The sequence below is a fragment of the Streptopelia decaocto genome, assembly GCF_964273445.1.
Source record: "Streptopelia decaocto genome assembly, chromosome: 3".
Classification (NCBI taxonomy): Eukaryota; Metazoa; Chordata; class Aves; order Columbiformes; family Columbidae; genus Streptopelia; species Streptopelia decaocto.
In genome coordinates this window covers 11,287,569-11,348,516 of record NC_138656.1, presented here as the reverse complement: position 1 = coordinate 11,348,516, position 60,948 = coordinate 11,287,569, and the positions used below count along the sequence as shown (strand labels likewise).

General features: G+C 42.8%; 3 protein-coding genes across 5 annotated transcripts in view; 1 reads left to right on the top strand and 2 right to left on the bottom strand.

Moving 5' to 3' along the window:
* Nucleotides 1-1,534: 1,534 nt before the first annotated feature.
* HNRNPLL (heterogeneous nuclear ribonucleoprotein L like) lies at nucleotides 1,535-29,920 on the bottom strand. Its single transcript, XM_082048841.1, has 13 exons — nucleotides 29,422-29,920; nucleotides 19,612-19,730; nucleotides 18,092-18,329; nucleotides 14,406-14,491; nucleotides 12,008-12,104; nucleotides 11,848-11,920; nucleotides 7,796-7,867; nucleotides 5,939-6,156; nucleotides 5,657-5,778; nucleotides 5,069-5,270; nucleotides 4,156-4,213; nucleotides 3,940-4,038; nucleotides 1,535-2,292 (listed from the first exon to the last, which is right to left on the bottom strand). The coding sequence occupies exons 1-13, from the start codon at nucleotides 29,614-29,616 to the stop codon at nucleotides 2,237-2,239; spliced, it is 1,635 nt and encodes a 544-aa protein (XP_081904967.1). The 5' UTR covers nucleotides 29,617-29,920; the 3' UTR covers nucleotides 1,535-2,236.
* Nucleotides 29,921-46,295: 16,375 nt separating this feature from the next.
* GALM (galactose mutarotase) overlaps nucleotides 46,296-60,948 on the top strand; it is an 18,952-nt gene continuing 4,299 nt past the window's right edge. For 2 of the 3 annotated variants that reach the window (XM_082049913.1, XM_082049914.1), the window contains exons 1-7: nucleotides 46,296-46,656; nucleotides 47,080-47,234; nucleotides 50,722-50,928; nucleotides 52,346-52,427; nucleotides 56,256-56,397; nucleotides 56,481-56,670; nucleotides 56,799-56,910. In XM_082049913.1, the coding sequence (XP_081906039.1) occupies nucleotides 46,461-46,656; nucleotides 47,080-47,234; nucleotides 50,722-50,928; nucleotides 52,346-52,427; nucleotides 56,256-56,397; nucleotides 56,481-56,670; nucleotides 56,799-56,876 (1,050 nt within the window). In that variant the 5' untranslated portion in view covers nucleotides 46,296-46,460 and the 3' untranslated portion in view covers nucleotides 56,877-56,910. The remainder of the gene's footprint in view (nucleotides 46,657-47,079; nucleotides 47,235-50,721; nucleotides 50,929-52,345; nucleotides 52,428-56,255; nucleotides 56,398-56,480; nucleotides 56,671-56,798; nucleotides 56,911-60,948) is intronic. The other variant, XM_082049915.1, reaches the window with a different exon arrangement.
* SRSF7 (serine and arginine rich splicing factor 7) overlaps nucleotides 59,362-60,948 on the bottom strand; it is a 7,851-nt gene continuing 6,264 nt past the window's right edge. The window contains exon 9 of the mRNA XM_082049916.1: nucleotides 59,362-60,948. This exon is cut by the window's right edge and continues 286 nt beyond it. The gene's annotated coding sequence lies outside the window, so the exon portion shown is untranslated.

The window sequence follows — 60,948 nt, the reverse complement described above, 5'->3', positions numbered from 1 at the left end:
TTTTTCAGTCTCCTCCCCCAAATGGCACAGGCTACTCATTTTGTATCTGGGGACTTCCAGCTGGTATCAAGTCCTCTCAGATACACCTAGAACAAGTCTGTCCTCAGGTTGATCTGAGCAGCCATGGGATATATGCCTTTCACCTGAACACATTAGGCACTGAATGTTGTGATCCACTGAGGACACTGAAAGATTAAAGTGCTTGCTTTTTTTTTTTTTTTTGAACCTGAATGCTTTAAGGGCCACTCATCCTACACCCCAAACTGAAACAAGTTTCCACAGAACATTCAAGTTGATGGATGAGGAATGAATGATTGGGAGAGACCTTCTGCCATTAAAACACTAGGCAGCACAGAAAATTTCACTAGTACTCAGCATTTCTGTTGGCAAGCAGCAAGATATGGCACATACCCTTTAATACTCAAGCTCTCTGGAAGCAGTTTCTGGGGGAAAAACACTGAGTCTGAAAGAGAATACTCTTTTTAGGGGCAGTGCCCCTAAAATGCAAGTCTGCTACCAGACAGGAAGCTGGTATTATTGCAAACGCTACGTGCAGAAAGAGCTGCCGAAGAGCAGCTGTCCTTCAGTTCCCAGTTCAGACATTTTAGAAGCCAAATTTGAATACCTGAAATACTCATTACCTGAAGCATGAACAAAATGGAGGTAGACAAGGCAAAAAAGAATCATTGTTGATGAGAAAACCTGAAGGAGAGCTGATACATCTTCCCTTGTATTTGCCTTGAAATTAAGAATAGGGAAAATCCATTCTGTATTTAAAGACGTGCAATGCCCACAGCCTGTAAACGTACTGCAACATAATCTCTCAAGGACAAGCATACTGCACAAATAATTTTGCATAAAGGATGGCTATGGATAAAATCTGTAAAGACAGAACAAAGAGCTTGTATGATAAGACATAAAATATCTGATAATTTATCTCTGATCACTAAGAGCAGAACTTAAAGAAGACCTAAAGACTTCGCAGCAAATTCCAAAAGGGGAACAAGCAGGGAGCCTCGGCCAACAGCTTCCAGACTTCTCTGCTTGGATTCCCATTTCTGGGGGCTTAGCCCAAGTAAGACACAACTCCAGTTCTAGAAAAGAGAACAGAGGTTTCAAAGTACTGGGACAAATGAAATCATCTTCCCCAAAGGGAAAGATTTCTCACCTCATTAATTTCACGTCATGTAATCAGTTACATTGTCTGAATCCCATCTAGACTACCTTGGTTTGAGATGCTAGCCAAGTCTATTCACCCTATAAATTCTTTCATGGTCATAACAGGTGTATAAGATAAATCCGACAAAAGAAAACATCACATTAACTGTCCAGGTATGAGAGTATGGTGGGGCCTGCTTTTTGTTTTAACTATTTTTACCACCTTGGTTTCTATTGCGATCAATCTTCTCACATATCCAACTTCTACCATTTAATATGTCAAAAACACTACTTCAAAAAAAAAAAGTCAAGAAGATATGTTAAACACCAAAGATTTAAGTTTAAATTATAGAAAATGAGGATGAACACAGTGATATAGGCTTGCAATTTTAATTTTTAAAAGGCCCCTATGGTGGGATTAGCTATAGATGGCATCACGCTAATGCAAATGGAAAATAGTTTTTTAAAAAAACTAAAACCACTTTACGGAAGTATGAATTCACATCATACACATGTACATACTTAATAATTTTCTATGTTAACTTTGAACTATAAATCAGTAAGTCTATACTACTAAAAAAATCGCTATGTTCAATATCAACCTGATTAAAGCATTTTATAAATACAAGCTTTTTAGTATTATAACATACTTCACTACTTAACATACTGAAAAACAAGTTCCACATTTAAAATTCTGATGCAATAGTTCTATCTGCTAATTAAGACTACAAATGGAAAAATACTTGCTAATCTTTAACATTATCGAAAATTCAAATATATGTCCATTTTGGAAGAAAACAATCTTGTTTATACTACTGATGTTTCTTTAGACATTTGAAGATACTGCATTAACAAAATACAAACTTTGTAGTAAGCTTACAACATGTACTTCTCAGAGGCAAAAAGAAAATATCTTTTGTATTCATGAAGGAACACCCATTTATTATAAAACAAGATATCAGAATTAAGTTGAAACAAGGCAACATTAGAACAACCACTTTAGAGCTTTGTGAACAAAATGTAGTTTTTAAACTTGCAAATCAAGGTGAACGTAGCTCTTAACATGCTGTTCTCTTCTCTATAAATGGGATGAAGTAGAGAAGCAAAGCTTCAAGGTATAAGGGTTGGAGCCATCTGTCAGAAGACAAGATGTGACATAGTCAGGTTGTTTTACTGAGCATCCCTCTCCTGCTGACCAAGATCCCCCTGCATCATCTGCCAAGTTTACCAGTTCTGTAGATTTAATGCTCGCAACTCTCTGGCTACCCCCACCCCCACCCCTACCAGTGGCCCACAGACACAAGATGACCTGTGAGTGTTATTTATAGTCCACTAGCACTTTTTAGACATAAAACCAAAGTGATGGATCTGGTCGCAAGGGAATGTAGATAGAATTCAAAATGTACTATATACAAGAAAGACTACCATTTTTGCTGCCCCACTTCATGCTATTTATAATAGCAGTATTTAATGGGTAATTTCAAAGACAAAAGGCATAGATATTTAAGGAAATCAAGACTGCGGCATTTCTATCAGAGACAGTGGCACTGGACAGTATTTACATGTGTTTGACTGAGAAAAGCACAGCAAGATGTCCAGCACACCCTTCAGAAAGCAAAGCATAACACACTCCCCGCTATCTGAAAATGCTGCCAAGACGCACGGATGGCAGCAAATGTTTGCCTCTCAGGTAATGGAAGATATGTCATTCAGGTTCAGCCAACCTCAGCCAATCTTATTATAGCAAGTTTTAACCAGCAGTCCTTGTTTAAAAATACTGTCTTTTCCTGCAATACCTATATTTGATTTTGGTTTGCCTTTTTCATGTTGAAAAGCATAAGTTCTTCTGCTGTTTTCATGTCTCCAAACTGAAGTAAGCATGAAATTAGTGAACACTATGTTGTCACCAGTATCTTAAAAACATTCTGCTCCTGAAGTAATCTCAGTCCATTCTTGAGAAAGTGGGCAAAAGCAGTGGGGAAGAGAAGACGGATGGGAAAGATTTAAACTATTAACGCTTGACAGAAAGACAAATTCATAATAGTTTGGAGAAGGTAGTCTAAATAGACACTGGGCTGGATTCAAAGTTATGTCTATGAACAACCAGAATAATTCCATTTAAAGCCAGTAAACTATCTTAATTGTCCACTGCAGATCTGGCCCATTTGTACTTGTTTAGCAGATGAACTCCCCACTCCATTCTTACTAGTTTGGAGCTAACTGAGCTTAGCCTCACAAATTCTGATTTGAAAGAGAACCCACTACAGGAGGAGTTAATTCAGAGCAGTAAGCTGTGTAACTTAAAGAATCTTCTGCCCAGATATTGCAGATTTCTATGCAATTATTGTGAAAGATATAAAAAAGATTCAGTAAGCCATTATCTGTTAGGATTGGTTTTGATGACAGTAGATTTTCATATTTTTCGTTCCTGCCTTCCTTTTATCCCAAACCAATTATTTTTTCTGTCCTTCCGTAACTTCCTAGTTATAGAGCACATTTTGAGTTCTATAGGTTGACTCAAAAAACTAATATGGAACTAATGGAAGCTAAACGAGATTAAATACTGTAATGTATATAGTATTTGTATACTATAATATATATGGTACAGTATATATGTGTGTATATATATATAAAATACACCATATATAAACATAATAAGAACATTGTTTTTAGATGCAGACTGAGATGCTGAAGCCTCATCTTTTACAAAGACATTATCAACATTAAAGAAAATAAGAAAAAAAAAGTATTAAAGCAGTTAGAGCATTAAAATTGACTTACTTGGGACTCTTATCTGGTAGTGATTAAGTACTGTGAGAGCTTCCACTGCATCTGTCTTACATTCCCATTCCAAAAGACCAGACAGTGTTTTGGCAGAAGCTGTCAAAATGAGAAATAAAAAAGGGAAGGAGGTGATCAGTAATGTCTCCTGACACTGCATGTTCTTATCAAACCTGGAATTCAAATAACTCCCCAAACAAGTCAAAGTTTACTTACGTTTTGGATCAAACACTTTGTATTTAATAAAGCTGAGAACTTCATGATCCTCACATAACTGTCACAAAAATAAAATAAGAGGTAAAACTCCAATAAAAATGCACATAAACACACTAGCAAAAATTCCAAGTTCCTGGAAGAGACACACAAAAAAGAAACTCTGACTCTTTAAGATAGCATCCAAGAATTTATGGCAAATCATTATTTTTAAAATATGTTTAGATTGGTAACTCTTTAGAATATAGTATGTAGAGTATTCTATATTCTATATATTTATTCTATAGTATGCAAAACAAGGCTCCTATATCTGTGCTTTCCCATGATGAATATGATTTTATAGGCACAAAAATTGTTAGAGTACTGATATCACTACTACCTCAAACATCACATATAAATAAAAACAAGTAGTTCTTTTTGACATTACCACTTCAATACAGTGGCTCAGAAGTTGTATATCCAAGCACACCACTCATGAACCAGAGTTAACTTTCAGACAAAGCTTGGAAAAAAATATAACTCACTGAACTATCATCAGTTTTACAACCACCTCCACTTGAGAGTCTCAGCATTGTTCAGGACTCAACTGTGCAAGTGAATTGTAGTCAACTTGTCCCTGTACTTGGCTTTGTGAGAGTCTTTTCCCTTTCCTCAAAAAAAACCCTACATTAAGCTTCTCAACTTCATTTCCAAGACTTTGTTTCTCATGTATATTTTTTTAAATGGAGAAAATAATGCCAGAATTGTGAAAATACAGCAGCTTCTGTATAGAGAGGCTACAAACATTTTTTAAATCAGTTCTCTTTCCAGTCGCTATGCTGTGACTATCCCAGCTATTCCTTTTTAAACATAGCACAGTGCAAAGCTTGGATAGAGCCCCAAAGCACAGCATGTCACAGTCATTTCAACTGCCTACCTTTACAAAAGTTTCTTCAGTTACACACAGGGGAACATTATAATAATGCAACACACAAGAAGGCGGTTGGATGATGTTCTTAGATGCTTGGCCAGCACTGGTGAAGCGATTATTCTTACTCATTGCAAAATCCTTGTAACTACTCGTGCCATCCTCCAGTTCAAATATCTGGCTTGGAACTACTGAATGCTGCTTGGAAACGCTGGGATTTAAGGATACATACAGTTAAAGACTTGCACACTTTTCACACAGATTATTGATCTAACCAGAAGAGAGCTGACATTTCTCTACAACAACTTGAAACAGAAGGAGAGCATAATGGGTTGGATTTGACACTCTCCTTAAGAAAAAGAAAAGTAGAAAGGATGGATAAGACACATTAAGGAATACAATTTATGAGCAGCCTATGTATTGCCCATATGCTTTATTAATATAAGCAAAAGAATAATAAATAAAATTTAAATAGTAATAAACCAATAATAGTTACAAATTGGAAATAATTCAAATAATAACAATGGGATTTTGACCATTTGCAGCCTCATTCCATTTGCCCACTAGTAGACTATTAATCTGATAAAACGTATTTACCAGACATTAAGTCTCTTTCCAAATAACTTGACATTGTTGAGATGCGTGACAGCTCTTTCCACAGCATACTCATCACCCATTTCGACCAGTGCAGTGCCTGGAATAGTCTTCATAAATTTTACCTAAGATAGATAAGGGAAGAAATTAAATTGCAACAAACAGTTACAACCAAGAGTTTTATAAGTTGTTAGGAAATACTTTTAGACCATCTCAGACAGGCTTTTTCCAAAACAACTAAAATGGCTATAGTAATTTCTAAGTTTCTAATAAATTATGCCTTACCTTCTCAATGTTTCCATACAAGCAGAACAGGTTGAAGACCCTTGAACAGTTCATCTTTAGCTGATGCAACCCACTAACCATGACAACTGACCCAGAAGGATTTCCACCATGCATGTAAGAGGAGGATGCCTGGGGCAATGGATAAGCAACAAGTTCTGGAGTGTCCCGAGATCCCATTCGGTAGCGGCTTGGCAAGGGCAACAAAGGACCATGCGACCCTAAGGAGATGAAAGACGATGCTTTCATATTGTAAACAAGTTTCACTACTTAATCATGCATTAAAGCCCACACACACAACATATCTTTAAAGGAGGACGAGAAAACAACGTTACAGCAGTTTCTGTTAATTCTTTCTCTAATTTAAAAAAAAAAAAAAAAGAGACCTTTTCTATTCCCTTTAATATTCCAAGTCTCTTCTTACATTATCAGACAGGAAGGAAGGAGCTGTTTCATGGTATTATATTTATACACAAGTGAAAAAAGCTATTTCAGTAATTATCTTACTGATGGCTTGAATTACAGGTTATATTCCTTCAAAATGACCAGTTTTCTTAAAAGTAGTATCTACCCTGCACCATACAAAATATTTCAACACAAATCTATCAGAAGAAATATTTAAAATAAACCTTCAGTAATTTTGCCATGTCTACTTATAGAGCTACTTGACATCAAGAAAGAATATTACAAAGTATGGAAAACAAACCAAAAGAAGTGAACTTTTAGCCAGGAGAGGAGATGACAGAGACAAAAGATTAAGTCAGAAGGCTGCCTTTCTATAAATGGCTCACTTGGAAGAAACAGGAATACTTAAAATCCTGCTTTAATGCAAGATGAAGCTGTCCTGCTGTCCATTACAGGGGAAGTGAAAGTTTAATTGAAATAAGCTTTTTTTTTTTTTTTTTTTAAATGAAGAGGCATTGCTAGTATGTAATACTTCTGTTCATAGAAAACATCAGTATTACAGACCAAGGAGGGGAGAAATTCACATGAACCAAGTATAAAAGGAACCTTCTGTTCTTTTTCCCTTAGCAAAAAACAGTAGTGAGAGGGATGCAGTGGTGGAGGAGGAGACAGCCATGTGACTTAAGGTATCAAGGTATATCAGAAGAATGAAAAAAGAACATCAGTGAATACAAGGTGGAACCTGGAAATTCTGGAGATGTGAAGAACCTTTGGAAAGAGTAGGTTAAAGGTCAACCTAAAATACTATCAATACATTTGCAAAGAAAGAGGCCAGACAAATCACATTGCCATTTGACAGTTAAGAGAGTCATATCTAACTGGGGACATCAGTTTCTCAGCCCTGAGGTCTTGGTCCAACACATGGAAGTGACAGCAGATGTTCATTTATGGACAGTGCCAGTAACAACCTCAGCACTCTATAGCAGTAATCTAAAACAACATTCTTACACAGTCACAAATCTATAGCTTTTCAGAATTAGCTAAATTAGAAGAAACACAAACCCCACAATTCACAGCTTTGCATGCAAGAACATCAAAGAGCTCTGTGCTGCATCAAACCATTGATCAAGCTATACTGCTGTTTTCTAGAAGAAAACTGCCTTCCCAGTACAGAGACCACTTTTCACCCACTGGTAGGGTGATGGCAACTGAAAGGGAACATTCCTCCAAGGAATACATTTGCAGGGCTGGATGCTCTCCCTGAAATGTAGAGGCACAGCAACAAATGCAAAGATTTCAGTGAATCACCAGCATTTTCAGATGTAGACTGATAGCACTGCACATACAGCACAATATAGACTACTTGTCGGGGTCCCCAGTTAAGCATTGATTGAATATTTACAATTCCACATAACACAAAGAAATCGTAATGACCTGTCATCCTATGTTACTTACCATAACCATCATGTCTAAAAGATGATGGGTGCTCTCCCAAAATAGCTTGCCTCTGGCGGCCCTTCCCTCTGTCTAACATGCAGGAAGGGAAAGAAAAGAGTTTAGCATGGACAAGTATGCACCTGATTTCTCCAGTTAAGACACAAAGCTTCTAGTTAAGAAGCAAAAAAAAGTAATTCAAATATTTGTTAATTTTATAAACAATTTCTCATTCATCATATTTCTAAAACCACAAGCTGTAGCCCTGGGACACCAAAATTAAAAGACTGCCATCTGTGTAACAAATTGCACTTAAGTTGATTCGGGGCAGTGGCCAATGAGATGAAGACATTTAAGATTTATGGAAATATCCAATAGCTTTCCTAAACAGACACCACACATTAGTATAGATAACACCATACAGCAGGATTTACCTATGTGTCTCTTAAAACAAATTTGAAATGCAGTACTTTTGAAAAACAGTACCTGAATCATAATATTAGCTTCAACAGCAACACATTTTCAAAGTGGGCTTCTTTCAAGAAGTTTCAGCATAAGCCAACAACAACCTGTATTACATGGTTTCATAATCAGTAAACAGAGAGCATTACATATGTGTACATATATATTTACAGAACACCTACTGATTTATGGGCATGCTGAAAGGATTGTACATTATTGCATGATCAGCAGCATATAACAGTTCAACTGAAGAAAAACATCACTGAATAATGCACTTAATCAACGGTCAATCCTTTAAGAAAACCCAGTTCTCTAGGCTATAAAGTTAAGCAAGGGGTCTACATTACTGGAGGAAAGCAGCACATCACAGCCAAAGCTGTATTGTCTGATCAGATCTGTGCTGCATGACAAAGCAAATCTAAACTTCCAAATTTGTTTGTGGTAAGCAACAATTGATTTCTTACAATTAAAACAACCACATTCAAAAGACGGGGCAAGACATTTATCAGTTTATAAAAGTTTCCAGTAAATTTAGGTATGACTGCTGAAAACGGAAACTCCAGTCTGATGTAGTTGGAGGTATTTCCCCTGAAAAACAGGCGCTATTAGCATTACGCAACACAACAGTGGGAGATGAAAACACACGTGCCCTTTCTGCTCAGGATTTTGAGGATAGATTCCATATCAGATATTTACTTTGGCAATGAAGCCTGAAGAGACAGCAGTGTTGAATGCCTTCAAATATATAGGAGAAATATTATTTTTGTCAAGTTTTGTTTTTCCATTGCCTTTTCAGGGTAACAGCCCTGCTTCTTGGCTCTAGAAAGCAAATGGGCAGTCATATGAAGTATTTTGAGCATTTAAACTGTATGCAGTAATCATCTTTCAGAAAAAGATCAAGATTATAATTCCAGTCTATGGAGCTAAACACTTTGAAACTGCACACAGTAATATAGTAAAGGACCATGTTCTTCAAATAAAGAATTCTGGGAGAACAGTTTGACGAATGTTTCCTCCTCGTGATGGTGTGGTCCACTGTTCTCTCCTTGCCTCATACTTGTTCCTTACTTGAACAAAGTCCCTCAGTTGTGCAAGTACAAATTACTTGTGCGAACAAGCATTGAAACATGAGAACTGATCTATGTTAAAAATAATTCTGAAAGGAAATGTTCTTTATAATCTAGTTTAAGTTTGGAGTTTGTTGGGTTTTTGGTGTTATTTTTAAATCAGGTCCTTGAGTCACTGTGTATGCTGGTATTACCACAGAAAGAAATGCCCCAAACTACAGTTTGAACTTTCTGGCTAAAACCATGTAGAATACTAAGTCAGGTGGATTTTTTTTTTTCATTTCAATCTAATGCAATATGGGTTCACAGCAGCAGGCACTTGCTAGGAAATTTATTTATATGGAGAAATACTATGGGGAAGTCTATAACTTGTTACCGTAAAAACTTAACAGTTACTTGAAAAACAATAATTAGCAAAATGAATTTCCTTCTTAAGATTTGATGAGGAAAGGGTGAAGGAAATTCTGAAAGCATGTATTAACATGCCTGTCCTGAAAATTTAATTCCTTTGGGTTAAGATCTTGTTTGTTGCAGTCACACCCCTACTGTTCAGGTCACAGTAAGTTCAAAATGCAAACAACACTGCTGCAAGAGTAAGCTGAAACACAAGTATGAAAACTCTCAGAAAAAAAAAAAAAATCCTCGATTACTTTATGAGCAAAATTGCTCTAGATGCCTACTTTCTCAAGTATATCTCCATGTTCATTCAAAAATTTATATTCCCATTTGCTAGATAAGTAGATCTGGGTCACAGTAAATAAAAAATTGTGCTATATACTATATAGCATAGTACATGCATCTATAATACAAGGCTAATTATTTTCTTCTCATGTGTAGCAGAGTGATCTATAGAAAACAGAGACCAGCTGTCAGTGTAACAAAAGGAAAACAAAAGAGTAGAATGAGAGTTCTTGAGAAAGAGCAAGCCATACCTATCCTAAGTTTTTCATTTTCCACTGTTTTCTCTAGCTTGGGGAACATTTAGTTCATACTGTCATATCTGCAGACCAATTACATCACGTAATTAGATGCACAATGTTACAAGTCAGCCACCAAACACTGCAATGATCAAAAGATATGAGGATCAAATTAATCCTTCAGATTTTTCAAATTCAAACTTTCATATTTTTTTCTTGCCCTTGAGTTTCTGCAAAATCTTTTTTTTAACTGAGGAATTTGAGAAAAAAATTGAATCCCGATACAAAGTCATAATCTGTAAGTAGCAACCAATACTGTAGCTCCCTTGTTAACTTTTTACAAGAACTTGATTTTGAAAATTCAAGCCCTAAGTTTTCAGTTGTACAACAGTTTTTACAAGCTCAGGGTCTCTACAGAATTACTTTGAAAGTGCATATCATTTGAGACAGTCAAAGTCCTCATTCTCATATAGTCTTTGATAAGCAGATACTCTATCTTGGACACATTGTCTTCACTTCTCTAACTTAACATTGCATACATTATTGTACATAAGTTAACTGAACACTGCACTCAATAGTTACAATTTATTTTTGAAGAAACACTTTACAGGAGTTAAGCTACACAGCAGTTTGTCTTTACATATGTAGTCATAGTTTCAACTGACTTGAGTTAAACTCTGGTAAAACATCTGAGTACTTAAGAAACAGTATGCCTGTAGCAATTATGAATCTCCCTATTTTAATAACTGAGGGGACCTATCTGATATTGCACTGCTCAGTTTTAACTATCTAAAGATCAGGATTAAATTTCCCTACTACTAGACAATATTTACACTGTTAAGACTGAATTCAACTCTCACATACAGGAAGTACAACATCAATGGTATCAACAAGAGAGGCTCTTAATTTTGGACGTTCTCAATTTTTCAGTTGTAATTTTAAGTAAGACCAGTATACATACAAACTTGAACAGAATGGGTACAGTCTATCACATGATTCATCTCACACACAACTGAAGTACTGAAAGTGTCCTCCTTTAAAAACTTGTGGTGGTGGTGCATGCAGTATGCAGACAAGGTGAATTGCAAGTCTGAGTTTTTTTCAGAGTTTGTTTGTTTGGTTTTTTCTGTTGGTTTGTTTTGGGTTTGGTTTTTTTTTGTTTGTTTGGGTTGGTTTGGTTTTTTTTTTTTGGCTGATGCCGATGTGGTGCATGATGAAGTGTAGAGTCAGCCTGCTGAAGTCCTCTATCCTTCTTAATGCCTTGTCCAACATAAGGGAAAAAAAAAAAAAAAAAAGAGTCCGAAGGAGAAGCAGTGTGCAAGTTTGTAGTTTGTAAGGAATAGTCTGTACCAGGTTTCCTCTCCTCCAAAGAGAGAGAGCTGCTTGGAGAAATGCAAGTCCTTGAGAACTGCGAAGGTGCTTGCAGGTGTGGGCTCCTTGTTGAGCTCAGAGGCTCAGAACACAGCTGTAGGGGGCACTAGGGCTCAAGGTTAATGTCCTGGTGTGAGCACAGTCTCCAGCAGCACTGGCTTGCTTTGACATGACTACTGCCACACAGCCTGACCATCTATAAAGGATTGGCATTAGTGTAGGCAAACATCTACAGCGATAACATAAGAAAACCTACCTCGTCGGCCCAGATATGGTTTAGTGTAGTCCCAACTATCGTTGTCATTTCTGATGACATTAAGTCGAGTTGGCTGTTCAAATAAAGTAAAAGTGAAAAAGGTTAAGTCGTGATCATATATATTCTTCTAGTAAAATTAAAGGAGAAGGTCCAAGCATACCCTTGCATATTCAATTTTTAGCGTACAGCATCCTGCATAGATATCTGCTCCATTGAGTGCAGCCTTTGCCTTCTGGGCACAAAACACTGATTCAAACATACACATCATGTTAAGGAATTTTTTTTTTCCCCCAGGTGCCTCATTCACATCCCTTTCTTCTGATACGGCTTTATTTTTGTAGCCTGCAGATATTTCGGTTTTTTATACCTTACAAGAAGTCTCCAGAGACATTAATATAAAATTACCAACAATTATATATGGGTTAAACTTCTGTTAAGCATCTGGTTTTGAGATGTATGCAGCACATCACGAGATCATTCATATATCAGTAAATTCCTCAGTGTGGATTATATAGAAGGGCAAGCTTTGTTTATGCTCTGAGCTTACACCATTTGGAAGGGCATATTCTGGTGGGTTTAGTAATTTTCATCAGAGGACACAGAAAGTTACCAGCAAGCCTAGAGAATATTTTAACTGAAAGTTTCAAGGGAAAGTTCAAGCTGCATCAGAGCTTGGGGGCAAGAAGGTGTGACTTAAGACAGTGCATCCATTCTCACAGCTATCGTTAGCTCAGAACTTGTGGGGAGGGAGAACGTGAGGTCAGTAGTTAACTTACAGTGAAAAGAACTACGAAGAGCCTGTTAGCCAAATAAAACCACAGAATCGAGAGATATTTTGAATGAAAAAATAATCATGTTGTATCAAAAAATACAACAAGCAGATTGCTTTCAATCCGCTGCTCAAGGCAGATGCACATGCCAGGCTCTAACACGTTGGTTATTTCTTATCCTCTACATGTTCCAAGATTGGTTCTGTGACTAGCAGAAAAACATACCTGAGCCTTTGCACAGGGCAATCCATGACCTCATACATACTCAATAACATACAGTGTCAGAAAGCCTGAAACTTGCAGCAGACCAGACATTTTGCACCGTCCTTCAATATAATCATGACATTTGATGTAATAAGCAACATTTTGGAAGTATTCTGTATCAACAGCATATCAATTGTGTTTTACCACATTCCCGCAACTTCTTCCAGGGTGAAGTAGATTCACTGTGGATTTTAAGAGTGAGAAAAGTTAGGCTTCCCAGACCTCTAAGAAATTACTTGGCACTGCCTAGAACTGTGGGAGCATACCTGCGAAAGTAATAGGTACTGCAATTAGCATTGAAATTTGAGAAAATTTTTGAACTTTTCATACAAGACTTGTCTTGAAACTCACTCCCCATGCCAGGCAAACTGTTCACCTATGCTGCTGCATTACTTTGTTCACATTTGCGAGTTTTCTTTCAACTGCTGGTTGTTTTTGTTTTTAATAAAAGGCACGTAACAGGATTTAATTCAAAGGACAGATATATGGTACTTCCAGAGCATGTGCAAGATCCTCCCCACAACTTCCCTAATCTGTCACAAGATGCATAATAACCCCCAACTGTACAAGTCATCTGATCCAGACACCACCACTTACCACAAACTCAACACACTATCGCAGTACGTCAAACTACTATTAGGACACACAGTTTAAGTCTCCTACATTGAAAAACAGAAATTAGCTAGCTTTTATGGAAGTCAGGGTATTTCTTTTTGCCTGGTAAATCGTTGATGCCGCCACTGGTTAAATAATGTTACAGAAGTAACCCACGAATAAAGTTAATAAAGTGGGGAAATCACAAAAGAATTTCTGAGATTTTGATACCATTTTCTCTAGATAACTGCTCAAAAATTGAGGGTAATCAGTCTCTAGAAAGAAGGCTATCAAATTTTATAAAGTAAGGGGTAATCTTATCAGACTTCGGACTTTGCAAACCGCAGTCACATATTAACAACTCTGAACATTCACCCCATGCTACGAATGTAGTAGCTATGAATATAGTAAACAGTAGGATAACAGAGCAGGGATTTTTGTCAACACATGATAAACGAGTCAAGGAGGCCTAAGTTGATCTCACGCTTCAACGAAGTCAGAATAGTAAGACAAGCAATATATATTAGAACTATTTTAGAAGAGTCTGAAGAAGTCAAACCGTACCTCTGCAATCCCTTACCCATTTCTTCAGTGTCAACACAGGCAGAAGCCACAAAACTTTTGTGTACAATGCACTGTCAAATCTATGACATATTTCACATCTGCAAATTATTAGCCTTAGGGTCGCCTATGAACATGGTTATCAAGACCATTGTTGACAATGTCATTTTCCTACAAAGGTGAAATATGTATGTGCTATTTTGTCTTATACACATATAGAAGTTAGAAATTACTATTTTTAGAATTCTACCTAAGACATAATTTGGTCTCAAAATTACAGGGTATTTTTCTGACATTCTCATGCTGAATCTCATCTGCAGCCAGGAACCTACAGAAAAAAAAAAAAAAAATCACACTCAAAAAGGATATTCAACCATAGCTTGTATTCCATTTCTCTTGAATATAACGATGCGCTGAACTTTTCCAACAGGGTTGCACACAGTATACAATACATCCTAAAGGAGAAAAAATATTTTTAGTCAGATATGAAACTTCAAACACCTTAGGTTCACAGAATATTTCCTTGTATTGGCATTTAATGCCAAAGAGCAAAGAAAAGGCCTGTTAACTTTTCATTTATAATTTTCCCTATTGAGTTTATACACTCATGATTAGCAGTTTTATGGATCAATATAGCACAGGCAGCCAAATCTGAAAAACAGAAAATAAATTATTTAAGTACTCATGCAAACATTAGTATCTTCAACTGTTTGAAAATCCAGAAATTGCATCCATGTCTCAAGCTGCGCTCCCTTTAAGCATGCGCTGCAGTAGTTTCACCAAAGCAGAGATAGACAAAATGACACTGTAGTTATAGCACATTTCATTTCATAAGACTCTAGCAGCTAAGGGTTTTTTTAACTGTTCATGTTCATTTTCAGAAGAGTAACCTGGAGTAGTCCACGATGTAAGCTTAGGTGGCTATCAAAGGGACAATGCCGATCATATTGACCCAAACTGAAGACACTGCAAGTGTTTGCTGTGCTTTTTCCACTTAAGGCAGAGAAAACTTCTGACAGGGAACATCGGATTCATGCAAACTCATTTTTAATGCTCTGCTTTCACCAGCATTATCTATATTACAAGGAACCAATAAAATCCAGGACCATTTCCAGTGCTGCAGGGGAACCAAACAGTACGAAAAGTTTGCCTTACTGCACATCAGGCCACACTAATGATGTGATGCTGGGGGTATCTCAAATAACAGTCCATTACATATAACAATTCAAACATCATGTTACCAGAAATAAGTCTCCAGCATGAATCTGGCCAAGAAAAAAAGAGTTTAGAGTGTTTATACACCCATACTTGGAATTATAAAGACTCAGGCTTGAGAACCTGAACAAACAGGAACTGTGATTTCTTGAAACAATTCACTTGTTAGATCATGTTCAAACAGCTGAAAGGTAACCCTAGCAGGCAAAGGAACTGACATCTCAGTGAAGCACTCTACCACAATTTATTTCCCTTCTTGAGAGGGGAAACGAAATTTATTATTATGTTCTGCAGAATAACAGAGTAATTGGGAAGCAAAGCGGTGAGGGGCATGCTGGATTTCTAAAAACAAAACAAACACAAGCCCATATACCCCCCTCTTACAACAAGAAACTAGAAAAAGAGGATGTCTTAATGTTGGCTACAGCTGCAGTGGTGTAACTCCTGGCTTATATGAAGTACCATAACCTTTACTATATGGGCATATTACCAGTAAAAAACAAAAACAAGAAAAAGCACCCAAACACAACAACAACAAATAAACAAACAAAACACCCAAAACAAAAACCAAACAACAAAACAAAAACCAAACAACAAAACAAAAACCAAACAACAAAACAAAAACCAAACAACAAAACAAAAACCAAACAACAAAACCAAACAAAAAAAAAAAAAAACTTTGTCCATGCTCAGAGGCCTTGCTCCAGACACTCCAGTGAGTGTTTTGTATAACTAAATGAAGCAAGCAGAGAAGACTGTCAAGTTTTTCAGAAGATGGACAGACATTTTTAGAAATAATTCAAGCAGCCTGAACCCCTAAAAAAATAACAATTATGAGATTGGTTATAGGTGTTTTCTATGCACACTCAAAAACAGCTGCCCTCCATCTCCTTTTGTTTGGGACACAAGTATCCTGAAAATTTTCCAGTTCCACAAGACATAAATTTTCAGGCATACAACTTTCTTTCACAATTTGTCTCTAAAAAGATTTATTCACAGCCACTTAATTTAAAGCAAAACAAACAAACAAAAAAACCCAACAAAACAAAACAAACCCCCCCCCCCACACACACACAAAAAATAACCTATCTTTCAAAATGTAAGCTCTACTCAAAATGCTATCAGTGTCATTAGCCAGCAGGCATACACGCAGCTTGTTTTTTGACTACCAAATCAGTCAAGTGATGCACAAGATACAGTAACGTGGGCTATTTTGAATAAAAATTAACACTAGCATTATATACATACTAGAATACCATGATAAAGAAGGTGCAGCAACCTAATCTCAAAAGAAGTTGGTAATTAAGTTTAAAACATTTCAGGCATATCACACCCCCCTCATGCATGTACAGAAGGTTTAGATTCTAAACTTTAGAAGGTAAGACCTAAGAGGCAACAGCAGCAGTAGGTATAGCTGAACAGACAGTAACAACTGCAGCAGCAGTGGTCACTTTGAGAAGCTCTATCGGAGGCGGGGGGGGGGGGCGGGGCACGGGGCGGGGTGTGTGTTTGTTTTAAAAAAGGAGCTATTGTGCTGGAGGCTTGATCCTCAGAATTTCCATGAAATGTTCCTCGCCCAGAACAATGCTTCTGCTACCAAGTTTCCCCAAGCCTCTACATTCAATTCAGATGCTTATGCAAGCTAAAGTTAAAATGCAGGAATTAAACATAGTTTCCAAAATTTGTGTTATAGTCACATGCAAAGAATTCTTTAACTTAGTGGATTTGTTCACATGGCTCAAAGCAGGTTCATTCTTAAACACTGATGAAAAAGCAACTCATACCTTGCCATGCTTTTCTATAAAGAAAACTGACAGGAGAAAGAAAATTCATCATCCACTAATGAAGCAACAGGCAAAAACCTACCAATATTCATAATACAGTGAAGGAAAAAGCATGATACGGAAATGACTGCTTGAAGTAATTTCAGGAATACTAAGTTTCAATCAATTTGCTAACATAATATACAGCACATTAAACAAAACTTAATGCTTGCATTAAGTTACATGGTTCCACACAACCCAAAGACTTAGGTTGGTCCATACTATCCTATGTATTTCCCTAAGAACCAGTAACTTATGTTTGTACCACAGTATTACAAGTCTGCTTAAAGCAGAGTTTTAATTTTTTTCCTGAAATCTTTCTGTGCAATTCAACGTGTTCTATAAAATCTCTCTGAAAAAAATATAAGTATTCAATGCATGAGAAAACATGTATTCTTAAATACTAGCAAAAAATATCCATACCATTAAAAAAATGCATGTGTGCCATAAATATATGGCAATAAATTAGCATGCAACTGTATATATGGTATGACTAGAAATACTGAAAAGAAAAATGTATCAGACCAAATAAAAGTGAGGAAGATTCCATCAAACTGGAGCTGATAATCAACAAGTGGTTTCAACTTTCCACAAAGGAAATAGCTAAGAATGCAGAACTGCAATAAAATAACCCCTCCTACTAGAAAAATTACTTGCTATTTAAACATGCACTACTCAGAGTCTAAAAGCTAAATGACATTCCTCATGCTGTGGCAACACATTTGGAAATACTTCAGAAGCATGTAGCAACTTAAAACATTTCAAAATCCTGACCACTGAAGTCTTCAAATATTTTGCAAAATATCTGTACAACAAGATGAATCATCTTGAAAAAGCTTTTTTTTTTTTTCCCAGAATATGCATGTTACTTGACAGTGTAAAGCTTTGGTAAGTGAATTTAATTTCCTGACTGAAATTAACGACTTTAACAAATAATACACAATGGAAATAATGTAACAGAGATTGCCATTCCCTGCCTTTTATTATTCTATTAAAGAAAAAAAAGAAGAAACATACCACTGTAATTGGGTAGAGAGGATTCTGAATTGACAACAGGAGAACTTTATTTCCACCTGATGGGTCATCAGTGTTCCCTGGCCGAGTAATCCTCTTACTTGTTGAGTAGTTGAAAAAGGCTTGCTGTCCAGCAATGTATACAGGTTCATCGGCTGCAAACGTTACACATTTCTTTGCACTTTCTACGTTTTCAAACTCCACCAGAGCCTGGCGCTTAAATGGCATCATCATGACATAGCTGGTGAGAGAAACATTACAGTAAGTTTTCCTATATGCTTACTCAAACTCTGAAGTCCCATAACTGTCATATGTGATACATTTTTTCTAAGCAATTCCTAGCAAAGACATAAAAGGAAGGTAGGTCTCCCTACTCATGCTTCCCAAACCTGGTCAACACACTTCTAAAGCATTTGCAGCAAAACAAAGAAATGCAGCTATAAGATAAGTAAGTAATAAGCAGATGTTTTCCTGAAAAAGTTTGATGCATAAAAACATTCATCCAATGCAACAAACAGTTAATAATTTACTAACTTACTACAACTACAATCAGTATTAAAAAACTTTCTAAAGTCATTTATGAGGTAAAGGATCAAAGTAAATGCAAATAATAAAACACATTCAAAATTGCTACAAAATTTGCTGTTGCTAAGAAACTTAAAATACTATTCTGACACAAAACTACTTTAGAGGACTTAAGTATTCTAGTTAACCAAATTAAGGCACAGACAAATTCAAGAAGCTTTGTCAGCTGATTAAGTTTTTGAAAACTAAAACTCTGAGGCTAAAATGTACTTATTTGTATTTCTGAACAAGCTTATGTGCACTCCATTCATTCATTCTTTATTTATTTATTTATTTATACTGGTACAAGTATAATTCAATTATTTGAATATTAAGGCAGTGAAGAATACTATTGTACTATTAACAAAACCCTATGTGACTTCAATACATGCATTTCCTTGAAAAATAATGCCAGTTTCCAGAAAGCAGCACTCAAACCTCAGCATAAGCTGGCTCTACCCATTCATCTTTACTATTTTGTTCACAAATGATGACTCTTCAGGCTGTATGACATTTGAAGGGACTTTCTCTGAATAACCACCTCATTCTGAAGGCCCTGCCATATCACAAGCACTCTTCCCACAGGAAACCATAGGAAAAAGCATCACCTGTGCTGTGGCCCATTCTTATTTTTGATATATTCACTCTTATCAAAACAACCACCTTTGTGTTTTTCTGCAATTCAGTCTAGCTACAGCTCACATTAAGACCAGGACTAGCTGTGCTACTGCAGTCTGACAGCAGACAACAGGGCGTGTAGACAGTATAACTCTGCTTGACCAGACTTGTCATATACAGAAACACAGAATCTTCACACAGCTAGAAAAATCTTTATGTTTTTCTATTAACTAAGTTCCAGATTTCAAATGGCTATTATAATGTATTTAAAGAGGTCCAAGAGACTTTTAAATAATGCTCCCAGCTTGTCCAGAAATCTGACTTTATACTGTTTGACATACCATATGGTTCCAAACTTTTCAAGAGCTTCCACAAGATCTGCTTCCACAACTGATTCACACAGCCCTCGGACATGGACAACAGGAGAAACAGAGACTTTGTGATGACTTCCTCCGGCATCCTAGCAAAGAAATGACATTTTAAAATTCAACACAGAACAAGGAATATTGCTATCACTAACTAAAATTAAATATTTGGCAGACACCACACTGGGTCCAGAAGCAGCCATTTAAATGTACAATCCAAGCATATTTTAAGTAATTTAACTTTTCTTTACAGATTGCCAAGTTCAGTTGCTGAAGTCTACTTAAAATGACATGTTTTGCAGATTTAATTAATGTATTGGAACTGGCCAGATTTTTCTACTATAAAATAAAGTCTATTTAACACTTGATTGAATTGCAAGAGGTCTTCCACCCTATTCATTAAAAGCATAAAAAAAACCTGGACACGCACAAGAGCTAAAATATTTCTGACACTTTCCTTGTTTGTTTATGCCAATATTGGTTTGAGACAGGCTGGGGGGATAAAGAGGCAGGAACAAACACAGGCTATCAGTATTCTTTTCCTAACACATGCAGAGCTGTGCCCCACAATGCAAGAAAACGCCAGCTCTGTACCATATACAAAATAAACCCAACCTCCCTTCTAATTCTGAACACTCTTCATACACATTTTTAAAAACTCACAATTTCTGTGCATATGGGTACGCTTTCTCTTCTCGCCCCTACGCCGACTACCATCAACAGATTCAGCTGTCATACATTAACATGCACAATTCCCACCATGAGCATTTTTCAGAGGTATTGAGACTTCAGACAGTCTCAGTTCTGTTTTACTGAAGAATCTGAGCTGGAATCAGCTCATCTTTCCATGCAAAGTCTAAAGTAGGGCTGAAATTTACATTATATATTCCAAAACATGAAGGTTAAATTAAATAAATAAATAAGTAAGTAAGTAGGTAAGTAAATAAATAAAAATAATATAATAAACCAATAATGAGAAATAACCAAAGAAAGCATAGAGATAACAAAGGACATTCTAAAATATACTGTCATTACCAGCACTCAAATTTCATACATATAACTGCAGTGTAAAGTCGATGTATTCAAATTTAGCAACTACATCAATGTGTTTGATCTAAAAGATCAAGTCTTGTTGATTTTTCACTTTTTCGTAAAAAGCAGTATAGCATCTTCCGGAACCAGAGAGAGGTTCTCATCTGCAGCACAAAAGAGTATTCAGCTCCAGTAATCAAATAACCACAATGATTGCTACTACTGCTACAAACATTCTGCTCTTCCCTGTTTAACTATAGATTCAAGTAAAAAACACATTCCAGATAACTATTAAGTGAGCCTTGAACATTTAATTCCTGTGTTCTATACAAAGCTCTCCCAAAACAATTACGTATATTTTTCTTTAAACTGAGGATTTGACCATTCTGTTTGAACCAAAGGCCAGCACTCCAGATACCATCAGACATCAGAACACTCTGCTGTGTAATTTTTTTAAGCTTAGCTTATGTTTTATCCATTTGCAGTATGAAAGTATTTTAAGTGGGAACACACTTATTTGAATAAGAGCTGCGAGAATTGTGAGAAAACATCACTAGTGATATTTGCATAAGATAACATATATCCCGAATTAATCAGATAAGATGTACAGCAGTAGCAGTGATCAAAGTAGTCATAAAAGATTAATACGTTGAACTGCAAATACTTAGGCAACAGCAGAAGGAACAGAACTACACAGAGGTTTTAATTTTCTTTACCTGCATACACACGTTTCAAAGCTGAAAGAAGCACCTAAGGAAACTGAAAATAATTAGCTTTTTTCCCTGCAAAGTCTACTACTCTAAGGTGTTAAGATAGCATGCAACTTTTTTTACAGTCTGCAGAACAATCAGAAGTTATTAAATCTATTATTCACTGCGCTTCACACGTTACTATATTAAGATCCGAGTTAATGCGACGGGTATGCATTTTCTCTTCTTTAATGCATTTAAGAAATCTCACCTAAAAATATTTCTGTCTCATCAGATGGCAAATATAAGCAATGATTTTCTCACTGAAGCAAAGATTCACTACGAAGAGCTACCTTACTTAATTAGCAAGTCAAGCTTTTCAGAGAGTGGATCATAACAGAACAGTATTTTTCCGTTCCCAGTTCAGTCTTCTATTATAGTTTCAGTTGATGTTTCTTTGTCAAGCATATTCCTTTTTATTTTTATTTATTAGCCATCCATTTAAGCTTGTCTACTGAAGATCTAAATCTTTCTCTCTCAAAAATTAAGACTTTTATACTTGCATCTTCAAATCCATTACACCCAACTTACATGCACATATACAGGTGTCAGCACTTCTGCAGTTGGAATTATTCTTGGATCCATCAGCAAATACAAATTTTGCTCTGTTTTGTAGTTAAAGGAACACTTGGCTTTCCAAGCCAAATTTCCTTCTCCCATAACACCATATAGAAAGCATCCTTTAGTAGGGTGTTGTACAGTAGGAGGTTCAATAAGAACCAAAAGTTATAATACCTCTGTTATTGTAGTAACTTGCACAGAAGCTCAAGCAGCATGGAATTAAAAACAACAACCACCAAAAATAAACAAACAACAAAAAAAACCACACAACACCAACCCAAAACAAACAACCCCCAAAGAGTGAGATCTCAGTCACTTGCCATGAAATTAAGGACTTACCTACACAGCATTTCAGAAACCAATTTATACAGATAAAACCATTAAGCAGACGGCCTCTGCTTTACTCAAAATAGTTTCAAACCAGCAACAGTAAAGAGCAGCACAAGAACCAAGCGTAAGCCAGTCCTGAGTCAGGAAGCCACAAACTAACATTTCAGAGCATATTGGTGAAGACATCAACATGTGCCACTGTGGCGGGTGCACTCGACTCCCCCCAGCCAAACCAGCAGCAGTTTGGTCCAGGCTCCAGAGGAGGGAAGCGCCTGAGCCACAGCCAGGCCAAGAACTCCTTCCAGGAGACCCACAGGGAAGCAGAACGGCACACTGAACGCCGGTGACTTGTGGGTGCAGGGAGTCCCATGCATACTTTTCCTACTGTGTACAATTTGACTATGTGTCAACCACTTCATTCTATAAATATGACAGCCTGGATGAGCCCACTTTTGAGCTCTCCCTAAATAAGTGAGCTGTATGGCAATGGTTTTACTACTCACAGGTCAGTGGACAAGTCAAATTCAAGTTCAATATTAGTCATTTAGCTTAGGTAGATGCACACCAAATGTAATGGATTATTTAGAGATATAAGGTTGCATGATTTTTAATATACTCTTTGATTCATGTTACTTAGCAGACTAGATTTGCTAAAATTTTAAGCTCATATTTGCCAAAAGCAACTGCAGACTACACTAAACGCCTGCAAGATAAAGTCTAGCTTGCATTTTGCTGGGAAAAATGGAACTGACTGGGAAAACAACAATCCAAGGCTAACACAGCGACATCACAGACATCTGCGAAGTGAGGTCTGTTTTGCACTTTGCTGAGAAGAAAGGATTTATCCGACAAAACGGCACCTTCAAGGATATGGACCAAAGCCAATATCTACAACTGAACAAAACAAAGGCTCACGTGGAGTCAGGGAAATAGGGTCCAATGGGGAGCAAAGGACCTGGTGTAAAAATTTTGCTATTGGACTGGATCTTGATGTGAATGATCTGTAAAGATGCAAAAAAGTTTGTAGTTTTCTATGCTCAGGTGGACCTCCGCACAGGTACCCAGCTTGAGCCACCCCTTCTGCTATTCTACTCCATTACATTTTTTATTTTTTGAGAATCTTGTCTCCTGAAAGTCTGTTCTGCATATGGTCATAAGGCCTCACCTGAAAGTTTGCTACTGGAGTTCTAAAATACAGACTCCAGAGCGAACGGTTATCGGGGAAAGAGGAATCCTGACAGTTTGTACCACGACAGATACTGGCCTCACGTGAAAGTTTGTCTCTGGAGCTCCAAGACACAGCCCCCTGGAGCAAACGGTTATCAGGGAGGGAAGAAGCCTGAAAGTTTGCTTTGTGAATGGGTATAGGCATCTGGAGAGAAGGTAAGCAGCATTCGGCTTGGCATATTTCCCCCATGCAGTAAATAATAGAGTGAACCTGCCACCGAACTCTTTTAAGTCACACTTCTCTTTAAGAAATCTAAACATTGTTCTGCAGCAAGCAGAACCCTAAAATCACTCCCCCGTGACAGCCACAGGCATATGTTTGAGTGCAAAAAAAGTCTTCACGAAGGACAGACTTAAATATTATCATCAAACAAGTTTTGCAGCTACCAAGCTGCAGTATGAAGCCTTGATTTCCTCTAAAAGAAATAAAACCACAAGACCACATGAAAAATCAAATGTGTCTGTAAGTGTTAAGCACCTTCACAGCTAACATCAGAACTTATACAAACCACTGCACTGATGCCATAAATTCTTCCCAGAGACAAAAAATATAGAGTTTTGACCAAGATCTCATGGTCACTGTATCTTGAAAACTACACATAGGCAAAGGTTACATCAAAGCATCCACTCACATACAGATTAACCACCACCACTATTTATCTGCTTATGAAGGAGTCTTTCACTAACTCCAACTCCCACTATGGCACAAAAACCACATGCAAAACTCCAACACGACATTTGCACTCCTCCAAAGCCAGAACAGACTAGCTGACATTACTGCTGTACCCATTAGTATATATGACTATATATGAAGAGTTTTTGAAAGCTCAATAACAATTTCTTGAAGAATCATTAGCTGGACAGAAAATGCAATTATTAAATAGATAATGGAAACGGACTTCCTTTCTAAGTGCTCAAGACCAGTAACAAGGACAGAAAGATCTCCCTCAAGAAAGAAGCTAGGAACATAAAAACATTTAACATTGAGAACAAGCTTCTGTAGAGAGCTGAAGCATGAAGGGAAGTGCTGACATAACCAAGCAGATGAAACGCAAACAAGATACTTCATATACATAAGACAGCAACAGAAGCAGCTTCAAAGAACTGCTGTAGCATTTTAACTTCCGTTCTTTGGTGACCTACATAGTCCTAGACAACACTTTAAATATATCACTGATTTCTTGCTAACAAATTACAATTTGCCATTCTGAAAAGGAAAAAAAGTCATCATGGGCTCTAGGATGATGTCTCTCTTGCTCACCAATTCCAGATTGGAGAATTTGTCACCATTTGCACATAAATGTGTCCTTTATCCTTTCTCCAGACACCTTCCAGTTCTTGGTTCTATTAGTTTGCACTGCCTTTTTTGGACCATCTGCTCCTTTGCCATTTCTCTGCTTACTTCCTCCATTGTGCTTCTTACGCAAAAGGATGGCACTCTTCCTTCATATTCTCTCCACTAGGTACCTAAATACACTGTTATTTCTCACCATCAGGATTATCTTATTCACTCTCAAATTTTCCTCTCGCCGCATCCCTCTTAAATGCTCTGAAATTGCTTTCGTAAATACAACAGAACTGGGGTGGGGAGGAAGCCCCAAAAGGTTACTTATTAGGTATGTAAGTGCCCAAAACTTCATTAATGCCTAACAATGGACTGATCTGCATCCAACTGCCCTGCATGATTGTCAAGGGTAGCTAAAATTACCACACTATAAAGGCAAAGTGGAGGTACACAACACATTCCCCAATTATCTCAGCTCTGCCCAATGGGATGGTCTGATAAGGAAAGTCTTTCATAAGCAGATATATCACATTTTCTGCACACTCTTCAACTGTTAGTTGTACTACAGGATTATGGCATTAACCTAAAGCTGTTTGCTCTGACATACATCACCCTTGCTGATCATACCTGCCTGACTTGAGCGGTCCTGTCTCTTCCCCACAGAGGTACAGGAGACACCTCTCTGTGCCACTTGCAGTGCCCGTAGCTTTGCAGTGACAACAGTTACTCCAGTACACAGTGAAGTATGACAGTGCCTCAGAACCATGCAAACAAGACAAAGTTAATGTTACACAGCAGTATGAGAATACGCCAGTTTTCTATATCTTGGGGTTTTTTTTGTTACTGGTTGACTGGTTGGAGAGCTAGAGAGTGCTAGGCAGGAGAAGGGGGTTAAGGTTAATCACACCCCATATTCTAGAAAGCTACATGGCAAGTTAGTTTTGGTTTGGATGTAGAATTTGGGCTATTGTTTCTCTTTTTAAACATACCTCTTCCTAGCACTGTCTACCACTGTGTCTTTTCAATTAATACAACCGCTACAGAACAGAATACCTTCACTCTGGCCCCTTCTGCTAATTCTGAATCTGCCATGAAGCGGTCAGGCAGTTGCCCTAGATGATCATTGCAACTGAACTAGTCCATTCTATTTTCCTCTCAGCTTAGCACAATCTGAATATCCTTTAAAATAATAAACAAGCAAAAAAACAACATGCCAAAACAAAACCCCACACAACACACAGCATTATCAGGAGATTCAATCTGAGATTCTAGAAGAACTAGCCTGAAGGTAACAGTTACTTTTTCTGAGGGAGAGTAAAGGAGGGAGGATGATTAACACTGACACCATAACCCGTTTCTAGGGTGCACTTCATTGAAGAAATGGATATATGAACAAGTCAATGCAAAATAGGTGAAGATCTGAACTCAGTGCCATCTCACTACTGTAACTGCAACTGTCTGTAAAGACATGAAGCAACTGCGTTGCGCAGTGAGCTGATTTCCATTTACCACAAAGCAAGAACACTGCACATAGGAAGTTACAGCAGAGTAGCTGAGAAGCTGCAAATTCACATCCCTATCTTACCTTGTGGCAGCTTGTAGTTATGTTTGTGTATTTAGATACCACATCTCACTTCCCTAACTGTAAGAACGGGGATAATCGATCTTCCTTACTTCATAGAAATGTTTAAGAATATGTATGGCAGAGACAGTGAGGCAGGTGGATGCTACAGAAAAGACAGGTTGTATAAATACAACATTAATTAATGAAACTGAAATTTAAAGGATGGAGAGGGGATGCAGCTGAAAAGGCCCTCCAAACATGCTTAAACACAGCTCTTAACCCACATTCTCCCAGTGTCCTGACTCTCTGCTACACCACAAATCTGATTTCTTTGCCAAGGCTTCACTACCACTCAACACTGCTTCTGTAAAAGTCTTGCTTCTAAATCATACTCCCCACCTGAACTTCTGCAAGACAACTTCCATCTTCTTCCCTGGTCAACATTCTGGTCTGTTCCTGGCTCTCCATGCTCCTCAGCCTTGAGATGAGCCATGAGGAAGATGGTTCACCTCTGGGCTATGAGGAGTGTCCCCATGAGTGGGAAACAGGAGAAAAGAGAGCAAAATAAATTTGGGGTTTCCCCATTTGGATCTCATCTACAGACTCCTAGGCACTCATTTGGAAAAAAACAAAACAAAACAGAACACAAACAAACAAAAACCAAAAAAATAATTAAAAAAAAATACACCAAACACCACACTTAGAGGCATGAAATGAAACAATTCCAGAGAAATGGGAAAAATGCCACAACAACAAATATAGCCCAGCAGGGAGACCCCACCAACACACTTGCAGGGTCCTACCACAAAAGAGCTTTTACACAAAGAGACTGTATTATCCATAGGAGTGCACAGTTTACAGATATTCTAGAATGCATGTTAAGAAAAAAAAAAAAAAAAAAACACAAAAAAAAACCCAACAACACAACAGTGAGGCTACCAGACTCCTACCACTCTTTTTACCCTAGTCGTTCATTGTCCCATTTCTCTTTCTAATTCCCCATAATTCCTCGTACTTCATCCTCACTTATTCTTTTCCTGTTCTTTTCTAAGCAACCCAGGACACTTAAACGTCTTCCCTCCTCTTAGCCCACTTTCTTCTTATACGTCATTGCCCTACGCCACATACAACTTTCATAAGTTGACTTGTTTCTCTTCAGGTAAATGTTCTAAGAAACGTCCACAGAATCAATAACTTTCCTGCACAGTTTTTTAATCTATTAGAGAAAAAAAAAAAATATTACCTAAGTCTAATGAATAGATGATGGCATTTTGCTATTAAAAGCCCCACATAAAATTACTAACAAAAGCACCCAGTCGTTCCTTTTTTACATGTCCACTTGGTGTTACGACTTATTCTTAAGAAACTAATTTGATCTCTATTATCAAGACAACTTCTGCCTCTCCAATAGCGGACCAGTGACTACAGCTTTGCCAATAAATCATCAGAGTCAGTGACCATGCAGCTCCTTGAGGCACACTGAACTGGACACAACAAGCTGGCTAGATATTCCCCATGTTTTTGATTTGCTACACATTTGTTTGTTTCTTGGCTCAGGAGACTCAGCACATGCCATTCTTGAAATCCAAAATGTAAAGTTACAGATATACTTCACATTCTCCTTACCTAAAGGGACAGAGCAGTGTGTCCTGCACATTAACTGTGATAAACTGAGATACTGAGGTCAACATGAAGATTGTCAGAGCCAGAACCCAGAATGAAGAAAAAAAGAAAAAAGAACTAGCTGATTTCATAAAATACTGCAGAAAGGAGGAAAGACGAGCTACTGTTGCTACTTGAAAGACTGCATGATGTCCAGCTCTCCTACATGAGAAAATTTCAAGATAACTTAAACAAGCATACAGATTTCATTCAGAATTGGCCTTTAAGACAAAGCATATTGCTAAGCCTTGACTGTGACAGAGATGATACTCTGTCACGAGAAGCCATAGAATTAAAATAGTTCTCTCCCGAGATCTATCTTTGTTGCAGTTTATCAGGGGACCCTTGTACTAATTTAGCAGGTATCCTCTCCATCAAGAGGTTTAACTGGTGGAGAGATTGTAACAGCAAATGCTCTCTCATTAACTTATCCCAGTGCTAAGCAAGTTCATTTTAACAAATCATGAAACAGAGGTATTCTAAATTTCAAGGTCTGCTATTAAACCAATGTTTTCTTAATCTTGCTTTTTCAAGTAAAAAATAGAGCCATCAAGAAGAAAAATGGTTACAATCAGCTGAACAATTAGTTGGCTAAGAAATCAAACAACAGACACCGAAGGATTGTTGACCCAAATTTATGGGTCAGGCACTATCCTGATACTTAGATACAAATTAATGAAGAATAAAAGGTAAGCACTAAAACATTTAGTGAACGAGCATGCATTGTTTGTGAGGGAGAAAGCAGAAATACAAGTGCATTTAAAAAGGAAGTAATCATTTACGATCAGCCTTATCACCCTACACTGCCAGACACAAAGGCAGAACAGAAGGATGAAAGAAACCCTCTCCCTTGCTTTCTTCCCCCGCTCTACGTTTCTATAGCTACACTCAGCAACAGGGCAGGCACAAAACTTGCAATGGCAACATCTCAAAAGGCAACAAGCTGCCCACGGAACAGAGACAAGCTCGGAACTGCAAAATCCAAATCACGTATAGCCAGCCAGCTGCATACTCAGTCCCTTTCCCCGGGCGACCACGGTGAGAAACAACCGGCCGCGCAGCCCGCGGCGGGGAGCAGGGGAAAAAACGCGACCCGGCCTGGCTCCCTCCCCGCCTTTCCTGACCCCGGGGGCTGGGGGAGATCGCACCCCCCACCGGAAGCCGCTCTATGCTCGGGGGAGAGGGTCAGCGGGCTCCAGCATCGGGGAGGCCGCGGGGCCAGGGCTCCCGCCCCCCGCGCCGGGTAAAGACAGGAGGGGGAGGGTCCCGATCTAGCCCCGCGGGAGGGGGCGGGGCGAGCGACTCGCAGGCCCCCTGCCCCTCGCCAACATCCTGACGGGAGGCGCCCCCACCCCGGCGGCCGCCGCGTCCCTCACCCCGCCCGAGAAGGCCCCTCCACGCGGCGGGGGTGGATGGTCCCGTCGGCTCTCGTTCTCTTCCGCGCCGCTGTACTCGATCTCGCCTTCCTCGGCAGCGGCGCTGGGCTTCAGCCGCTTGGCCTGGCTCTCGTAAGCGCCGTCCTCCTCCTCCTCTTCCTCTTCGTACCGCTCTCCAGACGACGGCGACGACATGGCCGCGAGAGAGGAGGGAAGGAACGGCCCGGCTACCGGCTGGGGGAGGCGAGCGGGTGCGGGGATGGAGCCTGGCGGCGCCGGCGAACACGAAAGATGCTCTGCGCTCCGTTCCCCCGCACACACCCCTGCCTGCGCCGGGAGCGGGTCACGCCTCTCCACCGCCCACCGACACCACAACTGGCTCCGAGCCGGGGAGGGGGCGAAGACGCCGAGGCGATAGGCCAGCAGGCATGCCCATCGGGCGCCGCCTGCGCGGCGACTGGCCGGCGAGAGTGCCCTTCACCGCGCCGCGAAGCTGACTCGGTACCGCCCCCCTTCCCCTCTTCCCCCTCCCCGGTCTTTGATGTCTGAGGACTCGGGAACGGGGAGCTGGCGGGAGCGTGCGCGACGCGGCCGGCGCAGCGGCCGGCGGGGGCGCACGCCTGAGGGAGGCCGCGCGGAGGGCCTGTGGGCGCCTGGACCAGCGTCCCCGGCGTGGCAGCCTCGGCCTCCACCCGCAGCCCGCGCCGCCTTTGTCTCCTTGCCAGTGCTGCCGGCCGAGAAAGGCGGCGAGAGGCGCGGACCTCGGCGCCGCGGGCCCGGCCAGGAGTGGACGGGCCGGCGGCACGACCGGTGTGTCCCAGCTCCCAGCCGTGGGCTGCCAAGGTCACAGAGCCCTGAGACCGCTGCCGCGGCATCTCCTCACGCACAGGCATTCGCTCCGCGCCCTGAGCCCCCGGCTCACGGGGGGTCAGCACGTCCGCCTGTTCAGGGGGGCCCTGGGGTCTGGAGTTCATCGGTTGAGAAACAGGACCGTACCAGATGTGCTCCCTGCGAGGTCGGAGAGCTGGCTGGCTGGCTGTGTGCCCCAGGGCGCTGTGACTGGCACTAACGGTGTAGATGTGTGTCATAGGGCTGCACTGCAATGGCAATTGCTGGCGGTGCAAACAGTAGGTGGGTCGCCTCAGGGTTCCTTCTGCAGGGAAGTGTTGCTGAAGGTGGCTCTTGGGACATGTCTGTCTGTATAGCATCCTTAAACAACCCTGGCGGGCAGGAAGCTTGAAAGATGATCTCGTCCAGCTTTTCATGGAAGGGAGCCTAGATGAGATTATCTAGAACCCAGTCCAGTCGCATCTTTAAAACCTCTTGTGAACCAGCCTCTACCACATCCCCAGGTTCCACTGATGGGTTTTTCTCACTGTAAAAACAAAAAAGTCATATTGCCCTTTGTCTTCTCCATGGGCTCCTTGTGAAAAGGAAGCCTCCATATTGTTTGTAGCCACTTTTTAAGTACTGGAATACTGCGATGAGGCTCACTGCCCCCAGGAGTCTTCTCCAGGGAGATAAAACCTACGTCCTTCAGTCTTCCTTCATAGGGCAGGTTGCCCTGCCCTTTGATAATCTTCATGGCCCTTCTTTGGACCCTCTCCAGTCTGACCATGTTTTTCTTGAAATGTGTGGTCCATAACTGGACACAGTACTCTAGGTGTGGTCTGACAAGTGCTGAATAGAGTGGGATGATCAGATCTCTATCCCTGCTATTAATGCCCCTGCAGATGCAGCCCAGGGTCTGATCTGCCTTCATGGCTGCAGCACCATGCTGCTGTTTCATGTTCAGCATCTTGTCCACCAGGACCCCCAGGCCGCTTCCAGCAAGGCTGCTCCCCAGCCACACAGGTCCCAGCCTGTACTGCCCTCTTTGTTTATGTTATCCCATGTGCAGGACTTGTCTCTGTGAAACTTTATATTGTTCTTCCTAGCCTGCTCTCCCAGCCCATCCAGCTCTCTCCATATGACAGCTCTGCCTTCTCGTGTCTCCACCTCACCACTCAGTTTAGTGTCATCAGCAATCTTCGTCAAGGGGCTTTCAATCACATCATTCAGATCATTTGTGAAGATGAACAGCATGGGGCCCAGTGTCAGTCCCTGGAGGACCCCATTTGTGATAGGCTGCCAGCCTGATTGATCACCACCCTCTGAGTGCAGCCTGTTAGCCAGTTTTCTACCCATCTTGCAGACTACCTGTCCAATCTGTATTGTGTCAGTTTGTCCAGCAGAAGGCTTCCTCATGGATGGAGGCACAGAAAGAAGACTTTAAATTTTATAAGTGGCTTACAGGGCTTTCTCAGCTGAATTAGTTTCTGCTGCTGTGGCTGCCAAACCCAGGTGGATGTGTAATAGAACCCTGCTGAAAGTAGGTCAATGGATGATGGATACAGGATTGTGCAAGTAATTGCTTTTTCAGTTGAGCAGCTAAATAAGAGGAAGGGAAGTAATTCAGAAGCCAAAATAAACATAATTCTTGTTGTTTTGGGGGGGGGGGGGGAAGCCCCACTCTTGTATGAAACAAAATATCTTGTTCAACCTGAAATAATACTTGTAAACTATAAAAGAAAGCAAATGGTTTGCTGTTTAAACATTTTCAGTTACTCTGAAACCCAGTGGTAAAGGCAATCCTTCAAGAAGTGGGAGGAGATTCAGTTTCCTGTTCTGCCTGACATTATTTGAATCTGCATCTCTCAGGTAGCTTATCTAATCATCTCATCTACAAATACATACATTTGATTAACTTAGCTTGCCGTGTTTCTCACCTTCTTGTTTTCTCGTTGGTTCTTAACTTATGTTTTACTTTCAGTACTTCTTGTACCTATTTTTCATTTTTAACAAAAATCCCTCACAGCTTTGAGATCATACCGTCCACAGGGCTGAAGCTGTACATATATCTGTTGTAGGCTCAAATAATCTATGAGGAACAGGCCATCTGTGAATATTAAACTTTCTTTTCACAGCACTTATTTCTAAATACACTACCAATATTTCTGCTGTGGACATAAATGCTTACTTGCTACATTAGGTTTCTGCTAAATTAGTTTTATGTGTTAGAGCTCTGGCATTTTAGCAGACATTTACACCATACCTTTGAAAAAAAACCCAACCAACCAACCAAACAAACAAACAAAAAAAAGCCTGAGAAATCACAAAACATGCCAGAGTTACAATCAGAAAATGGCATTCAACTGCTGCAATAATTAGATTTGTTGCAATAATTAAATTTTCTTTCCCCCCCTCATTTTCTGAAAATGAGGGAATGACTTACTGTTTGACCAAATTCTTATTTACTGAGTGTTCCAACAAACAGAAAAGTTTTGGCATACTTCTGTGCAGCATATGGACTCACTTGGTAGCAGACCTTGCTTCGCTAATTTAATGTATTATTTAATTATTCCACAGTGGAGATGTTAAAATATTTTTCACATTTATGTTGCGACATTGAGGCTTCCACACTAAGCTACTGAGTAGCCTAGGAGCAGTCATTCTTTCTGTTTTGTGCATACGAAAGGTGTGAGGAAATATGGAAATACATCCCAGTTATGTAAGTTTGAAACTGAACATCTGACTCAGGAGAAGGATTTCACTGTTACGTTGCTTGTCAGACCTGCTTCTTTTGTATAAAAGAGAGTGAGAGATGAAAGGTGCTAATACTGCCTGAAATAGTTATTTTAATACATTTTTTATTACCTGGAGCTGATAAACAGAAATCATGGTTTCAGTCCACTACTCTCCAATAAGAAAAGCAATTAGTGGTATTAGTGTACTCACTACCCTGCAGTCAAGTACAACCACATTATTACATAAAGAGCAGAACAATGACATGAAGAAAAATTTCCAAACCCGTCAGAAATGTAAACCACCTCATTATGCACAACAACAACATGTTGTTACCAGTTCAATTTTCTCTCCTCTTCCTTTTCTGCCTTGTGTTTCTTACATCCTTTACTGTAATTTATATTACGTTAAGCTATTAGCTCATTGTAGCGAGGAATGTTTCTTACCATGCTAACACATTACACTTTCAGTGTTAAGATCAGTGTATTTAGATACCATAGGAATGTGAATAACAGCTAGGATACAAATGGGTAAAGGTTTTAGTTTGTCCCTTAGCCATCACACATTACTGTGCTGGGTGTTAGGGGTGATATTACACTAAGACCTGATCTACCCCTTTCAGCCAAGTCAACATAAAAATGGGTCAGATCAGAGATACCAAAGCATCCTATACGGGAGAGCTGCCAGCACTGGGTGCATATAGCACCACATAAAACATGGCATGCACAGAGTGAGCGTTCCCCGGTACACTTTCTAGTTTCCAGCTGTCATCAGTTTAAGCATCCTCTGAATCAGAAGCTGTTTCTATAGCTTTCTGTTTAATAGCCTTAAGCTGGCTCTTGCCTAGTCTTTTTTTCTTTTTCCTATTTATACTTTTTGCTTCCATAAAGGTTCTCCTGTAGTAATCAGTCCTCTGATGCCATTATGTCTCAAACCTGTGTTGCATGTTTTTGCATGCACATTTGATGGAAACTAATGCCAGGGATCTTCCTGGAGCTTGAGGAGAATCGTGCAGCTTGTGGGGAAAATGTCAGCGCATTTCTCAGCACATCGACATGAGGGCTGTTACCACTGTTCTCCCCCTCTGGCCTGTTGTGCCTGTTGCTGACACAAGCTACTGCAGCTGCGGGCATGCAACTGCAGGAGCTTCAGTCAAGGACTGAAACTGAGAAAATCCCATTTTGAAGGAAAAGTAATTTCACCACAGGTTAGACTGGTGTAACTGGAGCGCTCTGCACTCTCTGCACCTCTCTGCCGCAGCATGACACAGGAGGCATCATGCTGCAAGTGGACGCTGGCAGGACAGCAGAGGAGGAGCATGACATCCTGAGCCCTGCCAGGAAAGGTGGCTCATGTGAGTGGGGGTTGGTGGTGAGGGAGGCTCTGGTGCTGCAGGTTTCATTCTGCAGTTCTTGCTCAGCCAAAACTCAGCTGTTCTGACCAAGGATGCGGTTGTGACTGGGTGGGGGAGGGCAACAGCTCTTCAGAGGTTTTGTCTTGCTGCACATATCAGGCTTTCTTTTGGATGTCCTGACACAAAGTTTTCAAGTGTTTGAGTTTATTACGGCTGCTCTTCTGTATATACAGAGTCAGTGCATGCACACACGCACGCACACATTCATGGACTTTAAAAGCAATGACATTGCTTTGTTTCTCTTCAGACTGATGTAATATTAAGTAAGTCACTTAAAACTCACTTTTTTTTCCTCATTTTCTTACACCTGAGCTGACAACCTCAGAATTAATTTTCAGAACCGAATGCAAAATAAAATTGCATTATCTGGGGAATCAGGCCTTAAGTATTTCAAATGATCCCTTGAAAATTATTAAGAATACATCTGGCCAAAAGCTGTCTACGTATCATCAGTCCTCTACCTCTGCAGCAGACTAGAGCACCTGCTCACCTCACATGGCAGTGACACTCTTCTCCACAGTAATGAAAAATACTCAGAAGAAAACAAGGAATTCTTTTAGCAGTGGAAGAGGTGAGGAGCATGTTCTGGGCACAGCCTGGGCTCCCTGTGTGAGTGGGAGGAAAGCAAAGGCTGTGCACTTGCTTACTACCTGGGCACAGCCTGGTGCTGAGGCCCCATAAACAAATGAATCAATGGCTGTAAAATTGAAGTCCTTATCACAGCAAGTTACGGATGAGGAAACAAATTCAGCCTGTGTTTGCAACTTTCATCTTGGCATTTTCCATTATGTATGTTTTTGACTTTGCATGTTTAATTCTTTTTCTTTGTAATCTACAGCATGTGTGTTTTCCTTCTGTTAAAAAGATAAAAAGGCAACCTGATGGGTCATACTGTGGTATTTTTCAGACCTAAATATACCAGAGGTACACCAGCAGGCCAGAGGCACTACACTTGTTTGCACTAGTGCAGCCACAGCAGAGATAAAAGTCCCGGTGTCACAGCTCTTACCCAGGTACGAGGCCACTGGATGGTGGGGGTGGTGGTGTTTACTTTTTACCTGTATCATTTGTTTGTTTATCAGCATTCTCTCTTGGATGGACAGTACAACATATCTGTCTAGTCAATACTTCCTCTATCTAGTTCAAATCACCTTTCTCTGCATAAACACTAGACACCATTTGTTCTTCAAAACACTGTAATGGCACTTTCACATCCCCATCCAGGGCTGGCTTTGTGTCTTCTGGGCTGCAGCATAAAATAACTGCAGTTCTGAAATTTCTTCCTTTTCTTTGCAGATTGCCGATCTGTTGGCAATTCCAGAAGAGGTGGACAACTTCAGTACCGTATAGATGTGCCATGCAGGGGTGCTGTATTTGTGTCTCAAAGCAGCCATTCCACACCCCCTGTTGGCAGCTTATCTCTCCAGAGCTCTGGTGTGGGGGACCTGAGCCATGGCTGCCTTGCTGTCCTAGAAAACTACCTTTGCCCATGCCTAAAGTCAAGTCTGCAGCTGCTACACTCATTCCCGGTCCCATTAAATCGACCGCTTTGCAGTGTACCCGCAGTTCATTTGCATGCACATTGGCTATGCCCTGTGCATAGCAAAGTGCTCTAAAAGAAACCCAGACACCTTCCTCATCCTGCCTGGCTCAGGAAATGTGGGCACAGAATCATGAAGGAGATTGGGGTGTCCTAGGGTGCAAAGGGAAAGGGGGGCTGACCAACATGGCCTGCCAGGTTAATATGCCCTGGCTGCCTGTTGGTATAATGCTCTCAGGGCTGCTCATGCAAAATAATCCCCAGGCAGCTTCTCCGGCTGAGGAGGCAGATAGCTTTCCTGTCCTGTGGGCACAAATCATGCCCTTAGCCAGTTCTGACTCTTGCTTACAACCTGAACTACCATCAGTGGGCATAGTTATCCAGACACCAGGACTGTTCTCTCTTAAAATAGTGGCTCCATTTTAAAGACAGCTTTTGGAAGTGGTTTTTTTTTTTGTTCCTGAGCATTGCACCCCTCAAGGAGGAATGGGCCGCATGGTTGTTTCCCAGAATCATCATTTGTTAAGCCCGCATGAAGAAGAGCTACCAGAAAAGATGTGCATTTCTAAAACAGAAATTTAGATGATGTTCTGTGGTTTGCACCTTGCTCTTGGATGGTGAAAACTTGACTGGAGCATAATGCTCATTATCTAAGTGAGAGAGAGTCTGAGAGCCAGGTGTTTTCCTACATGCTATTGTGTTTTATTTCTAATCTTGTTCTCCTTCACCTCTTCCCATCCAGGATGGAGCAGCATCATTGGACTATTTTACTTGCAAACTGGTGATGCATTTTGAACTGACAGGTAAGCAAGAATGTCAACAGGGTGAGACTGGTGCAGAGGTTTCTTCACCTTCATGCTGGCTGAAGATGATGCAACCTACCCCAAGCATGAACCAGCATCTTATAGATATCTTTTCTTATGCTCCCAGTGTGGTTTAATGTACAGTGGACAGCACAAACACTTTGTAGGCTCAAAGCAGTTCTGCTTACCGATGCTCTTGTGCTGTATGTGGTACATGAGGTTTAGTTTTATTATCATTAATAATGTTGTCTCTGCTTGTTTTTGCCCATTATAAAGAATGTTCTGCTGACTAAAGCCAAATAAAATGGTTTGTACCATTTCACCTAGTTAGCTGCAATAGCTTTGGCATAAATCCTTTGTGATTTCCTTATAGCATAACTTTTGCCACCTTCTTAGACTCCCCAAGCAGAGCACTAGCACAAGGATTTTGACTGCAACAAAGCAAGTGAGTTCCCAAGTATTGCCTCAGTTGGTTTGACAAAGAGGAAAAAGAAAAAAAAATCCCTGTTCTACTTTGCCTTAACTGACAGTATCTAAACCTGTGTCAATTAAATGGCTAGTGCTGCCACTGGCAGCCAAAGATGAGAACATTGTGGTGGGGGTGGAGGAATCAGGCTCAGTAATACAAGCTTCAGTCAGCTTTCTCTTATGCAATTGCAATATGATTTACCACTTGAGCTCCTCCATGACTACTCCTTCAGCTAGCACGCTCTCCCTGCCTGAGGAAATTCTATTTATACAAACAAGGTCTGTGGAGCATCATTACTAAGCTCCAGTTACTCAGCGAGGAAGTTGCACTTGATGAAGCATGTCCTTAGGGTGTCCTTGAGACACTTTCTTGGATGACACACTTAATCTTTCCACACTCCACTTCACAGGAGCATTCATGCATTGTCCAGCTCAGCCACATGCTTAAGCTACCTAGCTTACATTGATGTAAGGTAAGTCATTTTAATGATATGTGTGAGCAAACTTTCAAGATTTTTTTTCATTTTATGATGTCTGTACTGAAGAAGAGTTGCTGCTGTGAAGAAATCATAATTATGCTAGCAAGAATACTTATCTAGCATAAAGTGGTTCTCCACTACAGGAAGCTTTTTGGAGCCTCCCCCGAGTTTTTAATATAGTAGCACCTTTTGCTTTTAATATGGCAAGGCTTCTTAAAGTGCATGTTCTGAGACACAATGTCCCATCCCACCAGGTGGGATTAAGGATGAGTTAACTCTGAATGTGACATGCGCCCTGTCTCACCAGGTGAGATCAGGTGTGAGTTAACTCTGGATATTTCTGCACAGTAATGCAAAGTGAATCACTCAAGGGGTCCAATTCAGTGATGAATTTACTAAAAGCACTTGGTGGAATATAAATTACAGTGATTAGTGACTTGGCAAAAGTATATTAATATAGCACAAAACTTAACAAGATTTTAGCAGCAGAACTTACAATGATATTACCTTTATATGTTCAAGAGGAAGGAAAAGAGAGAGAGAGAAGGAAAACTAAGAGATCAGAGAGAGAAAGGGAGAAAGATATCACTGCTCCACAGGTTGATCAGTCCCATGACGTCCTCTGGAGGGGAATGGACACGTTGAAGATTTTGGTACACACAACCACCTCATGTCATGCATGAGGTCATTTTATAACCCAGTTCATTTACATGTGAGATAGAAGAGGGTGCTTTGTCTCCTCCCTCTGTTCACTCTTCATGCTAATTAGAAAGAATCTTCTGGAAATGGGTCTGGGGTCTTCGAACTAGGGGACAGTTCACAGTACTGACCAGAAGTGAGCTGTTTTGCCTGTCAGATGTAGGTGTTGGTTTGTGGTTTCTTCTGGTAGTTAGTTGTCTGCCAGGTGGTTCATCTCTATCACCCCAATTAGGCCACGAGGCCTTAACATCAACACTGTTAATTGCCTCTATCTTAAAAATCTTTTGCAAAACCTTGGGAAAGAAAAGACAAGGTGTCTGCCATCTATCTTTTCCACCCAAAGTATAAAAAAATAGATGTTTAAGGCATAATATCATGTTTTGTTTTAATTGGGATGTGGGGAGTGCTTCAAGGTTGTCACACATGAGCAACTCATTACAAATGTCAAATATCAAATAATGAATAAAAAAAATTACTCTCAACTTAAAGAGAAATCTAGTGGTCCAGCCGCAGTCTCATAAATCATTCTTTAGATCTGTACTGCCCATTGAGAAATCAAAAGTCATGAATTAGCCCTGTCCTGCTCTCTCCAAACCATGGCTTAAAAATCATAATTTTTTTTTTGTGGTTAAAAAAAAAGACAGTCTAAATTGTTTTGTTTGCCTTGTGGTAACTTTAGACTGTATCTCATATTTGGATCATGTTTTTAATTATAATTTTAAGTAATCATGATGGCTGCAGATTTCCTGTTTAAGGAAAGCCATGATTCTGCCACATCTGGCCCCATTTGGGGTAAAGAAACAAATTTTCTTACTCTGCTAAAACTGCAGTTGTTGGCCAATAATCTATAGAATCAGGTAATACATTGGATTGATTGTGAAATTTTATCTTCATATGCCTATTTACATTTTTGTTTCTTAAAGCTTCTTGGTAGATAAATACTTTTTCCTCCCTTGCATTTCGGATTTTTCATCTCAAATGTTGGTTCTACTGGAGTGCTTCAGTAACAATTTTAAAAGATTTTGGTGCCCCACAATCTACGAGGGCTAAAAATGCAGCCAAATTTTCCGATATAATAGCAGAAAACTTAGCCCAAGAGCTTTATAAAAAGGCCATAGGAAATTATCAGATAAACTGAAACATCACAACAAGTTTAATACAGAACAGACACTTTAAATGTTCTCATAGCTGAAACCTGCACAATTGGACTGCTGTGAATTAAAAGTTTGGCTCTCTGATCATTTAAAAAAAAAAAAAAAAAAAAAAAAAGAGCTGTGAGTCCTTGCAATGAAGCATTTCCAAATTTCCAGTATCATTTTTTTGGGGAGTTTCCTTGACAAAGTCCATAATCCTGTTTTACCCTGGGATTTCTGTGATCTTTAAGCATTATCCTTAGAGGCACTATACAAGTAATCTTGGCTACATCCACACTGTGAGGGGGAAGAGGGCCTAGGAACACCAAAACCATGTTCTCTTGACTTCCCACCAACCTGGTGTCAGCTGTGGGCTAGGCACACGTGTCTGCCCCAGGCTGGAGGGACAGGTGAGTGGGCTGAGTCCCTGTGTCCCCCATGCCCAGCTTGGCCAGGCTCTCCTGGCCTCCACAGGGCACCAGGACGTCTGTGCAAGTACATGGGCCATGGCTTGGTCATCAGAGCAGTCCCGAACTGTCGTCCACTGCAAGGTCAGCATCTTTCCATGGCTGTTCCTCCATAAAAAGTTATCTGGCTTTAGTTCATAGAATCATAGAATAGTTTGGGTTGCAAGGAACCTTCAAAGCTCATCTAGTCCAAACCCCCTGCCATGAGCAGGGACATCTTCAACCAGATCAGGTTGCTCAGAGCCCCGTCCAGCCTGGCCTTGAATGTTTCCAGGGATGGGGCATCTACCACCTCTCTGGGCAACCTGGGACAGTGTTCCACAACCCTCATTGGAAAAAACTTCTTCCTCGTGTCTAGCCTGAATCTCCCTTCTTTTAGTCTTAAAACCTCTTGTCCTGTCACTCCAGGCCCTGCTAAAATGTCTGTCCTCATCTTTCTTATAGGCCCCTTTTAAGCACTGAAAGGCCACAATAAGGTCTCCCCGGAGCCTTCTCTTCTCCAGGCTGAACAAAACCAACTCTCTCAGCCTGTCCTCACAGCAGAGCTGTTCCAGCCCTCTGATCATTTTTGTAGCCTCCTCTGGCCCCTCTCCAACAGGTCCATGTCTTTCCTGTACTGAGGGATCCAGAGCTGGGCCTGTTGTACCAGTGGTTTTAGATACAAGCCTCATTTAAGAATACGCAGGCATGCCAAAGGGTGCTTTATTCAGCATGGCCTGGGGAGAAGGGGGATGCTCATATAACTTCCCGCGAGGCTGCTTTAACTCTGTGGGTAAAGCATTACACTTCAGGAGCATAAAATTGCAGAAAGAAAAATAGTTTGGAATAAGGAATTAGCAAAGCTGATATTTCTTCAAAGTGCTCCCTAGAATATACATAGGCATAAAACCTGTGTGTATGCTATGCCTAAATTTGTAGGGAATGGGGGTCTGGGGCATCTGCACATTAGATAAGTTATTATCACCTGCTGCCTGCAAGGCAAGCACACCGCCCTCACATCTGAAGGCCCAGTTTTGTCCTGTGGTTTCCCCAAACACCCTTCCTCCCTGCATCTTTGTGTGTTGCTGTTATTCAAACAGGAACTGTTGTTCATGTTTGCAGCCTTTAGCCGACAATGCAGTTCTTTTATCTCCCTTTGGCATCTCCCTGCCAGTTGCCAATGCAGCCAGGTACACATCTGAGAGCAAATTTTCTAGGACAGCATTGTGAGGCAAAACACTTTTCCTATTTGGTTTTTTGTCTCCTTTCATCCTAGCTCACCTTGCCCCCTTCTCTGAGCTCTTTTTTATATCCCCTTTATATCCTCCACCCCCTTTTCCGGTCTCCGTCTGCAAAACCAAACTGGTACTTGCTGCGGGTGCTGGGACTCTATGTAGGTCAACTCATGTGAGTCATGAATCTGAGCTGCAGTGGCCCTGCAGCTGCTTCTTGATGCAGGCAGGCAATCGGTCTGATCATCTCTTGTGACACTTGCCCCTGCCTCTCTTCTGCTTCTTTGGCAGATACAAGTGCCAACCCTACCTGGCTGAAATCTGCACAAAAATCGACATCTCGTCAGGCCAGGCTCGTTCGGTACCTCCTTCATGAGAGCCATGAGCACAGAGCTTGTTCTATTGCTGGGAAATGCTTCTGCACAGCACTGTTTCAAGCAAAAGTCACACAGCCCACAGGACCACAATTTAACATGTCACTCAGAAATGTTCTGTGCGTGCAGATGGAGGGAGGTGCTGGTGTGTGCCAGCTGTGAGATTTCTCTGAAAGGCAAAACATTGTCCACAGTGAGACCCCTTACCCTCTCCAGAGCTGCAGGTCCGTACAGCAGCTACTTCACCAGTGCCATCACCAGTGAAAAAGATGTTGAATGATGCAGAGCTGTCTTCCTTGTCATGTTCCCGCTTGACTTGCTTAGGCACTTAAACTCCTGCAAGCCCTCCACCCATGGCTTTGTAGGGCCCTCAGCACTGAAAATCAGTCTCAGAGAATGACCTTCAGTCCCCTTCCTACCAGTTTTCAGTAACAGAAATGGAAATCACATCCAAGTCTTCATCCCCATCAGAAACCTTGGTCACAAGGCTGTCCTACCATTTCATATGCTGCTTTTATTTTTGAACCTTTAGACCTATGACACATCCTCTACAAAGGTTAAATTCAAAATTAGCTGCACAAGCACAGAAAGGAAAGTCTGTCTCTCAGCGTTCGTTATAGTCCCCAACCCCCTCCAAAACAAAATGGAAGTGTCTCTGCTTCAAGGCAGCCTACACAACAGCAAGCTGCAGAAGCTGTAAACTGTTATTTTAGTTCCCAATGAAAGTAATTACTATAGCAACCAACATATCCGAATAGCTTTTTGGCTGCTACTGACACACAAACAATTTGCGCACAAAGGCACATGTGAAATGTACTGTGTAAAGTGTTCTCGGGTAGCTGTGTTTTTTTAAGAGCTTTTTAAAATGTGTAACTGGCTCCTGATAAATGACTGACAGAACCACAAACAATTGTACTGTGCCATGATCCTAAAATAACCTAATCAATGGCTCAGCATATTTGCCCCTGAAAAGATGAAGCAAAAAAAAGGCACAGGCTCCACTTTAAGCCTGTGTGCAGGGAAGTACCCGGCAGAGCTGAAGATACATTAAATAAACAGACAATGAAATGGTGAGGGGAATGTCTCCCCTACTGTTCCGTGTACTGATGCAAACTCTCTGCAGGCTTCAGTACCAGCTCATCCCTGAAGGCTTACACAAAGTTTGCAGGAAAAAGGGGATTTAATTACAAACATGTAATGCTGGAGGGTGTAACAAGTGATGTCTGCGTTCTTTTTTGTGTCTGTGCAGCAACCAGCCCTGACAGACCCCATCTGCAGCTGCAGCGCTGGTATGTTACCGTTGCTATCAGTGAATAAGGAAGCTTCTTGGGCAACTGTAGTCATTGGCCATTGCTTAAGTATCTTGTGATAGTAGGTACTGTATGACAGAGAGTTTTGGTTGTCTCTAGCCTTTTAAGCAAAGTCACTTTGTTTTGGATGAAAGAAAAGCATCTGAAAAAAGCATAAAAATAAAGCATCCATAAGAAAAAAGAACAAGCACATGTAAAATCCAATGCCTTGCTTCTACTTTGCAAAACGATAGCTGCCATGTAACACCTGGAATTTCTAAGCTGCTGATCCCAGGGAAATATTCTCCTCTGTAATTCTTCTCATAACAAGTTTATTTTCTGATAGCAGTTGACAGTGTATTAAATGGCTCCCTCTGAAATCTAAAAAAAAAAAAAAAAAAAATTCCAAACTGTTCTTTTTTACAGTGTGCCTTTTTACTAGCTTTTTGGTGGGGGAAAGACAGGACCATTCACTCACAGGCTCACTTCCCAGTTCGCCTTTGCTACTAAACAGAAATTACTTGTCTGGTTTAGAGGAGCTAGGGCCAGGCTTCTGGGCAGCACATAACCTGCCTTCATGCCATGCCTCTGCTATACCTGCAGGGTCACTGGCTGTGACAGGGTGGATAAATCCTTGTTCCTCACAAATGTTTTGGGCTAGGGGTTGCAAAAGGCTGATGCGGTACCTTTTCAGTGAAAGTGAGGAGAATATGGAGGGGAATACACTACTTGTGCAGAGCCACAAGGCAGAGAAGTGAAATAAAATTCCTGGAGATGTGCAGCAAGTGTTTCTGAACACTCACTGGCTGTGGAAGTGCCCTGATGCCAGTGTCAGGAACGTTCAGGCCCCGTACTGCGTTTTTTTTCTGGGAAGAAAAGAAAAATGCAAGGAGCTTGCATTTGACCCTCATTGTAATAAAAATTCAGTGCCACAGTGAGTAAGGCCTGAAACAAACTCTCTCTTAGGAAAATGGATGACCAAAAAGAAAATCCAGTGTAGTGAGATGCCAAACACAACTTGCTTGTATTCTGCCTCTTCCCCTTGTCTGCCTTCCCCATTTGCCAGAGGCAGACAGGTAAGACATACACAAAGGCAAACTATGAGAAATCCTCTAGGTAATGAAGCAGGACTCTTGAAATACCTTGTTCAGATCCTGAAGCTGATGTTGCTTCACTGCCCTTACTGTATTGTGCAAAGAGTCCATCTTGTACAAGCTCGTTTCTTTTCTGATTTGTCAGCTTGAGAACTGGGTGGATGGTTCATGAACAGATTTGTCTGTGGTATTGCTTTTGCACCTGCACAGTCTTATATGTCACTGGGGCTTGAGTGATCTTGCACCTGTGAAGCTATATGAGAAAATGGAAGAGTATGCATAACTATTGTATCAGACAAAGAGTTGGCTCTGGATATTCTCTGGTGTGAATCAGAGAAGAAAATCAAAATGGCAATTCCTATTGTGGTTAAAACAAACAAATAAACACAACAAACAAACAAACAAACAAAACCACAAAACACAAAACCCAAAACAACAACAACAAAAAACCCAAACCACCACCAACCAACAAAAAAAGCCCTTAATGAAAACCTGTTTTTGTGAAACAGAAATGCTTCCTATGTCTGGAGAAGCAAGTTAAGAGAGAGATGTTGAGGGAGCCAAGGACTGAGCTTCTGGGAATGTTTTCCATGTGAAAACACTTAATGAATGGGTTATAAATGTCTTCCCTCTCTCCCACCTGCCAGAAGCCTTCCTTGCTCCAAACAAAGTTTGTGCTGCTCTGTGGCGGGTTTCAAATGGGAGCTGGTATTGATGAGCTGTAAAAGGCATGTTTACTTGCAATGCTGTTTTCAGACAGAGAGTACTAGTTGTGAAGGTGCAGAAGGAAACAGTGGAACAGCATTTGTGTTACACTGCAAACAGGAGGCTGTAGTTAACGAAGTGCAGGTTTCAAAACCACCTCATCCGCAGATGGGAGGTTTTGTTTCTCTGTCAGCTCGGAATCCATAGTTTGTCTTGTCTAAAGCTGATTTGCTGCGTTGGAAATCAATATTTAGCAACCACAGGCTGACTGAGGATTTTTGGTGGTGGTTCCTGGGATTATTGTTTTTTTAACAAATTCTGAAAATGGGCCCTTACAAAAATATAACAATATCAAATTGTAGTGAAGTTCTTTTACCTCACATTTGAGCCTTGCCAAGAGACATCAAAAATGTGCATTACACATTACTTAAACATTGCTAGGGTTTTCCCACAGCCTGAAATTGCCTGCAAAGACCTGACAGAGACAAAAGTTGGTGATATTTCAAAAGATGATGATTTTTTAATGGAGTCCAGGTCAGGGCCACGTGAATGTGACTTTGAGAAAAACACCTGGCCAGCAAATGCCCTAAGCCAAATTTACAGTTTTGTCAGAAAGAGCTAGACCTGCCTTGTGCCCCTTCTGGAGGGGCTAAAAGTGGGGGGCATAAAGGGACAAAACTGCATTTTGTCATGACATACTTTGCAAGGGCCATGAAATCTATGGTGGTGTCATGGCAGCGGGGGAGAAGGGCTGTTTGTGGTGGTCCTCTGTTACAGAATCACAGAATGGTTGGGTTTGGAAGGGGGTTTGCTAAAGCAGGTTCACCCAGAACAGATCGCACAGGAATGCGTCCAGGCAGGTTTAGAATGTCTCCAGAGAAGCAGACTCCACAACCTCTCTGGGCAGCCTGTTCCAGGGCTCGTTCACCCTCAGAGAAGTTTCTCCTCATGTTCAGATGGAACCTCTTATGCTTCGGTCAATACCCATTACCCCTCATCCTATCGTTGGGCACCACTGAAAATAGTCTGGTCCCATCCTCTTGACACCCACCCTTGAGATTTTTATAAGCATAAATAAGATCCCCTCTTAGCCTTCTCTTCTCCAGGCTGAAGAGACCCAGCTCTCTCAATCTTCCCTCATAAGAAAGATGCTCCAGTCCCCTAATCATCTTTGTAGCTCTCCACTGGAGTTTTTCCAATAATTCCATGTCCTTCTTAAACTGGGGAGCCCAGAACTGGCCACAGTACTGCAGATGGGGCCTCACCAGGGCAGAACAGAGGTAGAGAGAGGTGGAGGAGAACATCCTTTGACCTGCTGGCCACACTCTTCTTAATGCACCCCAAGTACCATTTGCCTTCTTGGTCACAGGGGCACATTGCTGGCTCATGGTCACCCTGTTGCCCACCAGAACTCCCAGGTGTCCTCCCACAGCACCTTCCCTCCTTCCTCCATAACCCCCAGTCCAGGAGGCCCTGGTGGCCATTGCCTTCCAGGGACATTCCACAGCTCTCAGGGGACCTGCTTTAGCAGGTGGGTTCGAACAGCGACCCGTTCCAACCCCAACCATTCTGTGACTCCGTGACATCCGCAGAACCTCCCCAGGCTCCGCCCCCTCCCTCCGCGGCTGCGCTGGCCGGGCCGGGGCAGCTCATGTCCGGCGTGACTCTTCCCAGCCCGGGGCCGCCATCATGCGGTTGTGGTGACTGGTCTCTGGACTGGTCGTTGCTCCCGGCCACCGTTGCTTCCTCCTCAGCGTCCTTCGCTACCGGCGGTGCGGAGGGACAAATTTTGGGGAGCAATGACCGAAGTTAAGCGGGAGGTGTTCGGGCAGATGCCCCGGGAGGAAGGAGGAGGAGTGGTGGAAAAGTTCGTGTTAAAGTCGGACAGCGTGAAAGTGGAGATCCTGTCCTTAGGGTGCATAATCGCTGCTCTGGAGACAAAAGACAGGAATGGAGAGTTTTCAGATGTTGTCCTAGGCTTTGACACTTTGCAAGGTGGGTCTAAATTTGTTTCTTAAAAAAAATAATAAGGCAATTTAAAAATTATTTTCTGTTTTATTGCCACACGATCAGCTTCTAAGGGTCCCTCCAAATTGTGGGCTGAATAAATACAACTCCGGCTGCCTGTCCTGTGATGGGCAGGGAATGGGGCACTGGTGGCTCTGGATTGCCTCTTTAATTGGGTGGCTCTGTGTCACGCTTTAACCGGCAGTGACAGAGGCCTTTTCTGCAAATCTGCAGAGGATAAAAGATCCCATAAGGCTGTTTTAATAAAAGATGCACGTGACTAGTGAGCTGTGTGTCCTGTGAAATGCCGGGACTGCAGTCACCTATTTAGTAGTGGGGGAAAGCAGAGAGAGACACCTCTGGGTCCTTGAACAATCCTTCCATTTAACTGCATGCTGTTTGTCTGGCCAGGTTACTTGGGGAAGCACCCCTACTTTGGTGCTGTCGTGGGACGTGTTGCCAACAGGATTGCAAAAGGGAGGTTCACTGTGGATGGGAAGGAGTATCAGCTGTTCCTCAACAATGGGCCCAACAGCCTGCATGGAGGAGCCAAGGGATTTGACAAGGTAAAAATCAGGCTGATGGGTCCCGGTGTTCTCTGGCACACAGCCTGTGGGGTTATGGTGGAGGATATTATGTCTTCAGGAGGAAATTTTTCCTAATATCCAACTTGAGGCCATTTCCACTTGTCCTATCACTTGGCTACTTGGGAGCAGAGACCAACCCCCTCCATGCTACAACCTCCTTTCACGTAGTTGTAGACAGTGATAAGGTCTCCCCGCAGCCTCCTGTTCTCCAGGCTGAACAGCCCCAGTTCCCTCAGCTGCTCCACATCAGACTTGTGCTCCAGACCCTTCACCAGCTTTATTGCCCTTCTCTGAACTCTCTCCTCCAGCACCTCAATGTCTTTGTTGTAGTGAAGGGACCCAAACTGAACACAGTATTCAAGGTGCGGCCTCACCAGTGCTGAGTACAGGGGGACAATCACTGCCCTGGTCCTGCTGGCCACACTATTCTTGAAACACAGCAGGAAGTTATTGGCCTTCTTGGCCACCTGGGCACACTGGTGGCTCATATTCAGCCAGCTGTCAACCAACACCACAGATCCTTTTCCAGCGATTCTTCCCCAAGCCTGTAGCGTTGCATGGGGTTGTTATGACCCAAATGCAGGACCCAGAAGGCTCTACGGAGGGATCTGGACTGGCTGGATTGATGACCTTGTTGAACCTCATAAAACTGGCCTCAGCCCATCAATCCAGCCAGTCCAGATCCCTCTGTAGAACCTTCATACATGCCAGCAGATCAATACACCCACCCAGGGTTGCTGTGTTTCTTCTGCATTACGAGCCCTGAGGCCTCATGAGCCCAATTCTGATGGGGTTGTCCTGGGGCAAGCTGCTGCTCCTGCAGGGCCTGGGTCTGGACGTGGTGGTGAGGTGTGCAGCTTCATGCACAATGGAGGCTCCCGAGGTGCCAGCCACACTGACCTGGAGTGGGTGATGTAGTTGTCCCAGTGCCAAATGAAAGTTTCCTGGGGAGCAGTGATCCATGCAGACTCATTCACGCCTGTGGTTTCAAGGCTGTTATCTGCCCATAGTTCCTCCCAGAATCACAAGGCCCTGGGTTTGCAGAAACTCAATGCTGCTTGCTTTTGACAGTTCTCCTGAGCACAGGGAGAACAGGGTGGTGCAGTGGGTTCAGTGAAGTTATTGCATTACGTCCTTCCATGATGCTTTCATCCCAGTGACAGCTTACCCTGGGCTCTTGCTCTGACTCACAGCAGTGGGTGACTAGATCAGGCCTGCAAAATGCCTCAGCATCACTGTGTCCCCTCCCCAGCCCTTCCCTGTCACCTCCTGAGACAAAATAACCTTTCCCTTGCCCCAGGGCACTCAACTCTTCCTATCTTCACCCAAGAGCTGCTGCTGAAGTCCAGATACCATCCATGCGCTAACAGTGGTAAGAGCAGCAGAGAATCTCCTCTCTCGAAAGCCTTACTGGTAACCCTACTGATTGTATAGCAGGTTCACAAGTCTCTGAAACCTTGGACTCTGTCAGATCAGTTGCATTTTTAACCAGCAAGTAGATGATCACAGAATCACAGAATGTTAGGGATTGGAAGGGACCTCAAAAGATCAGCCAGTCCAGTCCCCCTGCCAGAGCAGGAACACCTAGATGGGGCTACACAGGAATGTGTCCAGGTGGGTTTTGAATGTCTCCAGAGAAGGAGACTCTACAACCTCCCTGGGCAGCCTGTTCCAGTGCTCCGTCACCCTCACTGTGAAGAAGTTTCTTCTCAAATTTAAGTGGAACCTCTTGTGTTTGTGTTTATACCCATTGCCCTGTGTCTTACCATTGTTTGTCACCGAGAAGAGCCTGGCTCCATCCTCATGACACTCACCCTTTATATATTTATAAACATTAATGAGGTCACCCCTCAGTCTCCTCCAAACTAAAGAGACCCAGCTCCCTCAGTGTTTTCCCAGTGGAACTTATGTGAGTGTGCTACTGCAGCTGCATTCCTGGGTTAATATTTTGTTTTGTGAAAGGACATCCAGGCTGACAGGGAAAAATTCAGAGTGTCTGGAAAAAAGTTCACTTCTGAGCAGTGCAGTGCAGTGTGAACTCTCCTCAGCAGCCTCAGGAAAAAAGGGAGTACTGGGGTGACTTGGCTGTTGTACCCCTGAAGAGGACAATTTGGTTTAAAATTTATTTATATACCCTGACCTCCTGTGAGCTGGAGCTGAAAACATGCACTCCTTTGCACCCAGGGCTTCCAGGCTGTCTTCTGCTGGCAGGTGATGTGATCTCTTCTTCTGCTTCTTCCCCTTGCTTGCTGAAGGCACCCCAACTTGGTGGGGACAAGGCAGTGACACCTCTCCACCAGGGCTTTCTGTCCTCTGGCCACGGGACATGCTTCAGCACCTGCTCAAGATCTCCTCCAGCCAGGTGATGGTCACTGTGCAGAGAGCTGTGGTCAGCTCTAACAAAAACAAGACACGCTGACGCTTGGCTGTGACTGTCTTGGCCATCTTGTGGGTTTTTCCAGATCTTGGAGACCTCGGTGCTGCAGTCAGTCTATGGTCTGATGACATCGAAGCTTGCAGCCACACTGCTGGGGAACTGGGGGACTTCAGAAAATAACCCTCTTAGTTTTAAAAATAGTGGTATCTGTATGCTTACTGGCCTTTAATAGCCTTTTCCTTTGAATAACTTAAATAGACATGCACATAAAAAACCACAGTGTCCCCACAGCAGTGACAGCTGCAGTCAAATTGTAGTTGGTGCAGGAGGACCTGCTTGGCAGCCTGGTTATCACATTTGGCACCCTCAGTTCCCACATTTGGTGAAAATGTTGGCTTTTGGCAAGTGCCTTCTGTTTGCGATCTCTGCGTAGGACATAAAGGGGCCATCTCAAAAGTGTTATCTAGTCCCTACCCCTAGATCTGTCCTCTTTAGTTAGATAGTGACTCTTCCTTAAGTAAATGCAAAGTTCCAGAGCCAGAGCACCTCACCTTTTGTCACGCATCTGTCCTGCAAGGGCGGACACATCTGCTTAGCATCAGAGCCGTAGCCAAGGTCAAACAGGCTGCCTGGGCAGCTAAATTTACGGTGTGCTGGCAGCTTGCTGAGGTGATGTTGCACACCAAGAGATCTATGGGAGGGGGAATAAGTCCAGCTGCAGGACAAAAATCAAATACATGGACCCTCTTAAACATGGACAGACCCCCATCAAAGCAAACTGCCTTATTTGTTTGGCTGCTCAGTGAAAAACTTGTTTACTGCTGCTGGCCCTGGCTGAACAAAGAGCAGGCTAGTGCTTGTGTTTTCTCACGCTTCCCTTTTTCAACAAGGGCATATTGATTTTTAGTCCTTCATAGGGAGAAGGAGATGGTTTGGACTTTTTTTTCTTCTAGGAGTAAGGGCAGGAAAGATGATTGAAAAATTATTTGGTTTAGTGTATTGTTCCTTGAGTACCTTTTGTCCCTTGGGTCGAGAGAGAAGGGCACCATGTTTCTCATTACTATCCCATCCATGGCACGCTCCTTGCAGGTTCTCTGGAGCCCTGAGGTCCTCCCGAATGGTGTCTGCTTCTACCGGCTCAGCCCTGATGGTGAGGAAGGCTACCCCGGTGACCTGAAAGTCTGGGTGACCTACATGCTGAGCGGTGGGGAGCTGGCCATCAACTATCGAGCCCAGACCAGCAAGACAACACCCATCAACCTGACAAACCACGCATACTTCAACCTTGCAGGACAGGTAAGCATAGGGAGATTAAGCCCATGGAGGGACACTATGCAGGGGAAGGAAGCCTGGGGACCCATGGGTTTCCTGTGGGATCATTTGGACCAACATGCTGGTCTGGGGATACAGCAATGGGGGTTGCATCTGTGCATCATGGGCTGCAAGCAGCCTATGAGCTGGGACAGGGCTGAATCACATAGACCCCAACTGAGGATGCATTATCCCAGTGCATCATAAACAAAGACAGCCCATCATGAATATTAACTCTCCTTTTGTGTGTAACTGGGAAGTTTCAATCTATCCAACTCCCTTGGGAAGATTACAGAGGAGGTGCAGAACTGGTATGCCCTAGTAATGGATTGGCATTTCTTAGCTGTCTTCTGTTGGCGCTTCTGAGATAACAGCTCTTGGATGGATCGTGCAGCTGAGATCAGGGCCTGTAGTGCCAGCCAGAGTCAGTGCAGCTCCAAAACACCCAGGTCAAAATGGGGAGGAGAAACATCATGGAAAGGGGATGTGAGGCAGCCAAGGTTGCAGCGCGGGGCAGTAGCAGGGTGCAAAGGGCTCCCACACACCAGTCCAGTGTCCTGCCAACTAGACAGGCACTGTATTGCAGCTGCATTTTAGTCTCACCCTGTCTATAACTGGGCTTGGAGGAAAAGGATCAGGGAAATAAAATGTTGCTGGGCAGAGGAATAGGATGGGATGCTGCAGTCACACTTGGCTGTGAGACTAAGACATTTATAAGTGTTAGTGAGAGACATCCCAGCCCCTCCACGCAGCAGGTCTGCTCAGGCTACTGCCCCATTAATAGCTGTGCAGTTATTTTACCCTCCGTTTGTCCCCCAGTAGTGCAGTAATACCAACACCTACAGTATGCGACTCAGGCGTGTTTCCAGAGGAACAGGAGACCTTTGGGCATGAAATTGCTGCTCAGATTAGACAGTGATATGCAAGCTCAGTTTTGATCGTGCTCCCCTTCCAGCCCAGCAGGTTGCCTGACAGCATCTCCGAGGCTGCGGGAGAGCAAGAGGAGTGCAACCCTTCACGCTGCAGGAGATGAGCCAGGAGGATGGGTTGCACTTCCCTGTACTCGCTTCCTTCCCCTTTTGCTCATCTCTGTGTGCTCAGCAACCAGTGTGTTGTGACTGGTTGATATGCAAGGTGGTAGTGCTTGGCAAGGTGCAAGTTCCTACTGATAGTATCAGACCTGCAGGATTTACAGCTCCAAGGTCCCATGCAGTTTTTTGCCTCTGCTGGTACCTTTGTCCTGTCCCCAAGGTCAAGGTAGGATGATGTCCAGGAGGTTCCACAGCCACTACCAGATCAGCTGTAGCACCGCCATGGTCAGTCGCTTCCCGGGTGTGCTTAGGGCTGTTGGAATGGTGGAAGGGCCACAGCAGGAATGCCCGTATTTTATATACTCCTGCAGGGCTCACAGGATATCTACGACCATGAGATCTCTATTGAAGCAGATTCCTACCTGCCTGTGGACTACACCAACATCCCTACTGGTGAGTGGCACAAGACCTGTGGCACATGGTGGAGACAGTTTTACAGATTGTGGGTACCAGGGAACCGCGCAGCCCAGCAAGGGGACACACCAGGACCCGGGGAGCCCAGGCACAGTAGGGCCCTCACCCATGGGCACAGTCCCACAGCACCTGAGCAGAGTGACAGAGCCGGATGCTGGTAAGAGGGTCCGTCACCAGCCCCAGACCTGGAGAGGGCATAGACCAAGATCCATCCAGGGAGCGCAGGCAGGAGCAGCAGGAGATGGGGCCAGAGGCAAGTGGGATGCAAGGCTGCAACTTGAGTCCAAGTGGCACATCCAGGAGACAAGTTACCTATAACACAGAACCAACGCATGTGCCTCTGGGTCTGTTTGGCCAGCATTTCCCTGGAGGCCAATCCATTATTCCCAGGGCCATTGTTCCTAACCAGAGAGGGTCACTCAGCACTTTGAGAGCGGCCTGAGGTTTGTCTGCTTTGCTTCCTTCAGCAGTATTCGGCCTTATCATACTTCTCTACTGGGATTTTCCATGTGATGTCAAGGTCTTACTTCTACGAATCTTATTTCCATAAGATCAGCTGATGCCCAAAGTCCACAGAAAGCAGGAGAATTCTTAAGCCTCAGTAAAATGTGGGAGATGCAAGCAGCATGCTCCAGGCACAGGGCTGCTGTTGATAAAAGCGGTGGTACATCAGGACATGGTCAGACTCCCTGATCTGGAGGGCAGCTGCCAGGCAGCATGGAGCTCTAGGGCTACTGTAATCTCTGATGCTTGAGAGCCCAGCATTGTCCTTCCCCTCATCAGGATGGGAGAGCTTGCACTACTGGCTGCGAGGCCACATAAAACCAAGACTTTTCTTTCCTGTCTTTAATGCTCTGCATGGCTAAATGACGAAAGCCAGTTAAGGAAACAGCACGTTTTGCATGCTAAGCAGGTTAATTAAACAAAGGTGATATTGCTGCTGTCTCCAGCCTCAGTATGGAGAAGCAAGTTGACAGCCTCTTGTACCCAGTCTTGATTCTGGGCATAAAAAGCAGAACAGAAAAAAGGCTTTCTAGTTTTGTTTTTTTTCCCCCACCACTTCCACTCTGTTCCATCCCATAAATGATCAAGCCACTAAATTAAATAATCTGAACAAGCTGAGACAGAGAACATGTTCCCTGTACACACAGGAGAGCAGGCACTGAACCACATGCACTTGACAACAGTCCCACTGCTGACAAGGGGGCCCCTTCTTTGGGTGACTTGATCCAACCCTCCAACCACATAAGCAACTCTGCTGAGGTGCAGTAAGAGTTGACATAATTTCAAAATCAATCTGATACCAAGTTTTATTGTTTCTAAGAATGAAAGGCATTGTTAAAAAAAAAGCAGCTGTGTTTGGCTTAAGTTTTGAAAAAATCTAAAATAGATTAAAATAGTCAAAAAAGCAGGCTTGTAGATTTGCTCCTAGGTGATGGCTTTTTGTCCAGCTGGACAGGCTTAGAGGAATGGAGGCCTGTGGGGTGCGATGCTGAACCGTGGCAGGTGAGGGAGGTGACATGATGCCATGCTGGAGGTCTTGGGAAGACAGAGTAGCTGCGATGCAGCACTGTGCAGCCAGTCTGGGGCATCAAGGCTGTGCTCCGGAGTGCAACTAGCATCGACGGGAGATAAACTGGTTGTGGGGAGGGATATGTGTTCTGGTAAGCAGGGGCTCACTGAGCTCTGCTGGAAATGGCAGGTGTGTTTCCCTGATGCTGTTGCAGGGCTGCTTTGCTGAGTGCGCCTTCTGACTTCAAGAGGGAGAGGAAGAGAGGCTTAAGAGGCTTTAAAAGAAAAAAAAAAAAAAAAGCAAGCAAGAAACCTTTATAGCTCGACTGTCTTCTAAAACCAGAGTTAGTCTGTGTTCATGGACCAAAACTGCTGTGCATGCATGCATCGGCTTGTGCCTGGAGGAGTGGGTCTCCCAGTCCAGGTGGCTTTTGCTCAGCTTGATGTCATGCCCGGGCTCAGGCTGGGAAGAGCTTAAAGCCATACCAAACCTCTGCATTGCTTCTCCCCACTGCTTTCACTGTAGAGCTATATCACATCTTAATTGTGGCTGGCTTGCTGCCCCAGCTTTTTGCAATTCTCTCTTGATGTTTTGGGTAAATGTAGCCGTTGAAACTGGTAAAACTGTTTCTTTATTCTTAGCCCTGGAGTGAAGATGAGATTTGTGTAACTATCAGAGGCAGAGCCCGTGCGTGCAATGGCTGCTGTATTTTACCTGAGGGCCTAAATCAAAGTGGTTTATATTTTTTCAAGGTGTTTTTCCACTCCACAGCTGAAATCAGTAAATGTGCTCCTTTTAGATAGGATCAGAAGCCACAGAACTGTGCTGATGTCAGGTGGAGACTGATTCAAGGTTTGGAGAGCAGAACTGGTGCAGAGCTGCAGCCCAGCTGGTCTCTGCAGCAAGCGGAGCGCAGTGCATGGGGCCTGCAAGGGGGCCGGGATGTCTGCACCACTGTCCCCAACACTGGCAGTTGCCTGCTGACCCTTGGAAACCTCCACCTTTAGAGAGGGGTAGAAAAATGTGACTTGAGGGAAAATTCCCCTTCCCTGTCCTTCCTTTCTCAGCTCCTCCATGGAACACCCCTTGCCTTTGGATTGTGCTGGCTGTGTTTTGCACCGTGTTTAGTATGTCTTAAGGCTGTTCTCACTACAAGAGTTTTATCACAGGATGCTGTGTCCCCACATCAGGTCTTATAAAAAGACTTGAGAGAAAATGCTGGTTTTATGGTCTTAAGGTTTTTTTTCCTGAAGCAGTGCTTTGAGGCAGGAGGGGACCAGTCCCAGTATACAGCCCATTTTCACTATTCCAGCAGGTGGGCCACCTCTATGGCCATCTCATCGATGTTTTTTCAGAGATCTGGGAGGATATATGTATATAAATTTTATGCATATATAAATATTAATAACTAATAAGTTTTGAGTTTATGTTGATTGGCTTCTATAGTTACATATACAACACCCCACCTTTGTTTTTTAGCTCCTTGACTTTGCTTTGTGTTGGCTCAGCACAGCAGTGTTGCCACGGGCTGCCACCTCTGCTGGGTGACGGGGTGGTGATATCCCAGCCCAAGTCACAGTGGCCACAAGGCAGATTGCTCAAACCGGGGCACCACAATGACACAAGGATCACAAAAAATGCTTAAACCCCTCGCCTCACCAAAGTGAGGGATGTCAACCCTTGAGGGAGGTGATTCTGCCCCTCTGCTCTGCTCTGGTGAGACCCCAGCTGGAGTCCTGCATCCAGCTCTGGAGCCCTCAGTACACGAAAGACATGGACCTGTTGGAGGGGGGCCAGAGGAGGCCACAAAAATGATCAGAGGGCTGGAACATCTCTGCTGTGAGGACAGGCTGAGAGAGCTGGGGTTGTTGAGCCTGGAGGAGACTCTGGGGAGACCTTGTTGCGGCCTTTCAGTACTGTAAAGGGACAGACTTTTTAGCAGGGCGTGTTGTGACAGGACAAGGAGTAATGGTTTTAAACTAAAGGAGGGGAGGGTCAGGCTAGACATAAGGAAGAAATCTTTTCCAATGAGGGTGGTGGAACACTGGCACAGGTTGCCTAGAGAGGTAGATGCCCCATCCCTGGAAACATTCAAGGCCAGGCTGGACGGGGCTCTGAGCAACCTGATCTGGTTGAAGATGTCCCTGCTCATTGCAGGAGAGTTGGACTAGATGATCTTTGAGGGTCCCTTCCAAGCCAAACTATTTTATGATTCTATGAACCCTGTACAGGGGCCAGCACCACAGGTGTTTGCTGGCATGTGGGTGGCTGACACTGCTGTTCTTCTTGCCCAGGGGAAGTCACCGCAGTGCAGGGCACCGGCTTCGATCTCCGGCAGCCTGTGGTCCTGGGGAAGCACTTGCAGAAGTTTTGCCTGGATGGCTTCGACCACAACTTCTGCCTGCAGCAGGTGCAGGCTCGACGCCTTGCGGGCAGGTAGGCTGGGACCCTGGCAGGAGTCTCCCAATCATGGAGCCACAGGGCACCTGTTTGTCCAGCCCTTTGGCATACTCCAGCAGCATTACCCCCAACAGGGCTCACCACCCGCCCACTGGCAGGACCATGGAGGTTCACACCACCCAGCCTGGCATCCAGTTTTACACTGGGAACTTCCTGGATGGCTCCTTGAAGGGCAAAAGCACCGTTAGGTACCCCAAGCACTCAGCTTTCTGCCTGGAAACGCAGAACTGGCCTGATGCCGTCAACAAGGTGAGCTGTCCCCCCAGCCCGTGGGTGCTGCCCCGGGAAGACTGAGGGGATGTGGCTGTGCCCTTGTGACCCTTTCTGGTCGCATGGTGTGTGCTCGCAGTCCCTGATGTGGTGCTGCCTCTCCCCAGCCCCAGTTCCCCAACACCCTCCTCCAGCCAGGCGAGGAGTACAACCACACCACATGGTTCGTCTTCAGCACCACTTAAGGAAACGGCATGCTGACTCCTACCACTGAGAGGGGTAAGTGCCTCTAGCACATTAGCCAGATATCCTGCTGGGTGCCTAATGGCACTTTCAAACCATCCTGGGTGATGCATCACATTTGGGAACTTTTTTCCTCCTCTGTGATTTTCACCTGTGGCTTCTGCTTGCATTAACTTCTGTCACCACCTCTGCCACTATCTGATCTGTGTAAAGGTCACACCCTCTGTCCAGCCTCACCCTGGGCATTAGGTTTTGTTTCGCAGTAAAAATGCACTGAATATGCCTTGTTTAGGGACATGGTATGTTTCAGCTCAAAATACAGCAGGCGAATATTGATAATCTTCATGTGGATCTTGGGGAATGCTGATAAAATTGTGTTTTTTCATTACAATATGAGCTATTCCCAGCAATATGCTCTGAGTTGCACTGGCTGCTGCTCTCTCCCTGCCACTGACCTGTCCCACAGCTCAGTGTCAGCTCATCAAGGGGTGCCCTGCCCTTCCCATGCTGGACAACAGGGCAGCCAGAGCCACCAGGTCTGACAGCAGCATTGCAATGGCACAGGTATGCAGTGGTCACCCAGAATAGCTTTGTGGAAGACAGTGTGCTGGGATTATTGCAGCTGGCTGACCTAGTTCCTCTGGCTTAACTCCTATTTTGAAGCCAGCAGCAAGAGCTGCACAAGAGCAGAGAAGGACCTGTGAGTCCTGGTGGACAACAGGGTGAACATAAAACAGCAACATGCCCTTGCGGCCAAGATGGCCAATGGTACCTGGGGTGTGTTAGGAAGAGTGTGAGCAGCAGGTCGAGGGAGCTTCTCCTTGCCCTCTACTCTGCCCTGGTGAGGCCCATCTGCAGTACCATGTCCGGTTCTGGGCTCCCCAGTTCAAGAAGAACAATGAATTACTGGAGAGAGTCCAGCAGAGAGCTACAAAGATGTTTAAGGATCTGGAGCATCTTTCTGATGAGGAAAGACTGAGACAACTGGGTCTGTTCAGCCTGGAGAAGGCTGAAAGGTGTCTTATTTATGTTTATAAATATTGCAAGGGGTGGGTGTCAAGAGGATGGGACAAGACTCTTTTTAGTGGTGCCCAACGACAGCACAGGAGGTTCCATCTGAATATGGGGAGAAACTTCTTTACTTTGAGGGTGACAGAGCACTGGGAACAGGCTGCCCAGAGAGGTTGTGGAGTCGCCTTCTCTGGAGACATTCAGAACCCACCTGGACACATTCCTGTGTGATCTGCTCTGGTGAACCTGCTTTAGCAGGTGGGTTGAACTCGATGATCTGCAGAGGTACCTTCCAACCCCAACCATTCTGTGATTCTATGATTTTCCATGCTATGTCTTGGTTGCTGAAGTGAGTGCATCCATCTGTAGTGCTGAATATACAACCGCAGGAGGAAAACCATCATCTTAATGTTGTGCTTCCACATGAAATATGTATCATCCCCAAAACCTTGTAACAGGGCCCTTTCTGATTAAAACCTCCATGTTTCTGAGGTTTCATAAAAAATTGGCACAAGACAGGGAGATGGCAGTGCCATCATATTAGGCAGCTCCCTAGGGACAGAGGGGTAGCCAGCCTTTGGGCCAGGCACCCTGTGTGAGATGCCACAGACTGACTCGCCTGCCATACTACTGCTGAAGGGGCTGCACAAGTTGTGGCTTCCTTGGCTGCATTGCTGCAGGAATTCTCTTGCCCCCAATGGAAATGCCTGGCCATGGGGCTCGCAAATATGGTAGACCCATCAGTCAGTTCTACCACCTTGTCCCCCTAAACGAGCACCCTGCTACTCTCCTGTGGTGCTCCAAATGCATGAACGTGCACAGTGGTCACACATTATGCAGCTGCAGTTCATACTGTGTAAGGGTTGGTATCATTTGGAGAATAACACCCAGCTTATCCAAGCTTGGTAAGTGCTGGGTTGCAAACCCTGGGTGGAAGTGATCACCCCTGTGAGCTTTGGCCATTGCTCTAGAGACCTCGGGTACTTGTGCCCTCCACCCTCAGCCAGGCTGCTCAGGTACATACACCCTGCCCAGAGGTGCAGGGCCCAGTGTCACAGGAGCAGCAGCAGTCACACAAGCACACCCTTGTCCAGGCATCAAAATCTCATACACCCTGTGTGGGATTTTTGGTGAAATCCTACCAAACTCTGGTGAGAACTGGAGCTGTACAGCCTGTTCAAGGATGACTCCTGCAACACAGCCACCCTCTGTTTTAGTCACCACAGCTGTGTGGAAGTGCAGACACCAGATCTGCCACTGCTCCCCTTCTGCCCCTCAGAAGTGCTGGTGGTCTTTTGCAATGGCCACAGCGATGGGCATGGCCACCCCCACCGCAGGCAGGGCCACCTGGCAGGCACAGCCCTGCCTCCTGGCTGAAGTTCTCACTGCTAAGCCTGGGTTTAGAGGAACGCAGGGTCCTCTGCTCCAGGTTCCACAGTGTCCCTGGGTACTGAAAAACAGGTACCAGTACAGCTGTCACATTAGTCTGCAGGTTTATTGTGGAACAGGTTTGCCTTAGGAGTACAGAAGAGAAAAAAGGTGATGAAATGCCAGAGCAGCGACTAGGTGTGCCTCTCACCAGGTACGCTAGAAACTGGGCAGGTGATGCACAACCCATAAATGTTCCAAACACAAGTCACAGGAATTTGGTATTTCTCCTAAATCAGTGCAGGGCCACGTGTCTCATGCTCTGCTCTCCCCATGTGGCAACACTGGAATTCAACGGATATTGCACCCAACACATGAAACACTAAGGTCGAGGCAGAGCCCAAGCACCACAGCAGTTGGGAGTCAGCCTCACCAGACAGTGGTGCAGCATGACTGTATGTGCAGAATCTGGACTACTTACTCATACGATGAAAAAGCTCCATGAAGTCCTTAACAAGAAACCTGTTTCTTGAATATTACCAGTTACCCAAGGTGTGACTGAAGTTCCCCTTGTAATTTTTTTTTTTCATTTAAGATGCCCTGCTGTGGTTTACATGTTGGAAGAAAACTGCCATGACAAATTTCATAAGAAGCCACAACAGGCCTCGCTTTCCATTTCAGTGCTTGTTTAATGCCAAAATTGGCCTTTATTTCTGCTAGACATCCCATTGCACTAAAAAAATATTTTTCTCCTCTGCCTACCAGTTTGTTTGCTCAGTCTAACATTGTTTCCAGTCCTTCGCTGTGATCTGTGTCAACGAAGTACCTTATCATGCAATTCTTGAGTACAGAATGAAGACAAACACAGAGTTTGATATACCTATACACAAATAATTAATCCTGCAGGTGCGTAAGAAATTAGCCTAACTCAACAAAATCATCTCCAGGATCTGGGCTGATTTAAAACCATACCAATTTTTTCTGAAGCAGGTTAGAATTCCTGAGGTCAGCTGTGAGAATCTTTAAGGAAAGTTTGAGTGAGCTGCAGAAAGGCTAATAACAGCTTGCTCTTGCTTCTCACACATTTTCCTAAGGTCCATCAGAAAGTAGGTCAGATGACCTGATGTCTTCCCCCAAAAAAGGAAAACATGCCTTGAAACATTTTAAGAATTTTTTTTTTATATCAATAGCCTAAAGAACTAAAAAAAGCAACAAGCAAACATAGCAATCATCAAGTTATTAATGACTTCTATTACGTTTAGAGGCTTCTGCAGATGTTATTCATTTAAAAGATGTCAAGTGTTTTGAATAAAAGCTCATCCTTAAATTTTTGGGCATCTGATACCACAACTAGTCAAACACCAGAGAGTAACCTTTGCCAAATTAAGGAGAAAAATGAATGCCCGCTAAATATCATAAAGGAATAAAAAGGGCATATGCATATTTTTAGACATCTGCAGGCAGAGATGGATTTTAAATTCCTTTTCAAAGAAAGCAGAAACTGATCCTTTCACGAAAGACCATTAAACAATAAATGCAAAAAGTGATTAGTTTGAGAAGACCCAGGTAGTAGTCATTCCCATTTTAGACATTTTTGATCCATGTTACATGGCACAGTTAAAATTACCCAAATACTAACAAGAAGCAGCAGGGTTACTACAGAGAAGTTTTAGTTAAAAATACACATTTTATTTC

Excerpts from the sequence above, each read along its gene's own strand:
- HNRNPLL (XM_082048841.1), bottom strand. The coding sequence starts at position 29,616 with ATGTCGTCGCCGTCGTCTGGAGAGCGGTACGAAGAGGAAGAGGAGGAG. Across the intron at positions 19,731-29,421 it reads GAGGGGCCTTCTCGGGCGGG|GATGCCGGAGGAAGTCATCA; the intron begins GTGAGGGACGCG and ends TTTCTTTGCTAG. Across the intron at positions 14,492-18,091 it reads CTCTCTACCCAATTACAGTG|GATGTATTGTATACTGTGTG; the intron begins GTATGTTTCTTC and ends TTTCTCCTTTAG.